The 72,089-nt window shown below is 44.4% G+C and overlaps 1 protein-coding gene across 2 annotated transcripts; it reads left to right on the plus strand.

The window, feature by feature from the left end:
* Nucleotides 1–2,356: 2,356 nt before the first annotated feature.
* On the plus strand, nucleotides 2,357–48,558 carry KMT5B (lysine methyltransferase 5B). 2 transcript variants are annotated; one of them, XM_056527501.1, is made up of 10 exons: nucleotides 2,357–2,511; nucleotides 18,875–19,108; nucleotides 34,985–35,132; nucleotides 37,105–37,270; nucleotides 37,476–37,585; nucleotides 37,760–37,926; nucleotides 39,051–39,070; nucleotides 39,177–39,313; nucleotides 44,757–44,947; nucleotides 45,822–48,558. In XM_056527501.1, the coding sequence occupies exons 2-10, from the start codon at nucleotides 18,949–18,951 to the stop codon at nucleotides 47,273–47,275; spliced, it is 2,553 nt and encodes an 850-aa protein (XP_056383476.1). In that variant the 5' UTR covers nucleotides 2,357–2,511; nucleotides 18,875–18,948; the 3' UTR covers nucleotides 47,276–48,558. The 2 variants fall into 2 exon arrangements, with proteins under 2 accessions (XP_056383476.1, XP_056383477.1); XM_056527502.1 differs by lacking the exon at nucleotides 2,357–2,511 and adding an exon at nucleotides 2,770–3,013.
* Nucleotides 48,559–72,089: the final 23,531 nt, after the last annotated feature.

Consider the following 72,089-nt stretch of genomic DNA (forward strand, 5'->3'; position numbering starts at 1 on the left):
CAGTGTATGGCAGTATTATATTTAGTGGGTACAGTGTATAGCAGTATTATATTCAGGGTACAGTGTGGGGCAGTATTTTATTTAGGGTACAGTGTGGGGCAGTATTATATTCAGGGTACAGTGTGGGGCAGTATTATATTAAGTGGGTACAGTGTATGGCAGTATTATATTCAGGGTACCGTGTGGGGCAGTATTTTATTTAGGGTACACTATCTGGCAAGGTTATAATGATTACTGTCTTCATGCAGAGGATGAGGATCTGCTGACAGTGAGGAGCCGTGGGGCAGGATTAAATTTAGTGGGTACAGTGTGGGGCAGTATTATATTCAGGGTACAGTGTGGGGCAGGATTATATTTAGTGGGTACAGTGTGTAGCAGTATTATATTCAGGGTACAGTGTATAGCAGTATTATATTCAGGGTACAGTGTGTAGCAGGATTATATTTAGTGGGTACAGTGTATAGCAGTATTATATTCAGGGTACAGTGTGGGGTAGTATTTTATTTAGGGTACAGTGTATAGCAGTATTATATTCAGGGTACAGTGTGTGGCAGTATTATATTCAGGGTACAGTGTGGGGCAGTATTATATTAAGTGGGTACAGTGTATAGCAGTATTATATTCAGGGTACAGTGTGGGGCAGTATTTTATTTAGGGTACAGTGTGGGGCAGTATTATATTCAGGGTACAGTGTGGGCAGTATTATATTAAGTGGGTACAGTGTATGGCAGTATTATATTCAGGGTACAGTGTGGGGCAGTATTTTATTTAGGGTACACTATCTGGCAAGGTTATAATGATTACTGTCTTCATGCAGAGGATGAGGATCTGCTGACAGTGAGGAGCCAGTGATGTCTGGATGTCAGACTCTGCAGAGAAGATGGAACTGGAGGAAGACGTGGTCTCTGGACCCGATGAAGAAGAAAAGATAACAGAGAAGACATCACTCAGGTCAGAAGACGTCACTCAGGTCACTGATATCATTGTGTATTCTCCTGACTGACCCATCAGAGCTGTAGTCACTTGTAAGTTCTGCAGTGATGATGGGTAAAACTGTGTCCAATCTGTGTCTCTCCAGCTGTTACAAAACTACAACTCCCATAATGCCTGAGGCTCTCCAGACATGATGGGAGTTTAAGCTATCCAACAGCTGGAGAACCACTTCAACCGAGGTGATCGGTGGGGGTCTCAGCAGTCAGACCCCCACCAAAAAAATGGCCCTGGGGTCTGGACAGGGGGTATGGGTAGGGAACACTGCCTGCCTAATGTGGGGAACACTGCCAACCTAATGTGGGGAGAATTATGCTGCACCTAATGTGGGGGGAACTCTGCTGCACCTAATGTGCGTCGTATCGACGTTCGCTCACGTTGCGCTCCCAGAATTCAAGCGTGACCTGCGTGAACATAAAGGGGGGGGGCCCTCCATGTCCATTTTGCTTGGGGCCCCCAAATTCCTTCAAACGGCCCTGAATATAGGGTCAGGTCATTGGCCGATCCTTTATGTGTAACCTTACCCTTAAGCTGTTCCCAACAGTTTTTTTTTTTTTGGCCTGTGTTCGTTTTTATCATTTAAAGTCATGTGATTCTTCCATCAAGGATTTCTATAAGAAATAGGGGGAAGGGTCACAGGTCACCGCTGTGGCAGGGCAGCCCTATGTGGGCAGTGAGGTAGGCCGAGCGTGCCAAACTGTCTGTGACACATGTGCCCACCTCCAAGCCGTACTGCGCACACAGGACAAAAGAATATGCAGCGGATTTCCCGCAGCACGAAATAACGCTGCGTATACGCTACGTGTGACCCTAGCCATATGGCTTTTTTTTTTTTTTTTTGCTTCCACAGACTTCTATGGGACAGAAACGCCAACATTTTGTCCCAAAAAAAACCAGTCTCAACATGCTGCAATTTTGAATCCAAAAGCGCAAAAAAAAGCCAAAGGTGTAAAAAAAAAAAAAAAATGCTGGATTGGCATTTCTTACATGACTTCCACCTAACAAATGGCCACAGCAATTTATTTTTTCTCAAAAAAGAAAAAACTGTGTGGCAATGTACCTTTTTTTTTAAATTATTATTATTATTATTTTTTATAGCGTTTTTGCAACATAAAAAATGTTAATAGTGAAAACCCTAGCCTTATATTCACCATTTTTTGAATAAAAAAAAAAAAAAAAAAACTGCACCTTTGGAGGGCACAATGGGGGAAGGGGATTGTGACCGAAAAAACAGTCGTGTAAAAACGAAAGAATAAGTAAATAAAGTAATCTTTTTCATTAAGTAATTCCTAGCGCTCGCTTTCCCCTCAGCCCTTGTATAACGCTCAGTACCGTATCACTGTGGGTGGCGGAGCGTTTCCCTCGATCCCGGCCGGTACTTTATCCCCGTATTCATCCGCGCTCTCCGCCTCAGACACGGCGATCCAGCTGCAGTCCCAGCCAGGCGGAAGTAACCGGGCCCAGGACAACGAGTCAAAAGCGAGGGGGCACTGGCGGGCTTCATCGCTGGGAAAAAACGAGGTAACACCCCGGAGCGGGTTATTTTTTTCTCCTTTTACAACACATACCGGCGTCTAACCCTAAACTTTTTTACCTTCTGTCGTCGTGACCGGGGGGGGAGGGAGGGGGGTTCTTCAACGGCGGAAGGACATTTAAAAAAAAAAAAAAAAAATACGAGGCACTATTTGTTATGGTGCTGCGGCCTCGGCCTCGCCGCCATCTTGAATGTTAATGTTTCCTTACAAAATATATATATATAAATATACCTCCCTTCACTCCCGGGTTCATCACTTGTGACATTAACCCTTTCTGTCGCGTACTATCTCTCTAATATTCTCTCCCCCCACAACCTCTCAAAAACCGCAGCGCCTTCGATCACATTTGCCGTCTTTATTCTCTGATTGCCCCCCCCCTTCTTCCTCCTCATTCTTCTTCGTTCTTTCTGGTAATTTTTGGGCGTTCTGTGGCTGCCAGGACTTGGTGAGATTGCTGGTCGAACAACCTCCACTCCCTTCCCCCACAGGTACTATTTTACCTTTTAACTTTTCTCTATTTTGTTCGCTGGTTTTTGTTTAACTTTGTTTTCAGCCAGGATGGGGTTAAATCGCTGGGTGTGAATACCGGGGCCCTGCGTTTACTGGGGAGCAGGCCTGATTCTCTATGGATCCTGCTAGATCATAGGGTCAGGGCCTGGGATGGGGGATTCTGGGGGTACAGGGGGGTCCCCAATCTATTGTAAACAGGCCATTGTCTGCCAGCCATGGAGTTGGGTCCTGTTCACACTGGATTGTCTGATCCCCCTTAAGTAAGATCAATTTAATGTTACTTTAGTCTTAGTATCAAAATATATATATATATATATATATATATATATATATATATATATATATATATATAGTGCAGATTACTTGTATCCTCCAGATGTTGCAAACACTACAACTCCCAGCATGCTAAAATAGCCAACATCTGGAGGATTCCAGTAATGTGCTAATATAAATAAAATGTGTTTTTATTTTATAGTGCACATCACTTGTAGCCTTCAGATGGTGCCAACACTACAACTCCCAGCATGCCAGGACAGCCGTTGGCTGTCCTGGCATGCTGGGAGTTGTAGTTTTGCAGCAACACTTTGGAGACCACCGCTGTATCCCGTCGTATCACCAGGTCCCATGCCTCCTTTGTGATCCCGGGATACACCATTTCTATTGTCCTTTGTTGTATACATTGGGGCCCCATCCTTCCCGTCTATGGAGGACTCCTGCTGGATATACCAGGAGGGGGGGCTCCATTATTAGCTAATGAGATAGATAGAGAGATTTATATATATATATATATATATATATACACCCCCCCCCCTCTCCAAGGATAATCCATTGACGACTATGACACACAGGATACAGAGATTTTATTGATGTCTCCCTTAGGATAATTAAACAGGTTTAACATGGGGGGGGGGGGGGGGGCTTAAGGAGCGTTTAAAGCATTGAGGAAGGGGTTAATCATAGAGCATAGTATTGTGTTTTTTTTTGTTCTGTTCCCCCCCATATGATTATTTCTAGGCTGTTGCATTCACATTCCACAGAGCGGCGGAGGAGCCCTGGTGGATATATCTGGGCGTGTGACTCTCGAGGACATTTAAATCAACATCGCCTCCCATTGGCTGACGAGTCAGTGAGGTGGATTTTTAATTTTTTTTTTTTCTTCTTTACGTCACTTTCCGGATATGATGTGTGGTGTGGCTTAGCTTAATAAAATCGATGAAGGGAGGGGGGGAGGATTTGTATGTTCACATGCGGCCGATTATGTGCAGGCAAAGTCCTGCAAAGCCTGTTCAGTTGAATGGCAGCATGACAAATCTGTGGTGTGGGAATATATACGCTAGGCTAAACTCACAAAAAAAAAATGTTTTTTTGTATACTTTTATAGGTGTCTTAACCCCTTTCTAACCCACCTCCGAATTTTGAATCATGCCTTACGTTCGCACGTGTCCTATTTTGCTGACAATTTTTTTCTACTTTTTCTATAGTGGGTATAAAAATCGGCAGCAGAAAATCTGTAGAAAAATACTGCACGTGTGAATGGACCCTTAGGCCGGGTTCACACAGCGCAATTTCGGTGCGGAATTACGTTGAAGAATTGAGACAAAAATTTACAGCTTATTAACTTTACAGCTGAAATTTACTATCTATTGACTTTAATTGGATTGCTCTGTCCTATTCAGACAGCAAAAATTTCAGCGGCGACGATTCTGCTGTGAAATTCTTCCGCATTTTGCAACCTTGAAACAGCTGTCTTTTAATTTTGGGCAATCCAAGGGGGGGAGAGAAAAAAAAAATAGATAGATAGATAGATAATATATATATATATCTCTATCTATCTCAAATGGTGAGACCGCACCGGTGACCGACCTCTGTGCTCGTGAATGCCCAGGCTGCCAGCCAGGCATAATAGTCCAGAAATCACCGCACAAGCAGGTCTTGGATCAATAAAAGCTGGTGTTCTTTATTCCCAAAATGAGGTGCAACGTTTTGGCAACAGTAGCCTTTATCAAGCGTGTGTGTGTATGTATATGTGTATATGTATGTATGTATATATATATATATATATATATGTGTTATATAATTTTTTTTTTTCATATTAACCTGCTCCAGAAAGTTTTATAAAGATTTTTAAATTACTTCTATTAAAAAAATCTTAAGTACTGGAAGGATTATTAGCTGCTGTATGCTCCTAATGAAGTTGTGTAGTTATTTTCTGTCTGACCACAGTTCTCTCTGCTGACACCTCTGTCCATGTCAGGAACTGTCCAGAGTAGGAGCAAATCCCCATAGCAAACTTCTCCTGCTCTGGACAGTTCCTGACAGAGTCGGCAGCTGAGAGCACTGTGGTTAGACTGGAAGGATCTACCCAACTTCCTGTGGAGCATACAGCAGCATATAAATACTGGAAGGATTGATTTTTTTTTTTTTTTTTTTTATAGAAGTAATTTACAAATCTGTATAACTTTCTGGCCCCAGTTGATATAAAAAAAAATAGATTATTTACCGGGTAATCTGTTTTTCATTAGCTCATGACAGTACCCCTGGAGAGGACCCCTTGAGTTTTTCACATTTTTTTTTTATTTTTACGCTTAATTAGTCCCCATAGGGGACTATTTATAGCAATCATTCGATTGCTAATACTGTTCAGTGCTATGCGTAGGACATTGCACTGATCAGTGTTATCGGTCATCTTCTGCTCGATTGCAGACCAGAGCAGAAAACCCGTGGAAGGCAGGTGAGGGGACCTCCGTCTGCCGTTCTGGATGATCGGATTGCCGCGGCAGCGCTGCGAGCGATCCGATCATCCATATCAGTGACCGCAATGCTGCAGATGCCGTGATCTGTATTGCTATCGCGGATGTCTGCCATTACTGGCGGTTCCCTGGCTTCCCTGATGGCTGCTGGGACCTGCTGCGCATGACCAGAGCATCGCTCCGATGCTCATGGTTATGTAATGGACATAACTTAGGACATTAAGTACTACTTCACCAGGAAGTACATTTACGTCCTGCGTCGTTAAGTGGTTAAACATCATACATTTTATTTGATTTTTTTTTAAGGGCGGGATAAATGAGGGGTGCTGTCAGGAGCTAATGAAAAAACGATTACCCGGTAAATAATCTATATTTACCTAATCCCTCATGACAGCACCCCTGGAGACTTAGAATAGTAACCAATCAGGGCAGGACTACCGCCTGAAGGACTACGTCCAAAGGAAAGATCAGAAACAGGATTTCATACTGTTTTTTAAAAAAAAGTATGTTTTGAGGACCATGTAGCTGCCCTACAGATTTGGTCCAAAGAGGCTGAAGCCTTCTCGGCCCAGGAAGAAGCCACTGCTCTGGTAGAGTGAGCTGAAAAAAAGGAAGGTGGATCCTAATTCTTTGTAGTGTAGGCTAATGTAATTGAAGCCCTGAGCCTTTGTTAGGGCCAGAAATTGGACTAAAAGATTTTCTGTAGAACGAAAGTCCTTAGTAGAGTCCAGATACTTCAGGAGGCATCTTCTGACATCAAGGTTATGGAACTTGACTTCACCTTCATGTCTCGGCTCATCGCAAATAGAGAGAAGAATAATCTCCTGAGATTTATGAAACTCTGAAACCACTTTCGGCAGAAAAGATGGTAAAGTTCTCATTATTACCCTGTCATCTAATATCTTGGTATAAGGAGGAAAGGCAGAGAGCGCCTGTAATTTTCCTACCCTCCTATGCATTGTTATTGCCAGGTGGAAGCACATCTTGAGGGTGAACAACTTGATGGAGATAGAATCCAGGGGTTCAAATGGTGGTCTTGACATGGCATCTAACTCCAGATTCAGATCCCAAGGAGGAACAGAGGGTCTTGATAGAGGATTTAATCTTGTTGCCACAGAAATAAAAGTTTAACTAAGATATTATCTGCTAACTTGCAGTTAAAAAAAGAACTAAGTGCAGAAATTTGTACTTTAAGGGTACTAGGACTTAGCTTCTTATCCCAGCCTAACTGGAGAAAATGAAGGATTTGAAGGATATTAGGATCTCCCAATGGATCGACTGCCGGTCCCACTACTCTTAAGGTTCTCCATGTTCTTAGGTATATGGCGGATGTTATGTCTTTCCTACTTGCAATTAAGGTGTTTATTACTTGGTCAGATAGGCCTCATGCTTTTAGAATTGAACTCACAGCATCCAGGCTGTTTGATGAAGGTGAGGTGACTGTCCCTGGTACAGTAGATCCTCCCTGTCCGGAAGAACCCATGGCTGTGAGGGCCTTCAAGGCCAGAAGGGCATTATCAATAGTCTAAGGTTCCGTCCTGTCTTATCTTTTTCAAGACCCAAGGAATAAGATGAAGAGGTGGGAAAGCGTACCCTCTTTCTTTTCCCCAATCCTGAGGAAAGGCGTCTACTGCTGTTGGGTAATCCAGTGGGTTGAGAGAATAGAACTTATTCTTCCTGTAGCTTCTGGAAGCAAAGAGATCTATAGAGAATTTTCTAAGCCTTTCCTCTATCATTGCAAATATCTCTTAGACACCTCTTAGACATCTTAGATATCTCTTGTTTAGACACCATTCGGACTGAAGAAGATACTCTGCTCAGGAAGTCTGCCACCTTGTTGTCTTTCTCTATCAGGAGAACCTCAGAGAGAGAAGCCAGCCTGGCTTCTGCTAGGGAAAAAATCTGGAAGGAGAGATTTAACAGGGAGTCTTATCTTGTTCCCCTCTGTTTACGTACGCTAAAGTGGTGGTGTTGTCTGAATATATCGGCACATCCTTCCCATGAATTTGAGGAATAAGCAAAGATGTTGCCTGGAACACTGCATAGAGCTCTTTGTAATTTGATGTAGACTGATGCATCTGAGGAGATCATCTGCCTTGAATGAGATGCTGGCTGCAGGAGGTACCCCAACCCAAGGACTGGCTTCTGTAGTTATACTCGCTACCGATGAGGGAGACGAAGGTACCCCTTGAGATAGGTTGTTGGGGCTCATCCACCATATCAAGGAGACCCTTACTTTTGAGGAAAGATAATTTTTGGTTTAGTGATGAGGGATTGCCATCCCACTTTTGAAGGATATGTCTGCAACATCCTGGATCTGTACGGAGTCCATTTCACTGCTACAATACAAGAAGTCATCAGACCTAGTACTGACATTGCTTCCCTGAAGGTGCATAAGTGAGACCGGAAAAGAAGGATTTGTTTGGCTAGAGCCAGGAGAGAAAGCTGAGACACTGAATCCAGAAGGATGCCCAAGAAAATGCACTGCCTAAAAGGGGTTAAATTTGACTTCTTTAGATTCAGACTCCAACCTAGATCTTTTAGTATGGAGCAAACTGCTTGAATATGAAATGAAGGGTTTCTGAGGAGTCTGATACGATCAGTAAATTGTCCAGATATGGAACCAACAGGATGTTTTGGGTTCTTATGAAAGCTGCCATCACTTTGGGGTCTCTCAAGCCCCAAGGGTATTCAACAAAGGGAAGGGCCTGATACAGTAAATGGACCCATGCTCCTTCCATAAAGACCGCCACTATTAGAAACTTTTGATGAGAGTTGTGGATGGGAATATGATGGTAGGCATCTTCTAAATCTACAGAGGCCATCATGCAATTTGGAAATAGCAAATGAATTGTGGATTTTAAGGACTCCATTCTGAATTTTTTTTTGTATGACAGGAAATTGTTTAATTTTTTACTACTTTTACTGTTACTCTGGGGGACTGGAACTATGACTTTTTTTGAGCAAAAGAGATTTTATTTCTGTTACCCTGGCCTCTTGTTTCAGGAAATCTTTCACTATCCCAGTGGGGAAGAATCTGTTTGGAGGAAAAGACCGGAATTCCAGAAGGAGACCCGATCTAGGAGTGGATAGAACCCTGGGGCTGGAAGGTTGTTTTTTACTACAAAAGGAATCAGAAGCGCCACCCTGAGTGGGAAACCCTTTCTTCCTATCAGAAGCCTTCTCTAGTACTTCGTCTAAGACTGGACCAAAAAGGCGATCTCCAATGCAAGGAATGGAACATAGTTTGCCTTTTGAGCCCACATCACTCTTACACTGTCTAAGCCATGTGGCCCTCCTAGAAGAATTGGATAAAGCGGCTGCTCTGGCACCCAATCTAACAAAATCTATTGGAGTCTGCCAAAAAATCTACCGCCTTGGAAATCTCAGGTAAGGATTCTAAGATCTCTTCTCTAGGGGTCTGGTTAACAAGATGGGTTTGTAATTGTGAAAGCCAGACTCTAAAGGGAGCGAGCAACACATGTAGCAGCTACATTGGTTCTGATAGAAGCTGTGGCCACCTCCCAGGTCTTTTTGTTAAATCACTCTGCTTTTTTTGTCTATTGGATCTGTAAGGGTTCCTAGATCCTCAAATGGCAAGGCGGATTTCTTAGTCATTTTAGCCACCGGACATCAATTAACGGGGCTCTATCCCATGATTTAGAGACTGATTCCTCAAAGGGGTACTTCCTCTTAAGGAGTATAGGAAAAAAAAATTTGTTCTCAGGATTTTCCCATTCCATATCACTTATTTACTTGATACTTTTATGCAAATTAAATGTACAGGATTTCTTGGGACCTAAGCCTTCATTATAGTACTTCCTCGGCCGTGACTGTCTCTCTGCTTTCCTCAAGATTAGCCGTTAGGCGGATTGCTTTGAGGAGCTGATCAGTATCATCTGGAGAAAAGAGCTATTTGGACTTAAACTCTTCTTGCTCTTCTTCATTAGAGGAGGAATATAGAGTAAGATTTTCCTCTTGTACACTGGAAATAGCAGGTGTGACCACAGAGGAAGCAGAAGCACCCATATTCCTGACAACTCCTAGTCCTTTAAGGGATGAATCTATCTCCTCCCGGATCATTACTCTTAGGTTGCTAGAAATTGCAGAGGACTCCTGGGCCATGATAACTTCAATACAGGCTACACATATGGACTTTTTATAGGCAGGATTTAACGGCTTCCTATATTCTGCGCATTTTTTAGTACAGGATTTAGAAGAAGACTTCTTGCTACCCTACAAAACAAAAACCTGTCTTTTTGGAGTGTCCACCTCCCTCTGTTGAATGCTCTGACATGCTGGAGGAAATTTTTCAGCAAAAAGCACTGCAGGGCAACCAGGAATGGTCTGCTCAGCTGCTGTGGGCTGGTGCTGCTGCAGGCTGTTGTTACTGCTGTGGGCTGCTGGATCGTTCAGCACTGCTGAATATTGCTGTGGGCTGGCTGCCTGCTGTCCACAGGGTTCCGGATGCTGGAAAAACGGCAACAGGGGATCCAAAATGGAGAAATCCCGCGCCCATTTGAATGGAACCGGAAGTAACCCTATGCTGCCGGGCTGACGTCACATCCGCCGGCGTTACTGTGCAATTGATGTGCCGGGTCCAGAGACGGGAAGCCACGCTACTCCACAGCCGCCACCTCCTTAGGCTGGGTTCACACCACGTTTTCTTAAATACGGTTCCCGTGTACGGTTTGGAGGAGGGGGGCGGGGCTTAATCACGGCGCCCGCACTCAGCCGTATTCGGGAACCGTATTTAATGCAAGTCTATGAGCCGACCGGAGTGAACCGCACCCTCCGGTCGGCTTCGTTTTCGGCCGTATGCGGTTTCCCGACCGCAGGCAAAAAAACGTGGTCGACCACGTTTTTGCCTGTGGTCGGGAAACCGCATACGGCCGAAAACGAAGCCGACCAGAGGCTGCGGTTCACTCCGGTCGGCTCATAGACTTGCATTAAATACGGTTCCCGAATACGGCTGAGTGCGGGCGCCGCGATTAAGCCCCTCCTCCAAACCGTATACAGGAACCGTATTTAAGAAAACGTGGAGTGAACCCAGCCTTAATGCCGCTGACCCGGGGAAAGGACAGAGATGCAGGGCTATTGGGACACCGCAGAACCTACGTGCAGGCTTGCGGCTGCTCCACAGAGGAGACTTCTGCCGGACAGGGACCCCCACTACCAGAGGACCTGCAGCCCCTTGGAGAGGTATGGAGACAGCTCCCCAGGCCTCCTACCGGAGGACAGGAAACCTGAACTGAGGTGTGTCCCTTTTTTATGTTTCCAGGTTTCCTGTCCTGCGGTCGGAGGTCCTCACCAGGGGTGCTGTCATGAGCGATTAGGTAAAAGTTGTTTTCTACCGCAGTAACCCTTTTAAAGTCAATGGGGCTTTAAATTTCAGTAGAATTCAGTGTTTTGAGAATTGTGGATATTTCGCCTTGTGAACAAAGGCGGATTTTATTGTGAGTTAGCAGCGTGTTTCCCGCTGCGAGTTTGAATGGTGGCTAGCTTGCCGCTGCAGATTTTCCTTTTGGATAGGAGATAAAACTTCTATGGCTGGAGTACCCCTTTATGGGCGTGTTCACACATTGTAAATTTTTTAATCATATTTCACGCACAGATTTTTAGACACAATCATCGAAAAAAGGCCACAAAATAATTAGGCTGGGTTCACACTAATGAATTCCCAGCTGGGATTCAGATTGCGGACCATACGTACATAACCATCCCTCCTATATGGCAATGTATTTCGGGTGGATTCTACCATAAGAACAAACAAGATCATTCTTTCAGCGGAGGAAATTCAGCCACGGAAAGTCCGCCACTAAAATTCTGTAGTGTGCACTGTTCATGGGAATCCCATTGCCAGCAATTCAATTCTACTGCACCAGAATTTCCAAAGCGAAATTACACTCGGAAATTCCATAGTGTGAACCCAGTCTTAGTGTCAGTTTTTCCAATGATTTCAGACAGAAGTCTGTGTATAATATATATATATATATATATTATATATATTTGACTATTTTTTTCTTTTCTTTGATGTGTGAACTTGACCTAAAGGTTTTTGTTTTTTTTCTCCATCTAATTAAGTTATCCCCTTACCACAAGATAGGGGATAATAAGCCGATCAGTGGGGGGCCGACTGCCAGAACCCCTGATGATACCAAAAGCATAACTGTCCCCGAAACACATGGTGTGGACTAGTGATGAGCGGCATTGCCCATATTCGAATTTCACGTATTCGTTATATTCGCATATGCGAATATTCACATATTCGAGGAAGGGAACAGTGAGGGGGTGGACAACTTTACTATTGGTTGCTAGGGATGTTATGTTGAATTTGCATCATTTTAGTTGGCCCACAAGTGAAAAGAAGGAATATGCGAATATTCACATATGCAGGAAAAAAGTGAATATTTATTAATTTTGTGTGTGTGTGTGTATATGTATATATATATATATATATATATATATATATATATATATATATATATATCTATTATATTTGCAGCTTTTGCGATATTCACGATAAAAATTCGAAATGCGAATGTTCGCACCCAACACTAGTGTGGACAACGCCTGTATGACCCAGGCCCCATTCTTTGTATGTGAGGCAGCAGAATATTTGCGAGCGTTGAACTCAGATGTTTAGTGTAGAGAATGAGTTGTGGCCACGCAGGCATAGTCAGCACCATGGGTTCTGAGGACAATTCTGTTCTTAGGATCTGAAAAGGTCCCAACTATTGGACCCCTATCAATTTGTATTCCAATTTCAGAAAATTGTATTTGAATACTGTCCTCCCCAAGATATATAACTAGGTGATATAGTGTTATCACTAATTGTACTGACGTCATTGTGCTAGTGCTGAGCAGTATGACCAAAAATGCATATCACGGTATTTTTGTAAGTTATGACGGTTCCACAGTATTTAACCCCTTAAGGACCAGGCCATTTTACACCTTAGGACCAGAGCGTTTTTTGCACATCTGACCACTGTCACTTTAAACATTAATAACTCTGGAATGCTTTTAGTTATCAATCTGATTCCGAGATTGTTTTTTCGTGACATATTCTACTTTAACATAGTGGTAAAATTTTGTGGTAACTTGCATCCTTTCTTGGTGAAAAATCCCAAAATTTGATGAAAAATTTGAAAATTTTGCATTTTTCTAACTTTGAAGCTCTCTGCTTGTAAGGAAAATGGATATTCAAAATAAAAAAAATTTTTATTCACATATACAATATGTCTACTTTATGTTTGCATCATGAAATTGACGTGTTTTTACTTTTGGAAGACACCAGAGGGCTTCAAAGTTCAGCAGCAATTTTCCAATTTTTCACAAAATTTTGAACCTCGCTTTTTTTCAGAGACCAGTTCAGGTTTGAAGTGGATTTGAAGGGTCTTCCCATTAGAAATACCCCACAAATGACCCCATTATAAAAACTACACCCCCCAAAGTATTCAAAATGACAATCAGTAAGTGTTTTAACCCTTTAGGTGTTTCACAGGAATAGCAGAAAAGTGAAGGAGAAAATTCACAATCTTTATTTTTTACACTCGCATGTTCTTGTAAACCCAATTTTTGAATTTTTACAAGGGGTAAAAGGAGAAAATGTATACTTATATTTGTAGCCCAATTTCTCTCGAGTAAGCACATACCTCATATGTCTATGTAAAGTGTTCGGCGGGCGCAGTAGAGGGCTCAGAAGGGAAGGAGCGACAAGGGGATTTTGGAGAGTACGTTTTTCAGAAATGGTTTTTGGGGGGCATGTTGCATTTAGGAAGCCCCTATGGTGCCAGAACAGCAGAAATAACCCACATGGCATACCATTTTGGAAACTAGACCCCTTGGGGAACGTAACAAGGAATAAAGTGAGCCTTAATACCCCACAGATGTTTCACGACTTTTGCATATGTAAAAAAAATATTTTTTTTTCCCACTAAAATGTGTGTTTCCCCCCAAATTTCACATTTTTGCAAGGGTTAATAGCAGAAAATACCCCCCAAAATTTGTAACTCCATCTCTTCTGAGTATGGAGGTACCCCATAAGTTGGCATGAAGTGCATTACGGGCGAACTACAATGCTCCGAAGAGAAGGAGTGATATTTGACTTTTTGAGAGCAAATTTTGCTCGGGGGGCATGTTGCATTTAGGAAGCCCCTATGGTGCCAGAACAGCAAAAAAAAAACACATGGCATACCATTTTGGAAACTAGACCCCTTGAGGAACGTAACAAGGAATAAAGTGAGCCTTAATACCCCACGCGGGTTTCACGACTTTTGCATATGTAAAAAAATATATATATTTTTTTTCACTAAAATGTGTGTTTCCCCCCAAATTTCACATTTTTGCAAGGGTTAATAGCAGAAAATACCCCCCAAAATTTGTAACTCCATCTCTTCTGAGTATGGAGGTACCCCATAAGTGGACCTGAAGTGCACTACGTGCGAACTACAATGCTCAGAAGAGGAGGAGCACCATTGAGCTTTTGGAAAGAGAATTCGTTTGGAATGGTAGTCAGGGGCCATGTGCATTTACAAAGCCCCCCGTGGTGCCAGAACAGTGGACCCCCCCACATGTGACCCCATTTTGGAAACTACACCCCTCACAGAATTTAATAAGTGGTGCAGTGAGCATTTACACCCCACTGGCGTTTGACAAATCTTTGGGACAGTGGGCTGTGCAAATGGAAAATTACATTATTCATTTTCACGGATCACTGTTCCAAAAATCTGTCAGACACCTGTGGGGCGTAAATGCTCACTGTACCCCTTATTACATTACATGAGGGGTGTAGTTTCCAAAATGGGGTCACATATGGGGGGGGTCCATTGTTCTGGTACCATGGGGTCTTTGTAAACACAAGTGGCCTTCAATTCCGGAAAAATTTTCTCTTCAAAATCCCAATGGCGCTCCTCCTCTTCTGAGCATTATAGTGCACCCATAGAGCACTTTACATCCACATATGGGGTATGCTCTTACTCATAAGAAATTGGGTTACAAATTTTGGGGGGCTTTTTTTTATTTTCCCTTGTGAAAATGAAAAATTTAGGGTGACACCAGCATTTTAGTGAAAAAAATATTTTTTTTTCACTTTCCCATCCAACTTTAATGAAAATTTGTCAAACACCTGTGGGGTGTTCAGGCTCACTATACCCCTTGTTACGTTCCGTGAGGGGTGTCGTTTCCAAAATGGGGTCACATGTCTGTATTTATTGTTTTGTGTTTATGTCAGAACCACTGTAAAATCAGCCACCCCTGTGCAAATCACCAATTTAGGCCTCAAATGTACATGGTGCGCTCTCACTCCTGAGCCTTGTTGTGCGCCCGCAGAGCATTTTACGCCCACATATGGGGTATCTCCGTACTCAGGAGAAATTGCGTTACAAATTTTGGGGGTCTTTTTTTCCTTTTACCTCCCGTGAAAATAAAAAGTAAAGGACAACACCAGCATGTTAGTGTAAAAAAAATTTTTTTTTTACACTAACAGGCTGGTGTAGACCCCAACTTTTCTTTTTCATAAGGGGTAAAAGGAAAAAAAGCCCCCAAAATTAGTAACGCAATTTCTCCCGAGTACGGAGATACCACATATGTGGCACTAAACTGTTTCCTTGAAATACGACAGGGCTCCAAAGTGAGAGAGCGCCATGCGCATTTGAGGACTAAATTAGGGATTGCACAGGGGTGGACATAGGGGTATTCTACGCCAGTGATTCCCAAACAGGGTGCCTCCAGCTGTTGCTAAACTCCCAGCATGCCTGGACAGTCAGTGGCTGTCCGGAAATGCTGGGAGTAGTTGTTTTGCAACAGCTGGAGGCTCTGTTTTGGAAACACTGCCGTACAATACGTTTTTTATTTTTTATTAGGGGGACAGTGTAAGGGGGTGTATATGTAGTGTTTTACCCTTTATTATGTGTAAGTGTAGTGTAGTGTTTTTAGGGTACATTCACACTGGCGGGTTTACAGGGAATTTACCGCTAGGAGTTTGCGCTGCGGTGAAAAATTTGCCACAGCCCAAACTTGAAGCAGAAAACTTACTGTAAACCCGCCAGTGTGAATGTACCCTGTACGTTCACATGGGGGGGCAAACCTCCAGCTGTTTCAAAACTACAACTCGTAGCATGTACTGACAGACCGTGCATGCTGGGAGTTGTACTTTTGCAACAGCTGGAGGCACACTGGTTGGAAAACCTTCAGTTAGGTTCTGTTACCTAACTCAGTATTTTCCAACCAGTGTGCCTCCAGCTGTTGCAAAACTTCAACTCCCAGCATGTACTGATCGCCGAAAGGCATGCTGGGAGATGTAGTTATGCAACAGCTGGAGGGATCGCAACTACAACTCCCAGCATGCAGAGACAGCTGTTTGCTGTTCAGGCTTGCTGGGAGTTGCAGTTTTGCAACATCTGTAGAGCTATAGTTTAGAGACCACTGCATAGTGGTCTCCAAACTGTGGACCTCCAGATGTTGCAAAACTACAACTCCCAGCATGCCCAGACAGCAAACTGCTGTCTGGGCATGCTGGGAGTTGTAGTTTTGCAAGATCTGGAGGTGCACAGTATAGAGATCACTTTGCAGTGGTCTCAAACTGTAGACCTCCAGCTGTTGCAAAACTGCAACTCCCAGCAAGCCTAAACAGCTCTCTGGGCATGCTGGGAGTTGTAGTTTTGCAACATCTGGAGGGTTACAGTTTAGAGACCACTATAGTGGTCTCAGACTGTAGCCCTCCAGATGTTGCTAAGTAACTTACCGGCTTCCGTTGGATCCAGGGAGCTGCGTCGCGGTCCTCTTCTTCCGCCGATCGTCGCCCGCTGCCGCCGCTGATCGTCGCCGCTGCCGTCGCCGATGGGTAAGTGGATCTTCGGCGCCGGTCCCTGTCGGTTTCCCCGTTCTGCCCCGCCTATTGTGGGAGGGCAGGACGGGGAAACCGAAAGTAAACCCCTCCGCCCCTGATCTGCTATTGGTGGTCGCGTCTAGACCACCAATAGCAGAGATAGGAGGGGTGGCAACTCTGCCACCTCACTCCTATCGCTACAGGGGGATCGTGGGTGTCTAGGACACCCGCGATCCCCCTTCTATTCCGGGTTACCGGGTCACCATAGACCCGTATGACCCGGAATCGGCGCAAATCGCAAGTGTGAATTCACTTGCGATTTGCGCCGATCGCCGACATGGGGGGGTCTAATGACCCCCCTGGGCATTTGCGCGGGGTGCCTGCTGATAGATATCAGCAGTCACCCCGGCGCGATCCCCGCCCGGCGCGCGGCGGGGACCGAAATTCCCACGGGCGTACAGGTACGCCCTTGGTCCTTAAGTACCAGGGAGCAAAGGCGTACCTGTACGCCCTTGGTCCTTAAGGGGTTAACGGTATTCCTCCTCCCTGGGGAATTTATCACGTGTGACTCTGGCGCTGCTCTGAGATGCCGGCCGCATGCGCTATAAATGGTTAAGATGTGGCCGTGACGCTGGAAACGATTAAAGGAAAACTGTCATATTTTCAGTAGTGTGGATAGTGCGGGAGACTCATTAAAACGAGCCCTACCTTGCCCGGCCATTCGCCCAAAATTGTAGTTTTATTCTATGTGTATATCTTGTTGTAACTGGCACGGGCGGAGCTTCTGCAGGTTAACTGGCACTAACGTCAGTGCCGCTTATGAATATTCATCCCCCCCCACCCTCCCTGCAGCTCTCCCTCTCTTCGCCTCTCCTAACTGGAGGGAGGGGGGATGAATGTTCATAAGAGACGCTGACGTCAGTGCCAGTTAACCTGCCGAAGTCCCGCCTGTACCAGTTACAGCAAGATATACACATAGAATAAAACTACAATTGCGGGCGACCGGCCGGGCGGGTACGGTAGGGCTCGTTTTAATCAGTGTCTCACAGTTTTCCTTTAAGGCTTTTAGCGCTTGCAGGGGGAGGTGACAGCTTGCCGTGGTCGCATCTTATTCATTTATAGCTCCGCGGCTGGCATCTTAACCATTTATAGCGCATGCGGCCGGCATCTTAACCATTTATAGCACCACGGCCTGCATCTCATTAATTTAAAGCGCTGGTGGCTCACAGGTTTATGATGATGATTATTTCCCTGATGTGGGGACAGCCACTGCGGCTGATTCATTAATTTGAGGGGGAGGGGCCCGACCAATATTGCAGTATGGGAAAAATTAATATCGTGCAGGGAAAACATTTCGGTATTCGGTATGAAGCGGTATACCGCCCAGCCCTACATTGTGCTTTTGCATGACTCACCTCAGACAGGAAGGACAGGTCCTGGCATGCTGGGAGTTGTAGTTTTTAAGCATATGGAGGGCCACAGTTTTGAGACAACTCACCAAAGGCATCATTCAGAAGTCCCTTCTTACTGTGGGTGTAATGACATGATGTAAAAGCATGTGGTAGTTGTCCAGGCAGAGCATAGCTGTTTTCTTCCAAAAACAATGACACACCTTTTCTCAGGTTGTGTGTGGTATTACAACTCAGCTCCATTCACTTCAGTGGAACTGAGCTGCAATACCACTCAAAAACGATGAGTGGCACTGTTTCTGGAAGGAAGCAGCTATGCTTTTTCTAATCCTAGATAACTCCTTTTGAAGTGAATGTATCACCTTTAAATGATGATAATAATAAAATATAATTTTTATTTTTTGCTTATTAGAGATGACTACTGAGACGTGTATTTTTTATTTTATTTTTTTACTCAAAAGTTAGGTCAGGGGAAGGGGGAATGTCCCTCCTTGTAGTGATGGGAGGTGACTGGTTTGTCTGATCATGCAGCCTTGTCTATGACTTATGGACAGCCTGATGCTGCTGCAGGATTGGTTAGTGTCCCAGTAGGTATGGGGAACCCTAGAGGTGGGATTTTCAGGAGCCATTTTCTTAAATATTCAAAACTATTTAAACAACTATATTACATAAGGTCTTATAATTGTCATCCGTAACAACATACAAAAAGTTTTTCAGATCTCACAAAAAATGAGAAATAAAAGTTACAGGGGTCAGAAAAGGGCTATTTTAAACAAATTTTTTTTACAAATATAATTTTTCTAAAGTAGCATGTTGTTTTACTACTAACTGTGTATTATGTTTTACTTTCAGGCGTCCATATTTGACACGTTTCTGGGCTCGATAAGAGAAGGACTAAATGCAACTAGGCCAGGTCCAATGTTGGCATGAAGTGGTTGGGAGAATCCAAAAACATGGTAGTGAATGGCAGGAGGCATGGCAGCAGATTGTCCAGTGAACGCCATCGGAGTCGGAGCAAGCCAAGAAATTCGGGGAGAGAAAATTTGAGAGCCAGCAAAAATGTTTGTGATCGCAGATCTAGCAGACGTAGGTATTCATGTCTGTATATCTTCAACATTCTCAAATTTACTGCCATTGCACACGAAAAAAATATAGGAGATTTATCAAAACCTGTTCATAGGAAAAGTTGCTGAGTTGCCCATAGCAACCAATCTGATAGCTTCTTTCATTTTTCAGAGGCCTTTTCAAAAGTGACAGAAGTGATCTGATTTATTGCTATGGGCAACTCAGCAACTTTTACTCTGGACAGGTTTTGTAAATCTCCCCCATAATGCATAAGAATCAGTTCACACCAATAAATAAAAACCCATTCTTAGATCGGTTACGTGATTCGTTAAAGCACCAACTGATGTAACTATGGAGCTATAATCGGGCCTGTCAGATTTCATTTTGTGGCGTTTTTGGGATTTGATGGGGGAAAAATGACGCTGCATTCAGTGCTGTTTTTCCTGACCTTAATGGTGGAAGTTGCGACAAGGGCTCCTGATGGGTTTTCTAACACATTTATAAAGGAAACCGAACATATGATTTGGCTCAAACTATCCTAAATGTAGTTGAGAGGATCCCTTCCCATTTGACTAAAAATGCATGACTGCCACACGCTGTTCTTACACACTGTGAAAATATCTTTAGGCTATGTTGACTTACAATGTCCGTGCGGAAAATCTCTATGCGGACATTGCCCCTGAATGTGTAGTGCCGGCGTGACATGCCGGTGCTAGGACTGCTTGGGAATGCGTTGCCTCATAGACGGCAATGCATTGTGTGCATTGTCCGCAGAAGGAATAGTCATGTCTATTTCTCTAGTTTTCTCCACGACCGCACCCTGAGATTGCCTATGCCTGATTGGACAGGGAAAAACACTGAGAGGTTAAGACCCTCCCCTTCCTCTCCCCTCCAGTGTTTTTCCCTGTCCCGATCCAGGCAGGTAACCTGAGAGGGGCTGGAGACGCATCCCGCTTTACAGTTTATTTTATCTTTTTGTTACCTACTTCTGCCGCTTCCAGGTCGGGCTTATGCAGAGTAGGAGCGATAGGGAGCGGATCAGGGTGTCGGCTTCTCTTCCGCTCCCGTGTGGCCTTTTTTCCAGCGTCTCACGGGGCCTTCATTTTGGTCCCGTGGAAGCGATCCCAGTGCCAGCTGGCATCTGACCTCACTTCCGGTATCGTGGGGTCTGTTTCGGCCGCATCACCAGTCCTATCTATGCGTGGTGTCTTATGTCACTTCTGGCGGGGGCAGAGTCACATAACCGGCCTGCCCGATAGGATTTGGAGGCGGGAAAATTCAAACGGGATCACTTCCGGAGCGCAGACACGGTCCTCTATTAAAGGAGCCTTAGTCTAGCGTCTCCTGCTTCATTCAGGCTGCTGCATGGCTACTCCAGCGAATGTCCCTGAGGGTGAAATGCTGCAGAATCCCTGCAGTACTGAGGGCTATGTGGTTTTTCCCAGAGCCTGTCTACAGTTGTTCTTTTCTGATCCTTTCCTCCCTTATTTTTATTTCAGGGAGAAAAGCATATTACTGTCCCTAAACATACTAAAAGGAAATTTTCATTATGTAATAATTAACATTTATAATAATAATAATGTTTATTTCTTCAAAGAAGCCAGTTTGTTAGAGATGCTTGGCTAATTTAGTTAGGGAGGAAACCCCTGACCTTATGATAGAAATCAAGCATCTTATCCACACAGAGATTCAGGCATTTAAATCATCTCAGCCTGTCGCTTCTACCTCAGCTGTGGTTAAGGTGCCTAAAAAGCCTAAGATAATTACCTTTTCTGATTCAGAGGAAAGTACCGCTACTCAGGACATTGAAGAAGAAGTGGTTGAATGTCATGAGGTAGAGGAGGACCTTGGTTTCGGAAAATTCCTTTTTAGCCCAGAGGACACAGAGGAATTAATCAGAGCCATAAGGTCCACCTTTGATATAGAAGAAGTTCAGGAACCTAGAACAACTCAAGACGAACTTTTTGGAGGGCTAGGAGATAAAAGAATGCTTTCTTTCCCAGTCCACAGCAACATTCACAAAATTATTAAGGATGAATGGTCCAAACCTGAAAAAGGTTCCTTTATTCCAAAAGGGATTAAAAGACGCTATCCCTTTGATGAGAAGGATTCTGAAGATTGGGACACTATCCCTAAAGTAGACATCCCTATAGCGAAGGTAGCAAACTTTTTATCGGATGCTTCTGCCGAGTCTGTCAGATTATCTGCACGTGCAGCGGTATTATCCAACGCCTCAAGACGTGTATTATGGTTAAAATTCTGGTCTGGGGATCTAGCATCAAAATCCAAGTTATGCTCTCTTCCCTTTCACGGTCAGTTTGTGTTTGGTCCTGAGTTAGACTCCGTCTTAGTTAAAGCTGTTGATAATAAAAAAGGGTTTCCTCTGAAGAAGGCAGAACCAAAAAAGAAGACTCCTTTTCGTCTCCTATGCCAACCAGGTCAGGCTTATAGAGGAGGAAAAGGAAAGACAGGGTGCTGGTCTTATAGCAAGGGTGGCACTGGTAGATGATTCATTCTTAATCCCACCCAGACTGAATCCGATACGGAGAAACAATGACACCATCCCTGTGGGGGCTCGGTTAACCTCTTTTGCCCCCCCCCCCCCCCCCCCCCCCCACTGGAAAGCCTTAATCCCCAATCCCTGGAATGTGAAAATCATACAGGAAGGCTACATAGTGGAATTTACCTCCCCTCCTCAAAATTTATTGACTCTTAACCTCAAATTATTCCTCGCAGATTCTTCAGGGTCCAGGATTTATTAAAATTGGCGCGATTATCAAAGTTCCCTCTCACCAACTCAAACGGGGATATTACTCCCACCGTTGTTGTAAAAAAACGAGTGGGAAGTTCAGAATCATAATAAATTTGAAACCCCTGAACAAACTTTTAAAGTACATAAAATTCAAAATGGAAATGGTAAAATCAGCAGTAGCTCTAATAAAGGAAAATTCAGTAATGGCAACTATAGATTTGAAGGATGCCTATTACAGTCGTCCAATCCACAAAGAATCTCAGCAATTTCTGAGGTTTGCCGTTTCCATGGAGGGCAGAATCCGTCACTACCAGTTTGTCTGCCTGCCCTTCGGGCTCTCTTCTGCCCCCGTTTATTTACAAAACTCATGTCGGAGGTGGTGTCCCTTCTGAGGAAGGAGTCGATTATTATTATTCTCTATCTGGACGACATTCTGGTGGTGGCGGATTCTGTTCCTCGATTACAGGTCCACATTCAGATTCTTCAGGACCTAGGCTGGATTCTCAACTTAGAGAAGTCTGATCTTTCTCCCAGTCCAGTAAAACAATTCTTAGGAGTCCTCCTAAATTCGAATCTTAGACAATCTTTCCTTCCTCCAGCAAAGAGGTTGAAGATTCAGCAGCTAATACGGAATTTTGTGCAAAAAGCTCAATCCGTTATGCAATGTCTGTATTGGTTCAGCTAACGTCATGCATCCTGTCAGTGAGGTGGGCCCAATTTCACTCGAGACCACTACAAAGATGGCTCCTAGCAGTGTGAGACAAAGAATGTTGGAGAATGTACTGATTCCTGTAAAAATAAAAAATCTGTTTTTCTTGGGAGCGCCACCAAACTAAGTCAGGGGGTTTATTGGTTTCAGGAAGATCTCCTAGTCATTACCACAGATGCTAGCACGTGGGGTTGGGGGGCACACACAGAGGATCAAACAGTCCAGGGCAGATGGGGACGTGTTCTAGCTCAAAAATCATCAAACTTAAGGGAGCTTCTAGCCATATGGATGTCCCTCCAACACCTAGAAACCTCTTGCAGAGGCAGACACATTATTCTTCACTCGGAAAATACCACGGCAGTATCCTTTTATCTGTCAAGGGGATCCCAGACACGGCCATCTCCATTCAATAGCAGACAACATTTTTTCTTGGGCAGGAGAGACCATCTTATCTGTAACAGCTGTACATCTGAGGAGTCTTGGACCTACAGGTGGATTTCCTCAGCAGACAGACCCTAGATCTGGGGGAATGGTGTCTTGCGGACTGGGCTTTCAGCTTGATAACAGGGAGATGGGGTATCCCCCCCCCCCCCAAATCGACTTGTTCTCCAACAGGAAAACAGAAACATTCTTTTCCCTCAATCCAAGGGACCATCCAGCAGCGACAGATGCCTTCGCTGAGCCATGGGACTTCAGTCTGGCATATGCCTTCCCTCCTATTCTGGTAATTCCCAGGGTCCTTCAGAAGCTAAGTCGGGAGAAGTGATCTTAGTTGCTCCATTCTGGCCCAAGAGGGGATGGTTTGCTCTACTACAGTCCATGAGCCTACACAAGCCAATAATGCTCTCTCAGGGAACAGTCCTACACAGACAGGTTCAGAACCTCAGTCTATCAGCATGGGTTCTTATAAGTTCCTGCTAGAGAAGAAGGGATTCTCAGATAGTGATCAATACCCTCTTGGCAAGTCGTACGCTTTCCACTTATAAAATGTACACTAAGGTGTGGAAGAAATATGCCTCTTGGTGTGGGTCATCTTTTTCTTTTGATTGTCCTAATATCCCTAAAATTCTTGACTTTCTCCAAGATGGGTTTGATCTGGGTCTCCTAACACTCTGAGTACAGGTCTCAGCCCTAGGTGTCCTCTGCCAGACCAAACTGGGAGAGAATATCTATATTTCCCAAGTCGTCTCCATGACAGCACCCGGAGATTGCACCTGCCTAATTGGGACAGGAAAAACACAGAGTTTAAAACCCCACCCCTTCCTCTCCATTCCCAGTGTTTTTCCTGTCCCGAGTAGGGAAGGAATCTCTGAGAGTGCAGGAGAACACTTTCAGGGGAAGTACCTCTATACGCCGGCGGTTCCCGTCCGGAACAAAGTTAATTCTTCTATTTGTTCTTGTCTCCCCTTGCGGCACCCAGGCAAGCTTATGCAGGGGAGACGTGACAGGGACCGGATCGCGGTCCTCAGGTCCTGCCTTCTGGTCCCACGCCGACCGGTGAGCGGCGGCATCGCAAAACCGGAGGGCTCTATGGTAAGCGTCACTTCCGGTGACTGAGGAGTCCTCCGGAGTGCGGTTCCGGCCTCGTGTTTAGGCGTTTGACGTCACACCTGGCCAGGAAAGAGGTGGGGATTTCAAAATCCCCACGAATATAGGACGCAGGAAATAACAGAAGGACGCTTGCTCCAGAGGAGAAAATGTTTTGCCAATTTAGTCTCGGAGGAAACTCCTGATATTATGAAAGATATTAGATCTATGATTCAGTCTGAGATCCAGGCTTCTAAATCATCTTCAAGTCAGGCGGTCCTGTCTGGATCTCAAAGGATCCAATTAAAAACTAAAATTTGGTTCTCCGACTTTGATGATAATACGTCTCATCAGGATATAGAGAAGGGTGAATGTGTAGACAGCCCACAAGAAGAAGAGGATACGGGTTTAAAAATTTTTTTGTTTAATCCGGAGGACATTGAGGAACTTATTAAAGCGGTTAGAGCCACCCTTAACCTTGAGGAGGTACAAGAGGTTAAAATCATTCAGGATGAGTTATTCGGAGGCCTAGGCGACCATAAATCTCCATCCTTCCCTGTTCATCCAAACATTCATAAGATCATTAATAATGAATGGGTTAGACCAGATAAGGGGTATACCTAAGGGCATAAAAAGACGCTATCCATTTGCTGAGACTGACTCAACTAACTGGGACACTATTCCAAAAGTCGATGCTCCCATAGCCAAGGTGGCCAAAAATACCTCCTTACCATTTGAAGACTCCTCTCAGGTAAAGGATCCAATGGACCGAAAGAGCGTCTCTTAAAGAAGTCTTGGGAGGCAGCAGCTACGTTGCTAAGACCTAATATAGCTGCTACTTGTGTAGCTAGAACCTTGGGTGTGTGGATTGACCATCTTCAGCTACACTTACAGGGCGATACCCCTAGAGAGGATATAATTGCAAGTCTCCCTACTAAGATGGCTACCAATTTTCTTGCAGATGCATCTGCAGAATCGGTCAGATTATCTGCCCGCACTGCCGTACTGTCCAATATTGCAAGAAGGGTCCTCTGGTTAAAATGCTGGACAGGAGATGTTACCTCCAAAAAACAAATTGGCCGCCCTTCCATTTCATGGGCAATTTGTTTTTGGAGCTGACTTAGACAATAACCTGGCTAAAGCCTCGGACAATAAAAAAGGTTTTCCCAAAGAGAAAACTCAACCAAGTAAGACCCCCCCCCCCCCCCTTTCTCCTCTTTTCTCAAACTAATCAGCCCTATAGAGGTAAGGGCAAAACAGGCCGTTGGTCCTATGGAAAAGGAGGTAGAGGGAGAGGCTGCTTTTTTAACCCCAACAAGTCTAGCGCTGGTGGAGGTAAGCAATGACGCCATTCCGGTAGGGGCAAGATTGTCTTCCTTCGCCCACATTTGGGAATCAATGATTCCCAACCCTTGGATAGTCAACATAATCCAAGAGGGTTACAGGGTAGAGTTTTTCTCTCCCCCCTCCCCCAAGGTTTGTGGTAACCAAATCCCCAGGTTCCCTAGCCCTAATCATTCAGGGGGTCCAGAATCTATTGAGGTTAGGGGTGGTCATAGAGGTCCAGAGAAACAAGAGAGGTTCAGGTCATTATTCCCATCTGTTTCTAATCAAGAAGCCAAATGGGAAATTCAGGACTATCATCAATCTGAAACCCTTAAACAAATTAGTTACATACAGGAAATTCAGGATGGAGACCGTGAGGTCAGCCATTCATCTCATAAAAGACAGTGCAGTCATGGCCACAATAGATCTCAGGGACGCGTATTACCACCTCCCTATCCACACAGACTCACAACCCTTTCTAAGATTCGCCGTCCAGTGGGACGGAAGAATCTGCTATTTTCAATTTGTTTGTCGGCCCTTCGGGCTCTCCTTGGCCCCCTGCATTTTCACAAAAGTGATAGCGGAGGTGGTGGCAGTTCTTAGAAAGGTGAAAATTCTGGTAATATCTTATTTGGACGACATATTGATTGTGGCGGACTCTGTTCTTTACCTAAAAGAACATATAAAAAGAACATCTCGGATCCTCCAAGATCTCGGGTGGATCTTGAAAATCCGACTTGCTACCAAGTTGCAGGAAGGTCTTTTTAGGAATCCTCTTGGATTCAATAGCCCAGCAGTCCTTTCTTCCCAGAGAAAAGATCCAAAAGATACAGGATCAGATGCATCTACTTCTCACTCTAAAAAGTTGTACCCTAAGATTTGCCATGTCGGTCCTAGGATTGTTAACCTCTTCAATCCCGGCGGTGGCTTGGGCTCAGTACCACTCCAGACCTCTCCAGAAATGGATTCTAGGGGTATGGGACAAAAAGCAAACCTCCTTAGACAAAAAGTTTCCTCTTCCATCAGAGTTAAAGACCCAGCTAAGATGGTGGCTTTCCCTCCAGAATCTGGTAAGGGGTGTACACTGGCATCAAACAGACCCCAGGATCATTACCACGGATGCCAGCGCTCAAGGTTGGGGAGTCCACTCAGAAAAGCTTTCAATACAGGGGAAATGGAGTCCCGCTCTAGCGAACAAGTCAGAAAATCTGAAAGAGTTGTTAGCCGTCTGGATGGCTCTACAGGACTTGGAACTTTATTGCAAAAACAAACACGTCCTCATTTACTCAGACAATACAATCGCAGTGGCGTTCATTCGTCATCAGGGGGGCCTCGCCACTCAGCCCTACAATCAATTTCAGGTCAAATATTCTGTTGGGCAGAACAGAATGTACTTTCCATCTCAGCAGTCAATCACAGGGGGATATGGAACATCAGAGCAGACTTTCTAAGTCGACACTTTATAGATCCAGGGAATGGACGCTAGCAGACTGGGCGTTTTCATCAATAGTCAACGCCTGGGGTCTACCCCAGATAGACCTGTTTGCCTCCAGGAAAAATCGCAAAGTGAGCAAATTCTTCTCTCTGAATCCCAGAGACTCTCCAGTGGCAGTGGATGCTCTAGTTCAGGAATGGTCTTTCAGCCTGGGATATGCCTTCCCTCCAGTAGTCCTAATCCTTAGAGTACTACACAAGCTGATGATCCACTCTTGCACGTTAATCCTCATCACCCCCTTTTGGCCCAAAAGAAGTTGGTTTCCTCTTCTAAAATCCATGAGTGTGGAAAATCCAATACGGTTTCCTCCTCGTCCAGATCTACTAACCCAGGGTTCAATCCAGCACAGTCAGATTCATACCCTCAGCTTAGCGGCCTGGAAACTGAAAAGCTCCTACTAGAAAGAAAAGGTTTCTCTGAAAGGGTAATTAACACCCTGCTAGCCAGTCGCAAGTCTTCCACCTGTAAGAGCTATCCTAAGGTTTGGAAAAAATACATTTCCTGGTGTGGGTTTTTTTTTTTTTTTTTTTTCACTTGAATCCCCTAACATTCCTCAGATTTTCCTCAATTTTCTGCAAGATCGTTTTGACCTGGGTCTTTCCCCAAACACTTTAAAAGTGCAAATGAAATTGGGAGATGATTGTTGGGTGTCTAGGTTTATTAAAGCATCTGAGAAACTTAGGCCCAGGATTACAAACCTCTACCCTTCGTGGAACCTTAACGTAGTTCTTGAGGCCTTTACTGAAGCTCCCTTTGAGCCAATAGAGTCCATCTCTATCAAATTACTTACCTTTAAAAACCTGTATTTTTGGTAGCAATAACATCTGCACGTAGAGTCAGTGAGATTCAGGCTCTCTCTACAGCCTTTTTTTATAGTCAGAGATGATAGAATCCTTCTCAAATTAGACCCTAACTTTGTACCAAAAGTATCTTCATCTTTTCATAGATCCCAGGATATTGTTATTCCTTCCTTCTGCTCAGCCCTTAAGAATGATAAAGAAAGATCATTCAGCTGTTCAGATGTAAGGAGAGCAGTATTACAATATGTTGAGTCTTCACGTCCCTGGAGGAAAGACAAAAACCTTTTTCTCCAGTTTGCAGGTCCTAACAGGCTTCAACGAGTTCTATTGCGAGATGGATCTGTATGGCCATCTCAGACACCTATTCGGCAAAGGGAAAAAATCCCCCTCTTGAATTAAAGGCTCATTCTACCTGTGCAGTCTCTTCTTCATGGGCAGAGAGAGCATCTGCTTCTGTGGAGCAGATTTGTCGTGCAGCCACTTGGAAAAATGTACATACGTTTTCCAGACATTATAGATTAGATGTTCTTTCTAATCAGGACATGGCGTTCGGACACAAGGTCTTGAGTGCTGTGGTCCCACCCTAAATACTATTCTTTGGTATTATCTCCGGGTGCTGTCATGGAGACGACTTGGGAAATGGTGAATTATACTCACCGTTAATTGTATTTCCTGGAAGTCTCCATGACAGCACCCATAATACCCACCCTTTGGTTTTCTTTCTGTTTGGTCATTTGGTGATCACTTTTCCTTTCTACTCGGTGTTCTTTATAATACACTGGGAATGAAGAGGAAGGGGTGGGGTTTTAAACTCTGTGGGGGAGATTTATCAAAACCTGTGCAAAGAAAAGTTGCCCATAGCAACCAATCAGCTTCCTCCTTTCATTTTACAAGAGGCCACTGAAAAATGAAAGAAGTGATCTGATTGGTTGCTATGGGTAACTAGGTAATTTTTCCTCTGCACAGGTTTTGATAAATCTCCCCCTGTGTTTTCCTGTCCCGATTAGGCAGGTGCAATCTCCAGGTCCTGTCATGGAGACTTCCAGGAAATACAATTATCGGTGAGTTTAATTCACCATATCTAGGTTCATTAAGGCTATAGATCGACCCAGAATAAAATAAAAAAAACTCTTCCTCCTTGGAATCTACATACGGTCCTCTTGGCTCTAACTAAAGCTCCTTTTGAACCTTTGAAACTCCCTTTCCTTAAAATTTCTTACCATCAAAACAGTATTCCTTGTAGCCATCACTTCACCCTGAAGTGTTAGTGAAATTCAGGCTCTTTCCATTCAACAACCTTATTTCAGAGTATTAGAGGATAATATTATTTGCAGGTCCTAATAGAGGCAAGAAAGCCTCTAAAAGCTCCATCTCTAGGTGGATTCGTTTAGACATCTCAGAATCCTACACAGGTAGCTGGAAGGATCCACCCTCAGAGATTAGGGCTCATTCAACTTGTGCAGTATCCTCCTTGGGCAGAAAATGCTTCAGCCTCAGTGGAACAGATCTTCAAAGCTGCTACCTGGAAAAGATGACATACCTTTTCCAAACACTATAGACTTGACGTAGTGTCAGGTCAAGACATGGCATTTGGACGTAAGGTCCTAGGTGCTGTGGTCCCTCCCTAATAATTCTTTGGTATTTCTCAGGGTGCTGTCGCGGTGACGACTAGAGAAAGGGTGAATTATACTCACCGATAATTTGTTTTTTGGAAAGTCTCCGCGACAGCATCCATACATCCCACCCTCGGTGATAGTTTAGGTGCTGTTTTTTAGTTATCACTTTTTTTTACCATACTGGAGGGGAGAGGAAGGGGAGGGTCTTTTAACCTCTCAGTGTTTTTCCCTGTCCAATCAGGCGGAGGCAATCTCAGGGTGCTGTCGTGGAGACTTCCCAGAAAACGAATGATCGATGAGTATAATTCACCCTTTCTCGGTTGCTCTTCATTGGGGGACACCTATACTGATGGGGTATATGCTCTTGCCTCTAGGAGGCGCTGACACTAGGGAAAAAAAAGTCGGCTCCTCCCTGGTGGAATATACCCGCCCACTGCAAGTGAGGTAATCAGTTTTAGCTAGTGTCAGTAGGAGGCAAGATTTAAAAAAATTTGCCCCGCTATCTTAGCCTGGTATGATGCAGTGCGGCCATAACCTGGTTGAAGACGCCGGGGTAAGTATAAGAAGACGGCATCCGTAGATGAGTATGTAACCCCCCCCCCTTTAAAAAGGGACTCTGTCCTTTATTGGGAGCTTTATGTGTGGGGGCCTGCTCATGTTCCCGGGGGGGGCCGTGTTACTGTGTACTAGGACAGCCGCCGGCCGTTTGCAGCGGCTCCCTCCGCAGTGTGTTCTTCCGTGCTCACCTCTGCACAGCTTTCTGTTATGTGTGGGGTTCTTCCATTCGGCCAACTATATGCTTTACTATATGGGGGTTGGCAGCTCGCTGAGTGAGGAGGTTATGGTGGCACATGGCTCCGCCCTTCTTCTCCCCCGTGCCAGTGCGCAATCTGGGTTTATGGTGGCAAAGAGGCCAGGCAGCGCCTCCAGGTTCCCACGCGCCACGGCCTTTCCTTGCGACCGGCGGGTGCTACCCGCAGCCGCAACGCTGTGCTCCTCCAGCTGAGTTTAGCTCCGCCCCTCCACCATTCGAGGGTCGGCGGCGCTCTGTAGCAGAGCGGCTCCGTTGGCCTCCCTAAGCTGCGGCCCAGGGGGAGCTCTTCCTATCCGGCCCGTTGGGTTACCTAGCCTCGAAGCTGTGCGGTGGCTTAGCAGACTTAGCTTCTAAGTGCGAAGACTTGACCCAGCGTGTCCTACGGACCATATACAAGATGACAGGGATGCAATCCACGGCTCCTCAGCCTCCCCCGATCTCCCCGGTGATCGCTTATCTGTCTCCTTTTCACCAGCACCTAGAGGTGTATTTGTTCAGCCAGACTGTTGTCTGCACGGGTTCCGCCAGGTTTCCTGTTCCTCACTGCTGGGGTGAGGGATCTGGAGGGGGGTCCCTGTGGGTACACAGGACTGCTGCCAGTTAGCCAGTCCTTAGTCTGCTGGGTCTCCTACACAACCAGTTCACCCATTTAGATGGGATGCTCTCCAGTGCCCCACTTTCTATGGGAGGCTTCGAAGGAGTGACCCTGTGCGTTCAGGAATCCTATACCAGTCGGCCAGACTGTTGTCCGCATGGCTTACTACTACGTCGGGTCAATTACCATACATTTTCCACACCGTGGATGGTAGTTCAGGTAACCCACTGCCAAGGTGTAGTACAGAGTGAGTTGCTTCATGGGCCCTACACAATGCACCACATACATACTGGCTCGCAGTGTTCCCTACTTTACCAGGTCCCTCTCTGCTTCTCTCTGACAGCTGGTATCTCACTTCAATGTGTGGTTCTGTATGGCTTGGCCTTGGTCCCTATGCCAGATAGCCCGACCAGGTCAGGGATTTTTCTACCCCCACCAGGTCACCTCCCCCATTCCTGCTGCTACCTGCCGCGGCTGCAGTCTGGTTTCTCACTTTCCATGTGAAAGTCCACAAAGTGTGTCTCTATGGGCTCATGGTGCTCAACCACCACAGACCTGTGGAACAAAAATCACAGGAAGTCAGACTGTCTGCATGTGTCCTACTCCACATACGTCCTTCATCCCTTGCGTCTGTGTCTGCAGTCCTGGTGTGTGGCACCATTAGGAGATGGAGTGTGGGATTTTTCCTGCAGGTTCCAGGGACTTTCACCGCAACAATAGCAGCACTCTGTTCCCCTTTCTAAGATTGCAACGTTGGAGTATTAGGGGCATACCTTCCATCCTGCCGGTCCTTTTGGATGTCTGCGGTTTCTTTAGTGTCTGCATATGCTAAGGCCACTCTGCATGTGTAGAGCCCACCTTTCCTTCTGTTTGGTGGGGTGTGCCTCGGGCCTTCCTGTGATTTTTGTTCCACAGGTCTGTGGTGGTTGAGCACCTCTGTTCTGGCATGGGGCCTGATGGGGCGACAGTCAATTCGCCCCCCCCCCCCCTCCCTCCTATGTTTCCAGGGACCTTTCCTGGGTTCCTGCTCAGGGTGGCCCAGGCACCTGCTCTATTGCCTTAGTCATTGCCTGGAATTGCTCTTGACGCAGGTGGTTGTGTATGTGTGCTTCTTACTTGCATTCGTAGTCATGTCTTATGTTTTTGCCCAGCTCCAGTGTGCAGAATTCCGATCCCTCTGGGGACACAAGTTGGCCCTCCATACCTCCATGGGTTGTCCCTGGGGGCTACGTCCACCCAGTACTTTACCGTGGATTTGGGGCGGCATTTCTCTGCTCCTACAGGCCTGACACACTTTGACAATCCCCCTTCCACAGGGGTACGGGGATCAGGGAGTTTGGCATGGTCAGTAGGGATCGACCGATTATCGGTTTGGCCGATATCAGCCGATTATTCCCGATTTTGGACGTTATTGGTCAATCAGTTTCTTCTTTACCACCCCTTGTTTTCCCCTCCACTAGGGGGATTATTTGGCTGAGCTCTTTCTGCTGCCAAGATGGAGCCATCTCTCTTTTGCCACTATATAGGTGGGATACCCGTCTGGGCCCTTGTTTTTTTTTGCTGAGAGCAATCAACAGCCTTTTGCTGTCTAGGCTTGTGTGCTTACTGCCGACTATTGCAGCCTGGCTCGCTTTTCTGTCTCTTGGTTATATACTGCTGCTCACGCAGCCTTGGCACTCTCCTCTGTTTGAGGAGTTTATGTATTCATGTATGGCTCTGCGACAGCCGGTCTAGCCACCATCTGTTGTTTGGGTCCTAGCATTGCTCTCCTCCTCCTTCGGCGCACTCTCACTTTAAAGGTTGTGTTCTTTCTTGCCTTTTGCCAGTGTCAGTTGCGTTGCACTGACACCACAGTCTTCTGGCGTATTCTTCCTTTGCCCAGAACCTGAAAGTCCCAGCTGGGTACCCCTATGTTTCCCCCTCCATTCTCATTCTGACGGGATGTTTCTTCGGGGTGCTCTGGTCCGCTCGTACCGCTGGCATTCATGATCAGTTATCCTCCTTGTCTTGGACACTGTTCTGGGATGCTGTGGCGTGCCTTCTTTCTAGGCAGCTCTCCCGGTTCTTTGGGCCTTGGTGATGGTTGAGGTCTCGAGCGTGTGTAGTGATCAGGCCCGGACTTCTCTGCGATCCCATTTTGTGGGGCGGTCTTTCTGTACTGCACTACTTCATGTCTCTTCCTGGAAGTTTGTTGCCTGGAGCGTTTAGCGGATGCTGGTTTTCCTTACTCTTCAGGTGTAAGTCTTCCTGGGGACTTGGGAATCTCCACTTCTCAGGTCGGCCGCTCCGGTGTTCCGGGATGCTCATTTTCGAGTATTCCACTCCTTTCTTGGCCGTTTATTTTCCGTGTTCGTCTTTCATGTGACTCGGGCTCCTCCAGTTGCCATGTAGCACTCTCCGGTTTTCGGATGCCCCTTTTTAGGGCATTTCGATCCTTCCTTCTTTTTGGGTCCATGTCCTCCCGAGTTGGAGGACTTCCGGACTAGTGGCAAGAGCATATACCCATACACTCTTTTTTTTCTGCAGACGCCAGAATGTGAATTTCCGTGACCGATGTATCTGCAACAGAAATTTGGCTATGTGAACAGCGCAACAGAATCCCATTGAATTCAGCAGGTCTCTGCTCGTGGGGAATCCTGCATGGAAATTCTGCCGTGTGAACATAGCCTTAGGACTCCATTGACCCTAGGTTTGCCAAAAGGAACTAAGGGACCTATACGTCAGCCGCTTGGTATATGTTTTCTAATGTATAGGGTCACCTCAATTGCTTTACTATGTCATCTGTCAACCTAATTAAAGGTTGGTCCGGTTCAGTTATGTGAAATTATTTCCTTACCCCAGAGATGGATCATATTTAACTTGTCAAGATGTGCAGGAGTCATTAGAGAGAGAGATATCTATGTATGATTTCGTTTTTTGCCCCAAAAAATTTAAGCAGACTCCTTTTTATTGAGTGATCTCAGTTGTCATCACAGATGAGCGAGCTTACAGTACGAATTGTTAAAGGGGTACTCCGGTGGAAAACTTTATTTTATTTTTTTAGGTCTTTATAAGTCAACTGGTGCCAGAAAGTTAAACAGATTTGTAAATTACTTTATATTAAAAAAAATCTTTACCCTTCCTGTACTTTTTAGCAGCTGTATGCTACAGAGGAAATTCTGTTCTTTTCTAATTTCTTTTTTGTCTTGTCCACAGTGCTCTCTGCTGGCACCTCTGTCCATGTTAGGAACTGTCCAGAGCAGCATATGTTTGCTTTGGGGATTTTCTCCTGCTCTGGACAGTTCCTGATACGGGAATCAGGTGTCAGGAGAGAGCACTGTGGACAAGACAAAAAAGAAATTAGAAAAGAACAGAATTTCCTCTGTAGGATACAGCTGCTAAAAAGTACAGGAAGGGTAAAGATTTTTTTAATAGAAATAATTTACAAATCTGTTTAACTTTCTGGCACCAGTTCATTAAAAAAAAAAAAAAGTTTTCCACCGGAGTGGATTAGTGGTAAATTTAGTTTTGACACAGTGCTTTGATTCCCCCTGGAACAGTCATACGGCACTGTACCAGAGAATTGGAAACCTTGGATTACAGAACAACATTTTGGACAAAAAACTAATCTATTACTGCTGTTACTGCTATTACTACGGTTTGGATTTCGAGATTCTTACTGTAGTTTTCTTATCTCTACCCCTTGCTACTTTTAGGGTCTATGCATGAATAAATGGGTATCCATGTTTATTATAATTATATTGTAAAAGGCCACCTAACTTTTAAAGCAACACACTGATACCTTTATGTCTCTGGTGAAAGGGCCAGGTTTTGCATTAGAAGGGGAGGTCACATGAACACAGCGACCAGTCAGCGGCTTCTCAGATCATGCTCCGTACTCCTGGCGCAATGGCTCCCATCACTGAGTAGTGATGCCAGTAGTTCAGAGCATGACCTCTGTGGCCGCTGATTGGTTGCTGTGTTTATGTGACCTTTTCTTCTAAAGAATGACTGGATTGCCTACCAGAGTGTGAATGGGAGATCATCGTGGGATCACAGAGGTAAATAGGAGTTTGGTATTATAGGGTTTATTCGCAAGTACAGCATTCTGCACATATTTGATGTGCAAGATTTGAAGCATTTCAGGTGACCATAGCAGCCAATCACTTGCTGCAGCAGTGACTTGTCATCACTGCCAAAGTATACGTTCTCAGTGTTATAGCGCAAAAAAATAAAAATAAACTTGAAGTAATTGTCCATTTTTATTTATTTCAATAATTGTAGGTAGCAGTGGAACTACGTTTGAAACTCAGAGTCGCTATGTACCTTCATCAGGAATGTCTGCAAAAGAGCTATGTGAAAATGATGATCTTGCAACCAGCCTGGTGTTGGACCCCTATTTGGGGTTTCAGACACATAAAATGAATACCAGGTAAGAAACTGCAAGCAATTGTAAGATGTCACAGTGTAGATCACTGTTGTTTACACTAAAATGATACACTTCTGACATAACTTATGTGTTGTAGTAGGAGACTAAAGACTTATGGAAACCTTTTGGTGGCATTTTTTTATGTTTTTATATAACCATTTAGCCTAATATTTAGCATATGCAGAAACCTGTTCACTATACAATATGCCAGAAACTATCCAATCTGACAGCTGGATTGCTAGCCACTGCTGTTATCTACTGAGCAGTCCTCTATGCTTACCTACAGTAAAAAAAATGTTGCTAGTAAATAGACAACCCATTTTTTTGAGCAATTTGCCACAAGATTGTTTAAAAGATTACAGAGTTCACAAAACTTTAAGGGACATTTCAAAAGTTTGGATTGTTTGGGATCTGGGTGTTCAGAACCCTTATGACCGCTAGAGCAAGTTGGGTGGAGACACAGCTAAGTTTGTTCTCTCCCATCTCTGGGCCATGTGATGCCATGGGGGTGTCCTCAGGGAGTGGGCAGAGAGTGGGGAGAAGCAGCACTCAGCCACATCCTTCTCTCTGTTAGATTTAGCAATTGGTCAGGATGTGAAATTCTGTTTACCAAGCTTTTGTATTCTACGGTTTTATAGGCTTTCTACTGGACAGCATAATGGGAAAGATCTGTCCTTTTTGTAGTGCATCCATTGGACTAAACCAGTAACCTACAGCATGTTTACTTATCACTTGTCTTCAGGACACTATCCAGGCATATAGGACTTTAAAGGCTATGTTCACACACCAGAATTTCTGCATGGAATTCCACATAAAAATTGTGCATGAATTTATAGCCAATACACTTCAATCGGATTCCACTGTCCCGTTCACGCAGCAGAATTTCCACTTCAGGAATTCCATTGGAGTGAATGGATAATAAATTTCTGCAGAATTTAGTGCAGAATTCAGTGCAGAAATTCTGCCATGTGAACATAACCTTACAGTTGTTTAGTTAGGAGTAAACCTTTTTATAAAGGTTCTCTGCTAGTCTCCACTCCTTCCAGGTTGTTTGCTGTCCCCACAGGACCTACCTCTTCAGCCAATCTCTAATGGCCGCTGATTGCCTGATCAGTAAGGTCATTTGGGGTCATGATGGCACACAACCGAAAAGAATCAGTGAGTCGGAAATATCAGCTGTAAATGCATGCACACCGAGAGTGAGATCACTACCACCAGAATTTCAACCCTTATTCTGATTCCATGAATGTGCCCCATGCATTAACCAAGCAGATCTGTGTTAGAACTGTGTCTGAGGAAAGGTTGTCACATGACTAGCTGTATTCAGTTGTATTTAAGTTCATGAATTCTTTACATAGGACCATTTTTCAGAATAAAATTAGAAAATCTTAAGTTACCTGATAAGAAATGCTATATGCAGACACCTATGTTAAAGGAGTACACCGGGATGTAGAAATTGCATCTCAGACTGCCGGCAGTAAAAAAAAATAAAGGGATACATACCTGCCACCACTCCACCGGTGCCTCTGGTAACCCGTTTCGGCCTCTGCTGCGATCCTCCTTCCTGGTTGCTGGTGGTCGGTGAGTCATACTGCAGCGAAGCCCACCTCAGTCAGCAATCGGTTGAGAGGCAGTGTGAGGTTTTCGGCCCTGTTTTTTTTTCCTGGTGTCGGGAACGAAAACTTCGCACTGCCGCTCAGCCTATCGCCGGCCAAGGCAGGACTTCGTTGCGGCCGGTGATTGGCTCAGTGTGACTCACCGACCACTGGTAACCAGGAAGAGGATCGCGGCGGAGGCCGAAACGGGTTACCGGGGGAGCAGCGGCAGGTATGTATTCTTTATTTTTTGTTTTACTGCCAACAGTCTGAAACACAATTTTTACATCCCGGAGTACTCCTTTAATACATTTAAAAAAATAAAATAAAATAGTTTGGCCAGCTCTAAATGACAAAAAAAAATACCCTTCTTCTTTCAGATTTCGCCCCATTAAAGGGAGACAGGAGGAGCTGAAGGAAGTAATCGAGCACTTCAAGAAAACTGAACACTTGGATAAAACCTTCAAAAACCTAGTGTCTGGAGACTGGGCGCGACATTATTTTCTTAACAAGAATAAAATGCAAGAGAAGCACTTCAAGGAACATGTAGGTTCTCTTCACATAATGTTATTTCATACTTTCTTTAGTTTACATTGTGCATGTTATCTCCATTGATATTTTCCGGCAAACCAAGTAAAGTACAAAGAAAACTCTGATGTGTTATTGTGTTAGCATTGTTCAGTCGTGCAACATATTGTAATGCTGTGATGTATTATCAAGCTGTTTTTGTTTTTATGTCCTAATGTCACAGGTGTTCATCTACTTGAGAATGTTTGCAACTAGTAGCGGGTTTGAAATTTTGCCTTGCAACAGATATTCTTCTGAGCAAAATGGAGCCAAGATCGTTGCAACTAAAGAATGGTATGATTTTTCATATTCGTCATCTTAGATGCATAGTTATTGTACCCTTAACGTATGTAAAATATTTTGATGGTCTATTTGTAATATAAATAATATATCTAATAGAATATACATAATATTATGTGAATGTATCCTTTAGATATTTGTAATTTTTTTTTTTTTTGTTTACAACAGGAAACGTAATGACAAAATAGAACTTCTTGTGGGCTGTATAGCTGAGCTGTCGGAAGCTGAGGAGAATATGCTATTGCGTCATGGGGAGAATGATTTTAGTGTCATGTATTCCACCAGGAAAAACTGTGCTCAGTTGTGGCTTGGTCCAGCTGCCTTCATAAACCATGGTATGCACAGGCATTCTGTTCAAATTGTGCCCAATCTTACATCGAGTTTGCAAAAATGTATGTAGCTCAATTGGCAGTCCAGTTGCTGAAGCAACTGTGTCTGAAGATGGATTACCTTGAATTAATAGAAGTCATTCTATTTACATAGCTTACGTTGGGTGTAAAGATATGTAAATAGACGCTTAACATATAACTATCATTACAACAAAATACTGACATGTCAGAAGTTTGTATCAGTGGGGGTCTAGGTGCTGAGAACGCTACTGCTTACTGACATGAAGGAGCAGAAGCATGCGGCTGCATGCCCTGTGCCCATTCATCTCTGCTCAGCTAAAGTCAGCAGCATAGTCTACAATAAAAATCCTGACTTCCATTGTAAATCTGTGTGTTTGTTTACACGGCAGATTTTTTGGGGAATATTCCGCACGGCCATTCCTATTGAGTCCTATTGATTTCAAAGGGATCCTGCTGCACTGTTCACACTGCAGAATTTCCCCTTCAGGAAGGAGATATATCAAAATATGTCCAGAGGAAAAGTTGCTGAGTTGCCCATAGCAACCAGTCAGATTGCATCTTTCATTTTTGAAAAGGCCTGTGAAAAATGAAAGAAACAATCTGGTTGCTCTGGACAAGTTTTGATAAATCTCCCACCAGATGTTTCTTATTCTAATGTTCGCAGAAAGAATGGACATGTCTTTTCTTTCTGTGGAGGAAACATGGAAATGCATTGCAATCCATAAAACTACACATTTCCGAGCTGTCCAGATCAGGCAAATGTGTGGAATGGCCGCACATTTTTCTGTGCAGACATTTATAATGTTTTTCTAATGTATGAACGCGGCCTAACACTCATTGTACCTGTGCAGAGCGGAGATGAAAAGAAACAGCACATGCGGTCGCGTTCTTCTGCCCCTTTATTCTAGTGATCAGTGGGGGTCTTCACACTGGTACAAAGTTATGACATGTCAGAAGTTTATTATAATGATAGTAACACTTCAATGATTACTTAACAACTATGGTAACAGATTTATTAAGACCAGTTGGTCCTACTGTATGTTGTATACAAAGTAAAAAATTTCAGCTCTTAAAAATATTTTTCTTTTCTTTTTCCTAACACATTCAAGATTGCAGACCTAACTGTAAGGTAAGTACTATGCATTTACATAAGAACAGTGAAAAATATTTATTTATTTTTCTTCTACTAATACTTGGGTATTAAATTATAAGAATTGTCTGCTTTAATCTTGCAGTTTGTATCAACTGGCCGTGACACTGCGTGTGTGAAAGCACTGCGAGATATTGAGCCTGGAGAAGAGATCTCGTGCTATTACGGGGATGGCTTTTTTGGTGAAAACAATGAGTTCTGTGAATGCTACACATGTGAAAGGTTAATATTACAGCTATATTACATTTTCAGTCCTTGTGGAAAATATGTGTTTAACAAAAGCAGGAGATTATAATCTAAATGATACTAATAAGGTATTGTTATTATATGTTACCTAGGATACCATTGTGGATATGGTGTCATATAACAGAAATTAAACTTAGAGGTTATCCTGCACGTGTCCAAAAAAATTCCAGTAATGCTCTGCATCCCTGAAATAGGATAATTTTTTTCTACTCACCGTAAAATCTCTCGTAGCCTTCATTGTGGAACACAGAGACCATGGTGTATTATGCTGCCGCCACTAGGAGGCTGACACTAGGCAATAAAAAGTCTGCTTCTCCCAGCAGGATGTACCTGCCCACAGGCGCAGAGCTATTCAATTGTGTTACAAAGCAGTAGGAGAAGCCAAACAACAAAGTGGATGCGTCCAAAAGACACCAGACGGTAACAACGGGCCACAAACAACCTGACCAGGAACCATAAATGGGTGGGTGCTATGTTCCCCAATAAAGGCTACGAGAAAGATTTTACGGTGAGTACAAAAAAAATCTCCTTTTCTCGTTTGCCTCATTGGGGAACACCGAGACCATGGGAAGTACCAAACAGTCCCTGGGGTGGGAAAAACAACCGCCAGTGACAGGAAATCAGTCCAGAGACTGAATACATTAATCTGCAGAGGAATGTGGATGAGGCAAAGAGGAACTGGAATGCAGAAACCAACCACCTGGAAGCCCCCAGAAAACTTGAGGGGAGCTAGAACCAGAACGAGGAAACCTTGCAGAGACTTGGATCCGACAGCTCAAGTGCGAGAAGAATGGTCGCCTAGGAGGTCCACTTAGCCAAACAATTTCCTGGCCGGAGAACAGAATTGACTTCCGTCGAAAAGACGCAGGACCACCAAAGCCTGACCAAGGCGCAGAAGAAAGTGACAAGAGAACCCCTTGCAGACATACATCCAAGCCAAGCGAACAAGGTGAGAAAACGCCAACAGCCATAAGATAAACGAGCTGGAGAGGCTCGAAAGGAAAACCCTGCGAGGAGGCCAGCCTCAACAGAAGGAGCATGCTCAGCAAGAAGGCAGAAAACAAAAGCCGCTGGAGTAGCTGAAGAGAAATACAACACAAAACCCATATCCAGACTTGGGCGCAATGACGAACTGGCCAGGAAGAAGGCTAGGGCATGGATCACATTGCCTACCACCCGACCAAGAGGCCCAAGTATCGAAGCCACAGTCCCGAAACCACACCATGTGAAATCGGGCAGAAAAAAAAGAGTACGCCGGAAGGTGGGGAAAAGTGCACAACAGGAAGGACTATGCCTGTCTAGGTAGCGTATATTGATCAGACAGTGGTAACCTGGATGACCTAAATGCCCCAGGCCACAAGAGAGGCGAGTGGATGCAAACCGGACGGCGAGAAGGCATGATCTGTTCAGCAACACCAGAGCAGCCACCATCAGCACCAGAGTTTCCCAGATCCGGAAATAAGCTGAGGGATCTTGGAGTCCCACACCAGCTGATATCGAGCAAACCCAAGTGGGAGCAAAACACCTCAGGCGACATGTGCCCAGGCAGATGACTGGAGTCGGAGAGGTGGAGAGAGACTCCCCCTGCAGGACTAGCAGAGAAAACAGGACAGGAAGCCCGCCAAGACCAGAGACAAAAATCCCCCACCAAGGTTGAAGTATCAGGGAAACCATCCCGGAGGACGAGACCAGGAACAGTCACCTGGAAGGCAGGTCAAAGCAAGAAGGTCCTGAAAAGGTAGAATCACGAGGGAGAGGGTCCCGAATGAGTCTAGAACCACAAAGGGAAGGAGTCCTATACCCTAGAAGAGAAAAGCGGGCAGAAGAACAGGTCCCCCGCCACCACAGGAATCACTGTACCACCCAGCACTCGGACACAAAAGGCAAGAGGACAGACAAGTCCGTGCTGGATCCCAACGGACCGGAGACTCTGAGGAAACATCCCAGAAAGCCCAAGTGACAAAGAGGGAGACAAAGGGGACCCAGCTGAGGTGCCAGTCCAGCCAAAGTTAGAATGCAACGGAACAGAAGGCACAGTCTGGATGCAGGAGGTCTCCCACCAAGACAGTCATCCAAGCCTAGAGTAACCGACAGTCAACAAGCAGGAGGAGAGACAAGCTGCAACCTGAACTGTTGCGGAACATTGAGGAGCCACAGGCAGGTGAAACAGAAGAGCCACAGGAGGAAGGACCTGAGACACCCCAAGCAGAGACAGCTGGAGAGAAAAATGGAGGTCAAACCAAGAGCACCTTCACTGCAAATGGAAAGGAAGACATGAGCGATCCAGACAGAACTGCACCAGGACTGCCATGATTGGGGGTCACGAGACAGGAACTGCCCTAGCAGCGCCAAGAGCCCCTAAGGAAATGCAACTAGAAGGCCAGAAGGTCTTTAGCCAGCTTATGGCCACACTGCATCATGCCAAGCTGCCATAGCGAGGCGGGCAGAGGCAAGTGGGGGACCCGGACCCAGGGTACTACCGCCAGGCACTGGCCGTTGGCAGTAAGGGGTTAACAGAACATACTCTATGCCCCTTAACTGCATATGGGGGAAACAGGTGGCACCATGCTCCTGAACCCCCATCTGAAAAAGATATAAAAGAAAAAGGAGAGAAAAACCTAATACAGGTCCTAACTAGAAAACTATAAAAGACCAGGTCTAGAGAACTCCAGACTTGTCGGTCTCCTACTGACATTTAAGTTAAACTGATTAGCTCTGTGCCTGTGGGCGGGTATATCCTGCTGGGAGGAGCTGACTTTTTTTTTTTTTTTTTGCCTAGTGTCCGCCTTCTAGTGGCAGCAGCATAATACCCATGGTCTCTGTGTTCTCCAATGAGGCGACTGAGAAATCCACTGCTGCAGAAACTATGTGGACACTCTGTCATGCCATTCAAATACTCTGCTCAAAAAAATAAAGGGAACACTAAAATAACACATCCTAGATTTGAATGAGTGACCTAATCGTATGAAATACTTTTGTCTTCACATAGTTGAATGTGCTGACAACAAAATCACACAAAAATTATCAATGGAAATCAAATTTATCAACCCATGGAGGTCTGGATATGGAGTCACACTCAAAATCAAAATGGAAAACCACACTACAGGCGTATCCAAGTTTGATGTAATGTCCTTAAATCAAGTCAAAATGAGGCTCAGTAGTGGGTGTGGCCTCCACGTGCCTGTATGACCTCCCTACAACGCCTGGGCATGCTCCTGATTGAGGTGGCGAATGGTCTCCTGAGGGATGTCCTCACAAACCTGAACTAAAGCATCTGCCAACTCCTGGACAGTCTGGTGCAACGCGGCGTTGGTGGATGGAGCGAGACATGATGCCCCAGATGTGTTCAATCGGATTCAGGTCTGGGGAACGGGCAGGCCAATCCATAGCATCAATGCCTTCCTCTTGCAGGAACTGCTGACACCCTCCAGCTACATGAGGTCTAGCATTGTCTTTCATTAGGAGGAACCAAGGGCCAACCGCACTAGCATATGGTCTCACTAGGGGTCTGAGGATCTCATCTCGGTACCTAATGGCAGTCAGGCTACTTCTGGCAAGCACATGGAGGGCTGTGCGGGCCCCCAAAGAAATGCCACCGACCCAATTACTGTCCCACCACTAAACTGGTCATGCTGAAGGATGTTGCAGGCAGCAGAACGTTCTCCACTTTGTCTCCACACTCTGTCACATGCTCAGTGTGAATCTGCTTTCATCTGTGAAGAGCACAGGGTGCCAGTGGCGAATTTGCCAATCTTGGTGTTCTCTGGCAAATGCCAAACATCCTGCATGGTGTTGGGCTGTAATCACTACCCGGACGTTGGGCCCTCACACCTTCATGGAGTCTGTTTCTGACCGTTTGAGTGGACACGTGCACATTTGTGGCCTGCTGGAGGTCATTTTGCAGGGTTATGGCAGTGCTCCTCCTGCTTCTCCTTCCACAAAGGCGGATTTAGTGGTCCTGCTGCTGTGTTGTTGCCCTCCTACGGCCTCCTCAACATCTCCTGATGTTCTGGCCTGTCTCCTGGTAGTGCCTCCATGCTCTGGACACTACGCTGACAGACACAGCAATTTTTCTTGCCACAGCTCGCATTGATGTGCCATCCTGGATGAGCTGCACTACCTGAGCTACTTGTGTGAGTTGTAGACTCCGTCTACCACTAGAGTGAAAGCACCGCCAGCATTACAAAGTGACCAAAACATCAGCCAGGAAGCATATGAACTGAGAAGTGGTCTGTGGTCACCAGCTGCAGAACCACTCTTGCTTGTCTTGCTAATTGCCTATAATTTCCACCTGTTGTTGTCTGTTCCATTTGTACAACAGCATGTGAAATTGATTGTCAGTGTTGCTTCTTGAGTGGACAGTGTGATTTCGCAGAAGTGTCATTGACTTGGAGTTACATTGTGGTGTTTAAGTGTTCCCTTTTATTTTTTTGAGCAGTGTATAACCTATTTCTCGTATTGAGCAAGATATGGCATGCCACTGGAGATTACTTTTCCCCCACACTCCTCACACATCATAATGGCAAACTGTACACCTCCTACCCTCCGTAATCTACTCCCCTATTGCCCTCCCATGTTTCCTCCCACAGCAGCGTGAACACGTTTGTGCTAGAAAACTCCAGGAGGAGGTGGACGATTTCTATTTCAGACGCCAACCAGGGGGCCGGCTCACACAATACCAACCACTTTCAGCCATGATAGAAGTAAATCAAAATGTCTCAAAGACCCTGATGCACATTTGGCTAGTAACTAACATTACACTTACTAGAGGATTCTTGTAGATTTATGAAAGAAAATACCTACATTGAAGAACATGTGTCATCCATCATGTTTAAAGGGTATTCCTGTCAGGACATTTAAGGCATGTCTACATCGAGACCTGCATCTCCATTTTCTGAGGTGGGACTCCTTCCTTAGGTAATATGTAAACTCCATACCAGGTACAAAGCTGCAATTCCTGGCAGATAGGTGCTAGAAGGGTAAAATCAACCATAGCTTTGATGATCGCTGTTTGTAATGCAAAGTTATAACATTGCCTTTTTTTGTTAACAGCTAAAGAGTAAAACTGGTAGTGCTGAGCTGCAGCAGCCCCTCCTCCCTTCCCCAATCTTCTACAGGGCAGGGTGGGGGAGGGAGGAAGAGCTGCTGTAGGTCAGATAATATTCTTTATTATATTGTAAATCTAGGAATGGTATAACACGTTTACATTGTGTGTGGCATAAATTTATATATACAAATGCATTTTTGAGGCTTCTGTACCACATTATCTGAAAAAAATGCAAATTATTTTTGTGGCCTTTGTTTTTTATTAGCCTCCCTTACATTTGCCCAGTATTAATACATCTCTCCATTATTAGCTGCAATCTTTGAAGATAATGGAGAAATTCTGAAGCTTCACCTCTGTCATTTATTTTACTAGGAGAGCAACAGGTGCTTTTAAATCCCGAGTTGGACTGAACGAGCCGGCTCCTCTAATTAACAGCAAGTATGGACTACGGGAAACGGACAAACGTTTGAACAGGCTCAAAAAGCTCGGTGACGGTGGCAAAAACTCAGACAGCCAGTCCGTAAGCTCCAACACAGACGCAGACACATCTCAGGAAAAATCATGTAAGATTTTTTAGCTTTTAATCCAGTATTGTCAGTAAATTTCTTAATTTTCCATACCAAAGTTCATCTGTGGTTTTAGTGCATATGTAGGTACCGAGAGAACCTAAGGGGACCAGAATACCATTACCAAGCTAAAGACCTGTACTTAGCTAGTCCTTCTCTTCTGAGAATGGGATACGATTGCATCCAGTCAAGTATAATTTCTCATTAAACAAATTATTAAAGGGTCATTGTTGTTCGAAACATGTTGTCCAGACATGTTAAAAGTTTAGATCACAGAGGGTCTCAGTCCAGAGTTACAGCTAAAAGATGTGCACAGCAACATGTCTCATCTCCTGGCTGTCAGTCAAACCTGACTCCTTAGCCATAGACTCTAATGCAGTAAATGAGTCGGATGGAGTGGCCAGCAGTAGGAGGGGGCTTAAAGCGCACTGCTATGCATGTCACAGTCTTATAACTCAAAATCGCAGGGAACGCAACATGTCACAAGTTTTTCTAAATGAAAGTGACATTTGAAAGAATCACTGTAATTTCTGGCATGTTATAGTAACTTGTCATTTTTGTTGCTGGGGTCCTGGTGCTGAGCACCCCCACGATCACTAAAATGGGCAGAAATGCTCAGCTGAGCGTTGTGTCCATTTAGGCTGTGGATGGCTCTGCTTGGGTGCCATGGCCCCTCTGAACTGCCTGTTAGAAGTGCCTTGTTGACTTGTCAGTGTGGGTGCTCCTGCCAAAATGTATTTATATATTTTATTTATCTTTTGGCCCTTGCATGTCTCGGGTAATTTCCTTACTAAAAGCAGCATGTTTACCTGTTTGTTCCTGTGGAGTCATTTGATTTTATTCTCACATTTCTTTGTTTTTACTTTTTTAGCAAGAAATAGAAAAAGTTCAGTTGTTGTGAAGAAGAATGGGAAAAGTCGAACATTGACAAGACAGTCCATGTCACGAATTCCAGTTTCATCCTCTTCTACCTCATCCAAACTTGCTCACATAAATAATTCCAGGGTACCAAAGAGACTGAGAAAGCCTGTAAAGCCTTTTCATTCTAAAATAAAGATGAGAAATCACTGCAGACGACCAGAGCTAAGAAATGCTTCAAGAAAGCTTGAAGTAACTAACCTTGTTCTTAAAGAACCTAAAGTAGTGCTGTATAAGAATGAGACTATTAAAAGGGATAAGCAAAGCGAAGGTCCAGCAAGGTTTAGAGAAACTACTGGTTGTTTAACTAGGCATGCGGCTAGGGAATATAAACTGAATTCAACGAAAGGTGCTCATGGTGAAACATCATGTACTTATATAACACGAAGTTCTATTAAAACAAGAAACTCTGCGGAAACTGATGCTAAGCTTCCACCAAATACTTTGGATGGCTATAGAAGTAGCAGCAGTGGGAGCTTAACACAGACTCACAGACCTGATACTAGAGGTCAGTCAAATCACAAGAATGAACTTGATCAAGAAACTGTAAAAAGACGGGATAATAGGCATCAAAGAAATGGTTTCTGTAAGTCTAGAAGAAGCAGGCACTTGAAACGTGTTATGAACACGGAAATATCAAATTCTGACTTTGAATCCTCTAAAAATGATAGTTTGTGTGACTTGGTAAGCTCACATTGTGACTCAGGTGTAGGCAGTGTTGTCACTGACACTTCACTTCATTATAAGGACACGAGAAGCTCCTCGGATGATTGCCCGGTCGTCACTTCAGAGATAAGGAAAAGAGAAAACATAAGAACGGTCAAAAGTAAAAAAAGCAGAAGAATTACAAGATACGACGCACAACTCATTCTCGAAAACAGCACTGGAATTCCAAAGCTAACTCTCCGCAGACGTCACGACAGTAACAGCAGCAAAACAGAGATGGAGAACGACAACATGAGCTCCTCAAAAATCAGCATTAAATTAAGCAAAGATCATGAAAAGGACAATAATAATTTGTATGTAGCGAAATTAAACAATGGCTTTAACTCAGGATCGGGGAGCAGTTCTACGAAACTAAAGATCCAGTTAAAGCGGGAAGAAGAAGCTAGGATGTCTTTTCCAGAGGAAATCCACGAAAACGGAGTCTACTGTAACGACACATTATCTCTGGTGGAAACAAGAATGGAGGTCGACAATTATGATCATTACGAGGAAGAGAGCTTGGTGGAGTCCTCCTCCGAGGAAGGCGAAGAAGATGACGACGATTACGATGACGAATTTGAGGACGATTTTATCCCTCTGCCACCAGCAAAGCGTTTGAGGCTTATTGTGGGAAAGGACTCAATAGACATAGATATATCTTCTAGACGGAGAGAAGATCAATCTTTGAGGCTAAATGCGTGAACCATATATATGTATATATAAATATATTCTTTTTTTTTTTTTTTTTTTTTTGACCAGAAAATAATTTGTACTCATTTACTTATTGAAAAGATTCCATTGAATTATTCCTGACTGAAACTGTAAATTTTAGAGACTGCACTTCTGTATTGTTAGTCCACTCGAAATTGTAGAAAGTGTACAGCATATTGACTTTTTTTTTTTTTTTTTTTTTACAGTGCTTTTTAACAGTCTTCTTACGTGCAATTTTGAGTTTAAAAGAAAATTAGGGGGAAAAAAGTGGGTACTGTTGTATATTGTGGGAAGAATATGTATATTAGTAATACACTTTCCACACATGACTATAAAGTCTAATGTGGCTACCCAATCATAATTCTTTCAGCTCACAGAACCTCGACTGTATCATAACAAATCACAGCACATTAACTATTTCTTGTATGTTTTTATCACCAGCAATGTATTTCCAAAGCTTACAGATTGATTTGCTCAGTGTCCTCCATAGTTTTTTGTCCAGAAGTCTATTTTATACCGTATTACTATCCTTTTAAAGTACTGTCTGTGGCCTTTTTGTTAGTAGCAAAATGAGTCAAAATGAATTTCTCAGAAATGGAGAATAATGAAAAAATTTTTTTTTTCAGAATGATGTTTGCTTATCCTTTTGGCACATTTGATGTACAGGGGTTAGCCGTATGCAGAATATGTTTGGATATGGTGTATTTATTGCTTGTTGTATAAATAAAAACACAACACTTGTATTTAACACTTTTCAACAATTTTTAGATAAAATTGTTCTTTGCAAGAATAATTGGTGCTTATTTTTTCATGGATACAATGCTGTGAAATAAAAAAAAAATGTGATAAGGAAGACTTGTACCAGTAAAAATATAATGTAATTGTCATTTTATTCTATAGATATTTTGTTATATATTATTAGTTTTTTTTTTTTTTTTTTGCACTTTTGAGCAGCTCCAACGGATATAACATTTAAAAATGTCATCTGGCAGTTAAAGAACTAAAGGTATGTTTTATTCATACTTGTATAAAGTGTACATACTACTGTAAATATGTGTGGTATTAGGATTTACATTCTGCCATAAAGTTGATTTACTAAAACAAATAAGTTTCTAAGTTAAGTACTCATGCCAATAAAATAGGAAGTTTTAAAAACAAAAATCCTATTAATGATTTGTTGTTTTTAATGAATGACTTTTTATGGTTTCTCGTTCCCATTATTATGCTAATATGACCACACAACTATCACTTTTATCATTTATACTTCAGTCCATTAGGAAATTTTGTATCTCCATGATGAATCCTACTCGCTTGCATTTACACCTATCATTCCTCTTTACTCTTTTTGCCATTAGTACACACCTGGGGGCACTCACTTCCTTTTAGGGTAAGTTCTCATGCAGCAGATATTACAGACATTTTTATCCCATGTATCTGCATGGTGTTTGTAAATCTCCTTTCATACCCTAATTCAGATTTAGGGGATTTTTTTTTTTTCTCTCCAGTTGCAGAAAACCTGACAGGTCAACATGCTTTCCAAATAGCAGAGCTGAGGCTATTGTGTGTAATCACCCTGTTCACAGGATCAGGGCTGAGGCCATGTTCACATGCTGGAATTTCTATGCCGAAGCCGGCACAGAGATTCTGCTGCAGCATAGTCCCGTTTTAATTCAATGGGATTCTGCTGCACTGTGCACACAGCGGAGTTTCCGTGCCAGATGTTTCTGGAATGGAAATTCAGATTTCTGTGTCTACAGAAAGAATGAACACGTTCATTCTTTCTGCGGACTCTGTACGGAATGCATTGCCGTCTATGAATGCACATTCTTGTGCAGGTTGTTTGTGGTATTGCAACTTGGCTTTAGTCACTTTAATGGAACTGAGCTGCTGTACCGCACACAACCTGAGTGGTGCTGTTTTTCTAATCCTAGATAACCCCTTTAATTAATGGCCACTAAATCACTGGTTGCGTAAATCAAAAACTAATGAATAATTCTGATAACTCTGAAAAGTATTAGTTTACAGCTATCCACACAAGTCTAAGGAGAGAGACAGACAGCACGATTCCAGGAGCCTATAGTGTATAATATCTCTCATCACCCCAAGGCTGCGTTCATAGGTTAGACTGTCTAGTACTCTCTATTTAAAGGGTACCTCTCATCAAATAAACTTTTGATATATTTTAGATTAATGAATGTTGAATAACTTTCCAATAGCATGTTAATGAAAATATGCTTCTTTCTATTGTATTTTTCCCGATCAGTCCTGTCGGCAAGCATTTCTGACTCATGCTGGAGTCCTAAACACTCAGAGCTGCCAGCCTGCTTTGTTCACAGCCAAACAGGCTGTGAACAAAGCAGGCTGGCAGCTCTGAGTGTTCTCCTTTTTGAACAAAGCAGACTGGCAGCTCGTAGTGTTTAGGACTCCAGCATGAGTCTGAAATGCTTGCTGCCAGGACTGGTAGGGAGACCCCTAGTGGTCATTTCTTCAAAGTGGAAAATGAAATAGAAAAGAAGCATATTTTTTAATAACATGCAATTGTAAAGTTATTCTGCATACGTTAATCTATAATATATCAAAATTTTTTTGATGTGGTACCCTTTAATAGAATATTATAGAGTCATGGGAGAGCTGGAAAGCCTTTTCTGTGTGTTTTTAGTGTATAGGAGTCATCATAGAATCTATAGTTAATGAAAAATTTATCTGAAATGACATGTATGCTTTAAACCGCCAGGATTTAACCTATTATCTTAGTGGTTACAGCTGCGTTTCCTATAAAGCAGACTTGCCAAAGGTGTTCGCTCAACTACTAAGCCTAAATTGTAGAAACAGCAGTGTCTCTGGGCTCACCGGCAGAAATTACTGGTCCACCGGCAGAAATTACTGGTCCACCGGCAGCAAGCATCGTTCATTCATGCAATAAGCTTACCATGGCTTATTTCGGGCTGCCTCCTTCCTTCTGCAGTCTCATTTAAATGCTGGTCTTTGTTTTATATCCGTCTGCTGAAGCTCTCAATGTATCGGTCTGCATCTCTATCTAGAGTTATTAGTTATTAAGGGTGGCGCTTTACCATCTGAACACTCTACATTTATTTACAGGGGCTTTTTGTCCTATTGGTCTCCATAGAGAGGGACACCGCACTCTTATGCTTTGTGCAGTCAGGAACATTCCCCAGGAGGCGGATTTTAAATATACGCAAAATTTATTGATAGGCAATAGTTCCTTTCTTTTTTTATTCTATTGTTCTATGCTGTATATTATTGCTATCATTAACTTCTTTTCTTATGTTAGTCAGTACACTGATATCACATTGATAGTGACTTGCATTCTTTCTGACCAGCTGAGACACTTACTTACCCATTGACGTTACACCATCTACTTATCCTTGTATCATTCAAGTTGGTCTGTTATCTTTTATACTAACATCTGCTCTTTATGTATATATGTGGTATCCTCTCACTCCCCAATGAGCCCTGATACCCCAAAGGGCAAAATGCCATGGCAAGAGAGGTTTACTGAACTATATTTGTATAATTGTATACCTGTCCCTTGTTCCCATCCACACTTATAGGAGAGTTCCACCTAGATGGGTAGGGTCACCAGTGTAGGCACTCACCTGTATCCTCAGCCCCTTCCCTTGAGTCAACACTTTTGTACAATTTTTGTATCCAAGTAAAAAATTATATTTCTATTATTTAAGCCTAATTGCTGATTTTCTCCTTTACATTATATTGTATATTTTTCACCAAGGGACCTATATACCAATCTGGCAATAGGGTACAAGTTATCACTTACCCGTCTGTTGAAATTTGTCTCTTTATATAAGAATTACTTATAAAAATATTAATCCTTCCATTACTTATCAGCTGCTGTATGATCCACAGGAAGTTCTTTTCTTTTTTAATTTCCTTTTTTGTCTGACCGCAGTGCTCTCTGCTGACACCTCTGTACATTTTAGGAACTGTCCAGAGTAGGAGCAAATCCTCATAGAAAACCTATCCTCCTCTTAAACCGGAAGGATTAAGATTTTTTTTAATAGAAGTAATTTACAAATCTGTTTAACGTTCTGGCACCAGTTGATAAAAAAAAAAAAAACTTTTTAGTGGAGTACCCCTTAAAAAAAACATGACTAGGATAATCCAGTATCAATGATGTAAGAATAGGTATAGGTGGTCTTGCGTAGGCCACCAGATTCAATGCCAAAATCATCCAGCAATATTGATGAAAAAAATAGAAGAATTCTTGGGATGTGCACATAAAACGTAACTTTTACTATTGTATATATATTAAAAGGTATATTTTTCTTAGTGTAGGTTAATGATATTTGCACGGTGGCAAAGCAAAAATAAGAGTATACGCTGACTCGGTGTGGCTGGGCCCAGCCACACACGGTACTGCAAATGACTGTTAAAAGAAAACCGTATCAAAGCTCATAGAATTATACCACCAACGCGTTTCTACCACCAGTCTCGGTAGTGTCTTCAGGGAGGTAAATATAATGTAAACCGTCGTAACTCATCAAGTAGCCCAAATGTCATACAATGGAACCACAAGATATGCAAATAAGCAACTGCACTACAAACATATTATTTAACAATGTAGGGAAGCCTGATTAATATCACTTCCACTAGTTGCTTTATAAATCATTGCCCAAAGACTTAAAAAAACAGAAACATGTATCATGTCAATCATAAGGCTAGGTCTGCACTGTAGCGGTCCTGTAGAGAAATAAAAAGAAGCACATGGGCATTTTCTCCCTGGGCTGATTTATTCAGATTCCACTGGTATAGGTCACCTAAAAAAGGAAATAAAGTCCACTCACAATTTTTCCTGTGGAAAGAAGACATCTATAGGTCTGTACAGCGACAGTCCTTGTACTCACGGTTCCTGTGGTAATACAGCAGAACGACATGAGACACCTGCAGGAAGCCTGGGATTACCAGCTCTTTCGCGGGTTCCAGCGAGCGTGTGGTGTCTGACGTCACATCGGCTCCTAGTCGCGACTAAATATGCGCTTGGCCCCGCCCCCCGCTCGACGCAAACACAGAGGGCGTGTGTAGTTTTGCACGTCAGAGCCCGCGCTGGTTAGAATCGCAGTCCGGAGCGCTAATGTGACAAGAATATGAGTAATAGACAGGTAGGTCTAAAGCCAAAGCACAACAACAACACAAGCCATGGTGTGACGTGCATCGGGTTCGATTCCCTCTCATTCCCAAATATAAACTCTTAATTATTTGATAGAGTAATAGAATTAAATAAGGCATACAGGCATTTCAACAACACGGGATATCCAATGACACTGAAGCATATGTGACATTTACAAAAATAAGATAATTATCTGTATTAATTTGGATTTTTTGGGGATTTTAGATATTCATCAAAGGCAGGGATGACAAATATATAAATTTTGGAAGTATAGAAAGAATAAATTGGGGAATGTAGGTATGGTTATATGGTGGATTATAAAAAATTTTGAATTTTATAATGAGTTTATAGGGTGAACGGGGTTCCATGTGGCCTCCGCCTGTGGGAGGGATGTTCACTATTTAAAGTGGGGGAGGGATATAGAGATGGCTCTAAGGGATACTAAACTAGCCCTATAAGTCCCTATAGAGGGCTCTGAAGCCTAGGCGGGGTGGCCGCCCGAAAAATGACCTGAATGGTCATTATAAGGCGAGACCACACGGAAACCCTATTTTACAGAAAGCACTCAAATTGTATGTGCTCATTTAGGCCCCTAGGGGCTACTGTGTTTAGTCTGTGTAACCACCGACATTCCTTCTGTAATAGAATGCGGTCCACGTTTCCCCTTCTTTCTGAAGTAGTAACTCTCTCGATACCTATAAAGAATAACTGTCCTATATCTCCTCTGTTCATGTTTGTTGATATGATTTGTGACAGAGGTATCACAGTGATTTCTAATATCCCCAACATATTCTAGGACCCTTTTTCTTGAATTCTCTGCTTGTTTTCCCTACATATGAAAGAGGGCAAGAGCAGACAGCAAGATAAATAACCGCCCTGGTTGAACAGTTAATAAAATGTTGCATTACTATGGATTCAGTTTGATGGGGTAAGATGTTTGTTTTAGTAACATGTTGACAGTCCAAGCAGTGTCCACATTTATAGCACCCTTTGGTGGGTGCTAAGTGACCCAGCCAGTTCTGTGTACTACAGCCGGTTTGTTGAAGATGACTGTGAACAAGCAAGTCGCCAAGACTACGGCCTCGTCTATATGTAATCTGCGGAGTATTGCCAATGATTTATTGTAGATCGGGGTCTATTTTTAGAATGTCCCAGTGTTTCATAATTATGTTACGTATGGGGTTCGCTAATTTGTCATACGTGCCTATGATTCTAGCTACTGGTTGAGCTCTGGAAGTGTCAATGCTTCGTTTTGGAGTCAAAAGTTCTCATAGGTGTCATAGAGGCTTCTCTGATGGCTTTATTCAAGATATACTGCGGATATCCCCTGTCTTGGAAACGCGGATATCCCCTGTCTTGTTCTGTGCTTCTTTCTGATAGTCCTCGGGGCGTGAACAGTTCCTCCTGAGGCGTAAAAACTCCCTTGGGGATACCCCTTTTAAGGGGTCCCGGGTGACAGCTTTCCCACCTCAGGAGACTGTTAATAGAGGTAGTTTTGCGATAGATAGTACTCTGGAGTGTGTCGTCACGATCCCTCATGATACTTAAATCCAAAAAATTAAGGGTTTGTTGCTGTGTTTCAAATGTAAATAAAAGACCTATATTGTTTTTGTTAATACAAACGATATAGGAGCTAGTGGTTATTACCTTTTATCCAGGTATTAGTGTAGGAGGTTACAGGAGGTTCCCGTGCGGGACCGCCCTTTTTAGGGCGGCCACCCCGCCTAGGCTTCAGGGCCCTCTATAGGGACTTATAGGGCTAGTTTAGTATCCCTTAGAGCCATATCTATATCCCTCCCCCACTTTAAATAGTGAACATCCCTCCCACAGGCCACATGGAACCCAGTTCACCCTATACACTCATTATAAAATTCTAAATTTATTATAATCCACCGTATAACCATACCTCCCTTCCCCAATTTATTCTTTCTATACTCCCAAAATGTATATATTTGTCGTCCCTGCCTTTGATGAATATCTAAAATCCCCAAAAAATCGAATACAGATAATTATATTATTTTTGTAAATGTCACATATGCTTCAGTGTCATTGGATATCCCCTGTGTTGTTGAAATGCCTGTATGCCTTATTTAAACTTATTTAATTCTATTACTCTATCAAATAATTAAGAGTTTATATTTGGGAATGAGAGGGAATCGAACCCGGTGCATGTTGCACCATGGCTTGTGTTGATGTTGTGCCTTGGCTTTAGACCTACCTGTCTATTACTCATATTCTTGTCACATTAGCGCTCCGGACTGCGATTCTAACCAGCGCGGGCTCTGACGTGCAAAACTACACACGTCCTCTGTGTTTGCGTCGACCAGGGGCGGGGTCAAGTGCATGTTTAGTCGAGACTAGGAGCGGATGTGAGGTCAGACGCCACACGCTCGCTGGAACCCGCGAAAGCTGGTAATCCTCGGCTCCCTGCTGGATGCAGGTGTCTCATGTCGTTCTGCTGTATTACCACAGTAACCGTGAGTACAAGGACTGTCGCTGTACAGACCTATAGATGTCTTCTTTCCACAGGAAAAATTGTGAGTGGACTTTCTTCATTTCCTTTTTTAAGTGACCTATACCAGTGGCATCTGAATAAATCAGCCCGGGGAGAAAATGCCCATGTGCTTCTTTTTATTTCTCTACAGGACCGCTACAGTGCACACCTAGCCTTATTATTGGCATGATACATGTTTCTGTTTTTTTAGGTCTTTGGGCAATGATTTATAAAGCAACTAATGGAAATGATATTAATCAGGCTTCCCTACATTGTTAAATAATATGTTTGCAGTGCAGTTGCTTATTTGCATAGCTTGTGGCTCCATTGTATGACATTTGGGCTACTTGGTGAGTTACGACGGTTTACATTATATTTACCTCCCTGAAGACACTACCGAGACTGGTGGTAGAAATGCGTTGGTGGTATAATTCTATGAGCTTTGATACTGTTTTCTTTTAACAGTCATTTGCGGTACCGTGCGTGGCTGGGCCCAGCCACACCGAGTCAGCGTATACTCTATTATTTTTGCTTTGCCACCGTGCAAATATCATTAACCTACACTAAGAAAAATATACCTTTTAATATATATACAATAGTAAAAGTTACGTTTTATGTGCACATCCCGAGAATTCTTCTATTTTTTTTCATTTAGGATAATCCAGCCGAAGATACTGCCCACTGAAGTGCTGTATTCTGTGACAGCTACATATGTGTTCTTGTCATTTCCTAACTTGCTTCTAGGGACTGTATCTCAGGCTAGGTTGCAACTAGACATGTGATCTTGGTCTTGTTTGAAAGCCCAAGATCATATCTCTAGCTGTTATACAGCCCGAAATATGACTACTAGTAGCCAAAATTTATAAGATACAGTCATGGCCCTAAATGTTGGCACCCCTGAAATTTTTCAAGAAAATGAAGTATTTCTCACAGAAAAGGATTGCAGTAACACATGTTTTGCTATACAGATGTTTATTCCTTTTTTGTGTATTGGAACTATGCAACTAAATCAAAAAAGGGAGGGAAAAAAAAGCAAATTGGACATAATGTCACACCAAACTCCAAAAATGGGCTGGACAAAATTATTGGCACCCTTAACTTAATATTTGGTTGCACACCCTTTGGAAAAAGTAACTGAAATCGGTCGCTTCCTATAAACATCAATTACACCTCTCAGCCGGAATGTTGGACCACTCTTCCTTTGCAAACTGCTCCAGGTCTCTCTTATTGGAAGGGTGCCTTTTCCCAACAGCAATTTTAAGATCTCTTCACAGGTGTTCAATGCTGCCCACTTCAGAACTCTCCAGCACTTTACCATAAATTTTTGAGTACTTTTTGACATATGTTGGGGGTCATTGTCCTGCTAGAAGACCCAAGATCTCAGAGGTAAACCCAGCTTTCTGACACTGGGCTGTACGGTGCGACCCAAAATCTGTTTGTAATCCTCAGATTTCATAATGCCTTGTACACATTCAAGGCACCCAGTGCCAGAGGCAGAAAAACATTTAAAAACAGTATGAAATGCATATTACAGGCATCACTTTTAGAATCCCTGCCGCAGAGCGTCTGGATGTGGCAGATTTTTAATTTATTTTAATTTTTTGATTACCCATTCTGGTAAGCATCGAGATGGCGGTCCTCCGCCAGGCGAGATACCACCTGTTACAGCCCCTGCCACTCAGCGCCCCCCTGACTGTGAACGTGCAAATGTTTCATTGTTTCATTTAATCAGTTAAGGTTAATTGTTATCGCTCCAAACTGTTTAATTGGATTCTTATGATAATTCCACAGGTAATATGATGTCAAAGACCATAGGGCCTCAGTCTTGAAAAGATGACATAGATTTTTATAAATTTAAATTTAAGATTTATACTAGATTCCAAGTTCAATGTCCCGGCGTTTACTTTTAACAAATACTGTATGACCACAAAACCCAATCTAACAAGGAGTCACAATGCGGCACAATGACAGAGCCTAGAGGTGGCAGCAGCATGAGGAGACCATAATCTGGCAGAATGACTCAGCCTGGAATTGGCGGCAGCAAGAATAGACCATTTAGTGGCGGAATGAAAAAGCCTGGAGTTGGCGGCAGCATAAGGAAGACCATAGGGCCTCACAATCCCCAAGATTAAAAGATGAATTTTCAAATTTACATTTAAATCTTATGGTAGCTAGTGCTACCATAAAATTTTTTAGGTAATCTCCAAGGCCCAGAAGCATGAGTAAACCATATAGTGGCTGAATGACACAGCCTGGAGGTGGCGGAAGCATGAGGAGACCATATAGTGGCTGAATGACACAGCCTGGAGTTGGCAGCAGCATGAGTAGAACATATAGTGGCTGAATGACACAGCGTGGAGGTGGCGGCACAGGAGGAGACCATATCGTGGCTTAATGACACAGCCTGGAGGAGACAGAAGCATGAGAAGAACGTATAGTGGCTGAATGACACAGCCTGGAGGTGGCAGAAGCATGTGGAGACTAGATAGTGGCTGAATGGTGCAGCCTGGAGTTGGCGGCAGCATGAGCAGAGCATATAGTGGCTGCAGAGCACAGCCTGGAGTTGGCGGCAGCATGAGTAGAACATATAGTGGCTGAATGACACAGCCTTGAGGTGGCAGCAGCAGCATCAGGAGTCCTGAAAGTGACTCAGTGTGGTGGGTGGCAATACCAGTACCTGGTGACGAAGGTGGGTGAAAAAAGGTCTGATGTGGAGGAATGTTTGTAACTGGGGAGCAGTGCCTTAAATATGTTTGGCACTATCCATATTTGTAAAGTGTTGGTGTGGCACCATGGTCAATCTACTCTGATGCATCAGCCATTGGTGGGTTGAAATCCTGGCTGATCCATGCCTGATTCATCTTCACAAAGGTCAGTCTCTCCACATTTTTTCGTGGACACACGAGTTCTCCTTCGGGTTACTATGGCCTCCGACGCACTAAACACCTGCTCTGATGGCACACTACTGGCCGGGCAGGACAGCTTTTCCAGAGCAAACTCTGCTAGATGAGGCCACAAATCAAGTATGGCTGCCCAGAAGTCCAGTGGCTCTTCAAGGTGTGTTGGCATTGGCATGTCAAGATATGCCACCACCTGCTGGTTCAGTTCCTGCTCCAGGTCTACCTTCTGCTGATGAGTTGCTTCACTATGCGGGTGAAGAAAGGTACTCATCAGCGACTGTAGACTCGGGCTGCTGCTGATGGAGCTGGTACTGCTCCTGTCACCCCACCCCTCCCCAGCAGCCATGGCAGTGGAAGGTGAGCGCAGAGGGCCGCCTGCGAGAGGAGGGATGATGGCGCCGATAGGCATCAGCCAACTGACTACGTAGGATATCTCTGTAGTAGGTCAGTTTGTCCTCCCTCTCAGTGGGTGTAAAAAAAAAAGCCCCCATTTTGTGCCGGAAGCGAGAGTCCAATAAGGTGGAGAGCCAGAAGTCATCCTGCTGCCAATAGGTGACAATTCGGCGGTCACTATGCAAGCAAGTTAGCATGCATCGTGCTATTTGTGCAAGTGACTCAGAGGGACTCGCTGCCTCCATCTCCACTGCATACTGTCACGGTGTGTCTGGGTCCTCTGTCTTGCCTTCCTCATAACCCTCTAGCTCCTCTGGCTGCTCCTGCTCCTCCTCTCCTATCAGATGACTAGAAAAACAGCCAATTTCCCAAAACCTAAACTGTGCTCCACTGTGCCCCTCCCCCAGTTCAGCCCCCACAGGGCTCATGTGACCGTGAGATGTAGTCACCACACATCTCCAGTGCCCTGACCAGCCATCATTTCCAACACGTGTTGTAGGAAATGAATCAGTGGAATGACTTTGTTCATCCTGAAATCCTGGCGACTGACTAATAATGTGGCTTCCTCAAAAGGCTGAGCAAACGGCAGCTGTCATGTATGACACAGGGGAATCAAGAAATCAGTGATGGCTTTTCTCTGTTCCTATAGTCTGTCCAACATATGGAGGGTGGAATTCAAACATGTGGAAACGTCGCAAATCAGACTATGTTGGCGGATACCGTTCTGACGCTGCAGCTCAAGGAGGGTGTGCTTTGCGGTGTCTGAGTGGCTGAAGTGCATGCAAAGTTTCCTTCTCATTTTTAGGATGTCTTGCAAATTGGGGGAACACTCCAGGAAATGCTTGAAAACCAGACTGAGCACGTGTGCCATACAGGGCACACGGCTCAGCCTTCCTTGTCGCAGCGCAGACAAGATGTTCTTCCCGATGTCAGTCACCATGGTTACAATTTCCAGTTTTTGTGGAGTAAGCCATGCTCCGATTTCTTTATGAATGACTGTGAAGAACAACGTGACAACACCGTGCCCTGCACACATGGTATGCTGAAGGGGCACTGAGACTTGTCTGTGCAGTGGAGGCTGAGGACACGGTGGAGGATGAGGAGGCTGAGTCGCACACTGTCACAGGACCAATGGCCTGAGAGCGTGGAGGAGGAAACGGAGTGACCTGTCCAAGTTGGTGTTGTGGCTGTGCAGGAACCACATTTACCCAGTGGGCCTTAAAGGACATGCATTGTCCCTGACCATAGTTACAGCTCCACACGTCGGCGCTGCTGTGCTCTTTGGTACACTCCCACAGGCTCAAGGACTGGCCCACCTTCTCTTCCACAAAATTGTGCAGGGCTGGTACTGCCTTCTTTGCAAATAACTGACGGCTTGGGACTCTCCACTTCAGCTTGGCACAAACCATCAGTTCTCTGAAAAGGGAGGGACTGCAGCACCAGCAATTTGGACAGGAGTACATTCAGCTTCTGCGCCGATGGAAGAGTGGGCGCATACTGTTGTGTCTTTGACATGGCTTCGCTGATGGATTGCTGGTGGAATGACTGACTCAAAGTAGGAGGAGCAGGAGCATCTGGAGCGACAGAAGGAGGGTAAGACACACGGCTCCCTTCGGCTGAGGTGGTGAAGCCTTGGCTGGCTGACAGAGGGAGCAGCGTGTCACTGAGTGATGCAGCAGGCTAGACCACCACATCAGAGCCACGGTTCTCCCAGGCTGTTTTATGGTGGCACAGCATATGTTTACGCAGGGCCATGGTGCCAACATTGGGACCCTGGCCACGCTTCACCTTCTGCCAACACATCTTGCATGTGGCTTTGTTAACCTCCTCCAAATGCTTGATGACAAACTGCCACACCGCCGAGTAGCTGATTTTCCGCACTAATTGACTGCTAGTGCCACTGTCTCCAGGAACCCATGTTCCGCTACCTCCCAGGAAGGTAGGCTGCCATGATGCAGGTGGTCTCCCCTGGCACGTTTGGCTTCAGAATCTCCACTTCTGCCACCATGCTGACTGCCAACCATGCTACCACCTTGCTGGCTCAGCTGCTGCCTCACAAGCAACCTGCAACTCTCTTCGCCTGATGATGATGAAGCCTCTTCGGCACCCGGCTCCCAATTGGGATGGGCTTCATTATCATCGACAAGTGTCTGCATGTCACTGATGTCCTTCTCAGGTGTCTGCTTCAGGAGCCTGAACACTGACAACACCATGTCCCACGTTACTCTCCTCATCACTACTTCACTACAGTAACTAGGCCCTTGAGAGTTTCACGGGTACAAAATAGTACACCACTTAGATGTAGGTATGTGGTATGCACTTATGAGGGCAGAAAAATGCCCTACAGTATGCTTAAAGTATTTGTGTACAACACCAGAAATACACAACAGTGCTGCAGCACACAGTCGCTGTGTACTAAACCTAAAATTGCACTTTCTCTCTCAAAGACAATTGGGAAGGGACTGCTGTGTATGTATTATACAGTCTACAGACTAGTATAACAAGCAGACCATTTGTTGTGGGACAAAGACACAGACTTGCCCTCAAAACATATTCCTCCCTCCTCTGCTAACGTTTCTCCAGCTGAGCCAACACACAGCTCTCTTCCCCTCTCTGTAATACAATGCTGTAGACAGTGACTGGGAGGTTAATCGCTGCAGTAAAAATTATTTTCTGTGAAAAACGCACTGCTCTCTTTCCAACAGAACGCTGACGTGACTAGGAGGTGAAACGCTGCTGGAAAAAGCTTTTCTGTGTAACACACAGCGCTGTCTGTCCTATCTCTCTGCAGTGAAAGGATGAAGTGACTGGCCAGAATATGGCTGCCGATTATATAGTGCTGTGACATCACAGGGGTGACTGGCTGCTGATAAGCTGCATGTGATTCAGGGTCATCCCGCCTACCCTTGCACCTGCCTTTCCAGAATACCTTGCCCCATGTCCTGACATGTGGATCCACCATTTTAGATACCCTGGAGCCTGGACCACACTAAATGGAGTTTAATGAAGCGAATCGCTGCGATATTCACATTCACATTTTTCCTGAGATTCTGAACGAATTTGGATTCATCATATTTGATTTGTTCATCTCTCGTCATGGCTGTCTGGAAACAGGAAAATGCTTAATTTAAAACAAAATGAAAAAGTTTTGTTTTGTAGGTGTTACCCACCCAAGGCAACAGCACACAGGGAAATAAACACGTCACCAATGAGAATGTAATAAAAGGCAAAACTGATGAGCAGAAACACTATGAAAATAGTAAATACTGATATGGAACAATAATTTAACAGCATAAATTACATTTAATAATATAACAGGAATTCACTACAAAAATTGAGACCTGCAGGAAAACGGGCATTAAAGGAGTACTCCGGGATGAGAAAATTGCCCATCTTACTGCCGGCAGTAAAAAAATAAAAAGGTACATACCTTCCGTCACTCCCCCGGTGCCTCTGGTAACCCGCTCTGGCCTCCACCACGATCCTCTTCCTGGTAGCCGGGGGTCAGCGTGTCATACTGCACTCAGCCAATCACACTACATATACACACGTACACTGCCCCCCCTACCACCCCCCTTCCCCAATAAAAATTAAAAACATATTGTACGGCAGTGTTTCTAAGATGGAGCCTCCCAGCAATTCTGGACAGCAATTGACTGTCCAAGCATGCTGGGAGTTTTACAACAGCTGGAGGCACCCTGTTTGGGAATCACTGGCATAGAATATCCCTATGTCCACCCCATGAAAGTCCCTAATTCAGGCCCAAATGCACATGGCGCTCTCACTTTGGAGCCCTGTTGTATTTCAAGGCAACAGTATAGGGTCACATATGTGGTATCGCCATACTCTGGAGAAATTACCTAACAAATTTTGGGGGGCTTTTTATCCTTTTACCCCTTATGAAAAGGAACAGTTGGGGTCTACACCAGCATGTTAGTGTAAAAAAATAAACTTTTTTACACTAACATGCTGGTGTTGCCCTATACTTTTCATTTTCACAAGAGGTAAAAGGGAAAAATGCCCCCCAAAACTTGTAACGCAATTTCTCCCGAGTACGGAGATACCCCATATGTGGGCACAAAGTGCTCTGGGGGCACACAACAAGGCCTAGAAGGGAGAGTGCGCCATGTACATTTGAGGTGATTTGCACAGGGGTGGCTGATTGTTACAGCGGTTCTGACAAACGCAAAAAAAAAAACACACCCACATGTGACCCCATTTTGGAATGTAATAAGGGGTGCAGTGAGAATTTACACCCCACAGGTGTCTGACGGATCTTTGGAACAGTGGTCCGTGAAAATGAAAAATTTTGCACAGCCCACTGTTCTAAAGATCTGTCAGACACCAGTGGGGGGGGGGGGGTAAATACTCACTGTACCCCTCATTACATTCTATGAGGGGTCTAGTTTCCAAAATGGTATGCCATGTGTTGTTGTTTTTTTTTTTTGCTGTCCTGGCACCATAGGGGCTTCCTAAATGCAACTTGCCCCCTGAGCAAAATTTTCTCTCAAAAAGCCAAATATGACTCCTTCTCTTCTGAGCATTGTAGTTCGTCCGCAGTGCACTTCAGGTCCACTTATGGGGTACTTCCATACTCAGAAGAGATGGGGTTACTAATTTTGGGGGGTCTTTTCTGCTATTAACCCTTTAAAAATGCCATGTGTTTTTATTTTTTATTTTTTTTGCTGCTCTGGCACCATAGGGACTTCCTAAATGCGACATGCCCCCCAAAAACCATTTCAGAAAAACGTACTCTCCAAAATCCCCTTGTCGCTCCTTCGCTTCTGAGCCCTCTACTGCGCCCGCCGAACACTTTACATAGACATATGGGATATGTCCTTACTCGAGAGAAATTGGGTTACACATACAAGTATACATTTTTACCCCTTGTAAAAATTCAAAAATTGGGTCTACAAGAACATGTGACTGTAAAAAAATTAAGATTTTGAATTTTCTCCTTCACTTTGCTGCTTTTCCTGTGAAACACCTAAAGGGTTAAAACACTTACTGAATGTCATTTTGAATACTTTGGGGGTGCAGTTTTTATAATGGGTTCATTTGTGGGGTATTTCTAATATGAAGACCCTTCAAATCCACTTCAAACCTGAACTGGTCCCTGAAAAATAGTGAGTTTGAAAATGTTGTGAAATATTGGAAAATTGCTGCTGAACTTTGAAGCCCTCTGGTGTCTTCCAAAAGTAAAAACTCGTCAATTTTATGATGCAATCATAAAGTAGACATATTGTATATGTGAATCCCAAAAAAAAAAATATTTGGAATATCCATTTTCCTTACAAGCAGAGAGCTTCAAAGTTAGAAAAATGCAAAATTTTAAATTTTTTTCATCAAATTTGGGGATTTTTCAGCAAGAAAGGATGCAAGTTACCACAAAAATTTACCACTATGTTAAAGTAGAATATGTCTCGAAAAAACATTCTCAGAATCAGAATAAGTAAAAGCATCCCAGCGTTATTAATGTTTAAAGTGACAGTGGTCAGATTTGCAAAAAAGGGCTTCGTCCTAGAGGTAAAAATGGGCTGCGTCCTTAAGTGGACTGACAGTATGACATGAAGAAATAATATTGCTTATAGTAGGTGCTGGGTGTGAGACAATTCTGCCACCCTCATTGAGAATGGAATTTTAGTTGGAATGCATATATGGTAAGGGCAGATATTTTTTTGTACAATATTATGTATAGCAGACAAGTGAGGACATGTGGGAATCTTTTTTTTTTTTTTTTTTTTTTTTTTTTTCCAATAAAGTGATATTTTAGAATTATCTACGTTGGATCATCTCGTTGTTTTTTCCGTACTTACCTTTACTCCCTGTTTCATTTTTTTAATATGAAACTTGTTAAAAAATATAAATATATATAAAAAAAGGCAAGGAGGAAAAAAAAATGGTCTTTAAGGCCAAAAAAAAGGGTCAGAACCCCCACAAGTGACCCCACTTTGGAAACTACACCCCCTAAAGTATTCACCTAGACCAAAAGTGAGTACTTTGAGTCCTTTTTGTATGGCTGGAATGGTTACAGGCTGCTTCATTTTTTTTTTTATTTATTTTTTTTTTTTTATTATGTTAATTTTATTTAAAAAAGAAACACAGTTTTACAGTTATACAATCAACATTACACATATAAGTAATATATAAACTATACCAGCATTAGTTTTCCACATTTGTACATCAATAAAACCAATAACCATTATACAAAGTTTATTTCTAACAAAACCCCTCTCCCCCTAACCCCCAGCAACACGAGAAAAAAAAAAAAGAATATTTTTTTGAGCCAGTGATTTAGCCGATTTAGCATAAAATTTTTCCATATTTTTTACTTTTTCTACTTCCACCTCCCACATTTTTAACCCCTTAAGGACCAGTACAAGTAAACCTGTACGCCCCTGAAAGACCAGGCCTGTTTTTTCAAATCGGTGATGTCTGACTTTATTAGAGAATAACTCTGGTAAAGTTTTGCCAATCACAATAATTCTGACAATGTTTTTTTGTCACAAGTTGTCCTTCATGTACATAGTAAAAGTAAGCCGACATCATTTGTTTTTTTTGTTTTTTTACAATGCAAACAATCATGAATTTTCTTTTTAAAATAACGATTTTTTGCTATTTCAACACTAATCGGTTGCATATTTTTATACTTTCTGACCAAATAGTTTATGAAACTTATACTTTCAGATGTCTACTTTTATTTTGAAAGCATTTCTTTTGTTTATAATTAACATTTTAAATGAATTAAAAGCCTTTCAATTTAACATGACATTTTGAAAAGTACATCTTTTTTTTATGTGCTATGCAAGGTTTGCAGAAATTTGAAGGTGGTAGAACATAGGAACCCCCCCCTTCCCAAATGACCCCATTTTAAAAACTAGACCCCTCAAGGTATTCACTAGGGGGTACAGTGAGTATTTTAACACTATAGTTAGGAATTATTACAAAGTCAGTGTTGAAAATTTGAAATTAGCTTTTTTTCACAAATGCATCATTTGTGGAACATATTTTTTGTACATCGCTACTGATATTGAAAGAAATGCACCCTATATTTTATTGAGCGGCTCAGCCTGTGTTTGGAAATATCCCTCTTAGGCCATATTTGGTTCCTTGGCCACGTGGTAGGACCCAGAAGGAGAGGAGCGCCATTTGGCTTTCAAGGCATCATTTTAGGCCGAACGGATTATTGGCCGCACTTCATGACTGTAAAGGGTTTTAGCTGCCAGAACCATTCAGAACCCCCACAAGTGACCCCATTTTGGAAACTACACCCCCTAAAGTATTCACCTAGACCAAAAGTGAGTACTTTGAGTCCTTTTTGTATGGCTGGAATGGTTACAAAGTCAGTGGAAAAATTTACATTTTCTTTTTTTCCCCACAAATGCATCATTTGTGGGACATATTTGTTGTACACTGCATCTGAAAAGTAGAAAATGCGCCCCATATTTTATTATGCTGTTTGTCCCGTGTTCGGTAATACCACCGATTAGGCCATATTTGGTTGCATGGCCGCATGAAGGGGCCCAAAATGAGAGGAGCACCATTTAGCTTTCAGGATATCATTATACAAATTATAGGCCGCACTTCATCTTGCAAAGCATTCCAGCTGTCAGAACAATACTGCACCCCCCGATGTGACCCCATTTTCGAAACTACACCCCTAAAGTATTCACCTAGGGCAAAAGTGAGTACGTTGAGCACTTATTGTGTGGCTAGAATTATTTCAAAATCAGTGTAGGACCAAGGAGGAGAGGAAACCCCTTTGGCTTTCAGGGCATCATTATATGAATTATAGACCCCACCCCATGCCTGCAAAAGATCGGGGCTGTCAGAACAATACCGCACCCCTACAAGTGTATTGACTGGACCAGGGACCGCTCTGATCAGTGCTTGGTCGGCTAGAAGTGACACACGACTATCTGTGACAGTTAAAGTACTGATGGATATATCCATATATCTGTCATGTTGTGGGAATAAGCACCCACTCATGGCCAATATATCCATCACTGGGCGTAAAAAAAAAGTTAATTTTGTTGGAATGGGGGGGGTTGGATGATAGTCCCCATTCATACTGCATTTCTGCAGTATAGGTGTCCATCGTCATGTTAGAAAAGTATGCTAATGTATACTCTAGCAGTCTCATTCAGAAATAAATGGAGCTGCTACTGTATACCTCAGCATCACTTTTTTTTTTTGCTGTGATGTTGACGGATACCTCTAACACTGCGGAAACGCAGTATGAACGGGATGCAGTGTAGTGTCACATAGAGCGCATCTACAGCACACTTCACACCACGGATGCCCCTGGCAGTCACAAGGGCGAGATCACTGCTGCGGCTGAATAGCTCAGTGTGTCCGCTCATGACCACCGGTAGGAAATCCGCCCCTATGAGTGGACACTCAAAGCTACCCAGCTGCAGCAGGGAGCTCATTATTGTGACTGCTGGTGGGCATCCACAGCATGTAATGCTGTGGATGTGCGCTGTGTAATCCTACACATTATGCATTTTTATTTGTCATTATATTTATTTCATTAATTAATTTTTATTAATTTGTAAACTTTTTTACATTTTTGTAAAAAATTTTTACACTCTTTTTTACACTTATTGTTTTTACACTTTTTTTTTTTAAGCTTTGGAATACTTAGTATTCTAAAGCATTGCAGTTATATGCTTCCTGCTAGTTTTACACTGGCAGGCAGCATATCAGGACGTGCCTCTGGCAGGGCCGGATCATCACTGGTGCTCCTGGAGCGCCTGCTTCGGGCACCGTGCACCGAGTAGATAGAAGGAGGCCCCGACCCGCTGCTGCCCACCCTGGACATGTCGCTGGTCCTGCCGCTTAATTGATTTGCTGGTGCGCAGCCCACAACAAGTCCCGGGTGTATGCTCCAGCAGGGGGCGGTGGGGCCTCCATGTTGTAATAATTACTGTCCAGCACAGGCTGCTTGTAAGTCCTCCTAACTTATTCAGAGCAGGGGGAGGGTCACGCACAGGTAGTCAGGCTGGCCGCAGGCACATGATGTCAGATCACATGAACAACATGCTAATGCTGCACCAGCACCACAAGTAAGCTCTGCTAGTCTCCTGTAATTCCCTAGGACCCTTACTCTGCTTCTGTGGCCTGAAATATGGGGAGCACAGAATACCGCACATGGGGATATGTGACCCTCATATCCAATCTGTGCTTTATACCATCATCCCCCCTCCCATGTGCAGTATACAAAACCCCCCATGTGCTGTATACCATCTCATCCTTGTGTGCTGTATACAATAACCCCTCATGTGCTGTATACCGTCTCCCCCCCATGTGTGCTGTATACCGTCTCCCCCCCATGTGTGCTGTATACCATCCCCTCCTAGTGTGCTGTATAACATCCCCTTCCCCGTGTGCTGTATACCATCCCCTCCCCGTGTGCTGTATACCATCCCCTCCCCGTGTGCTGTATACCATCTCTTCCCCCGTGTGCTGTATTTCATCCCCTCCCTGTGTGCTGTATACCATCCCCCCCATGTGTGCTGTATACCATCTCCCCCATGTGTGCTGTATACCATCTCCCCCATGTGTGCTGTATACAATAACCCCTCATGTGCTGTATACAATAACCCCTCATGTGCTGTATACCATCCCCTCCGTGTGTGCTATATACCATCCCTTCCCTGTGTGCTGTATACATCCCCTCCCATGTGCTGTATACCATCTCTTCCCCGTGTGCTGTATACCGTCTCCCCTTCCATGTGTGCTGTATACCATCCCCTCCCAATGTTCTGTATACCATCCCCTCCCCGTGTGCTGTATACCATCCCTTCCCCGTGTGCTGTATACCATCTCTTTCCCGTGTGCTGTATACCATCTCTTTCCCGTGTGCTGTATACCATCTCTTTCCCGTGTGCTGTATACCATCTCCTCCCCGTGTGCTGTATACCATCTCCTCCCCGTGTGCTGTATACCATCTCCTCTCCGTGTGCTGTATACCATCTCCTCCCCGTGTGCTGTATACCATCTCCTCCCCGTGTGCTGTATACCATCCCCTCCCCGTGTGCTGTATACCATCCCCTCCCCGTGTGCTGTATACCATTCCCTCCCCGTGTGCTGTATACCATCCCCTCCCCGTGTGCTGTATACCATCCCCTCCCCGTGTGCTGTATACCATCTCTTCCCCCGTGTGCTGTATACCATCTCTTCCCCCGTGTGCTGTATTTCATCCCCTCCCTGTGTGCTGTATACCATCCCCCCCATGTGTGCTGTATACCATCTCCCCCATGTGTGCTGTATACCATCTCCCCCATGTGTGCTGTATACAATAACCCCTCATGTGCTGTATACAATAACCCCTCATGTGCTGTATACCATCCCCTCCGTGTGTGCTATATACCATCCCTTCCCTGTGTGCTGTATACATCCCCTCCCATGTGCTGTATACCATCTCTTCCCCGTGTGCTGTATACCGTCTCCCCTTCCATGTGTGCTGTATACCATCCCCTCCCAATGTTCTGTATACCATCCCCTCCCCGTGTGCTGTATACCATCCCTTCCCCGTGTGCTGTATACCATCTCTTTCCCGTGTGCTGTATACCATCTCTTTCCCGTGTGCTGTATACCATCTCTTTCCCGTGTGCTGTATACCATCTCCTCCCCGTGTGCTGTATACCATCTCCTCCCCGTGTGCTGTATACCATCTCCTCTCCGTGTGCTGTATACCATCTCCTCCCCGTGTGCTGTATACCATCTCCTCCCCGTGTGCTGTATACCATCCCCTCCCCGTGTGCTGTATACCATCCCCTCCCCGTGTGCTGTATACCATTCCCTCCCCGTGTGCTGTATACCATCCCCTCCCCGTGTGCTGTATACCATCCCCTCCCCGTGTGCTGTATACCATCCCCTCCCCGTGTGCTGTATACCATCCCCTCCCCGTGTGCTGTATACCATCCCCTCCCCGTGTGCTGTAAACCATCCCCTCCCCGTGTGCTGTAAACCATCCCCTCCCCGTGTGCTGTAAACCATCCCTTCCCCGTGTGCTGTAAACCATCCCCTCCCCGTGTGCTGTAAACCATCCCCTCCCCGTGTGCTGTATACCATCCCCTCCCCGTGTGCTGTATACCATCCCCTCCCCGTGTGCTGTATACCATCCCCTCCGTGTGCTGTATACCATCCCCTCCCCGTGTGCTGTATACCATCCCCTCCCCGTGTGCTGTAAACCATCCCCTCCCCGTGTGCTGTAAACCATCCCCTCCCCGTGTGCTGTAAACCATCCCTTCCCCGTGTGCTGTAAACCATCCCTTCCCCGTGTGCTGTAAACCATCCCTTCCCCGTGTGCTGTAAACCATCCCTTCCCCGTGTGCTGTAAACCATCCCTTCCCCGTGTGCTGTAAACCATCCCTTCCCCGTGTGCTGTAAACCATCCCTTCCCCGTGTGCTGTATACCATCCCTTCCCCGTGTCCTGTATACCATCTCCTCCCCGTGTCCTGTATACCATCTCCTCCCCGTGTCCTGTATACCATCCCTTCCCCGTGTGCTGTATACCATCCCCTCCCCATGTGCTGTAAACCATCCCTTCCCCGTGTGCTGTATACCATCTCCTCCCCGTGTGCTGTATACCATCTCCTCCCCGTGTGGTGTATGCCATCCCCTCCCCGTGTGGTGTATGCCATCCCCACTGTGTGCTGTATACCATTCCCTCCCCTTGTGCTGTATACCTTCCCCTCCCCGTGTGCTGTATACCATCCCCTCCCCGTGTGCTGTATACCATCCCCTCCCCGTGTGCTGTATACCATCCCCTCCCCGTGTGCTGTATACCATCCCCTCCCCGTGTGCTGTATACCATCCCCTCCCCGTGTGCTGTATACCATCCCCTCCCCGTGTGCTGTAAACCATCCCCTCCCCGTGTGCTGTAAACCATCCCCTCCCCGTGTGCTGTAAACCATCCCCTCCCCGTGTGCTGTAAACCATCCCTTCCCCGTGTGCTGCATACCATCCCTTCCCCGTGTGCTGTATGCCATCCCTTCCCCGTGTGCTGTATGCCATCCCTTCCCGTGTGCTGTATGCCATCCCTTCCCCGTGTGCTGTATACCATCCCTTCCCCGTGTGCTGTATACCATCCCTTTCCTGTGTGCTGTATACCATCTCCTCCCCGTGTGCTATATACCATCCCCTCCCCGTGTGCTGTATACCATCCCCTCTCCGTGTGCTGTATACCATCCCCTCCCCGTGTGCTGTATACCATCTCTTCCCCGTGTGCTGTATACAATAACCCCTCATGCAGTGGCGTACCAAGGGGGGGGGGCAGCCCGCCCCGGGTGCCACTCTCAAGGGGGGTGCCAGGGGCAGACGAACCCGCCGCCGTCGCTGCTGAGGTCCGGGACACTCGTCCCAGATCCCCAGCAGACAGCGGTGCCTTCTCCTGTATGCGCGATACACGCACATACAGGAGAAGGCGTCCTCTCTGTGTGAGCGGCATCTGCAGCTACACAGAGGAGACGTGACCTCCGCCCCCAAGCAGCACGCAGTACAGGCGCCGGTGACGTCACTCATCCGGCGCCGGTACTGTGGAGGGGAGAAGACACGGGCCCTGCAGCTGAGGAGATCGCTGCGTGGGATATCAGGTGAGCATCCTTTTTTTACTTATTTATTTTTAACCCTGCCTTTACCTATAGGGGAAGGGGGTGCTCTGCATATACTTATAGGGAAGGGGGGAGGCTCTGCATATACTGTACCTATAGGGAAGGGGGGAGAGGGGGGTGCTCTGCATATTCTGTACCTATAGGAGAGGGGGGGTGCTCTGCATATACTGTACCTATAGGGAAGGGGGGAGAGGGGGGGTGCTCTGCATATACTGTACCTATAGGGAAGGGGGGAGAGGGGGGGTGCTCTGCATATACTGTACCTATAGGGAAGGGGGGAGAGGGGGGGTGCTCTGCATATACTGTACCTATAGGGAAGGGGGGAGAGGGGGGCTCTGCATATACTGTACCTATAGGGGAGAGGGCGGGTGCTCTGCATATACTGTACCTATGGGGAAGGGGGGAGAGGGGGGTGCTCTGCATATACCTATAAGGAAGGGAGGGAGGGGGGGTGCCCTGCATATACCTATAGGGAAGGGAGAGGGGGGGTGCTCTGCATATACCTATGGGAAAGGGAGGGAGAGGGGGGTGTAGCTCTGCATATACCTATGGGGAAGGGGGAGTGTAGCTCTGCATATACCTATGGGGAAGAGGGGGGCGGGGTGTAGCTCTGCATATACTTTTGGGGAAGGGGGGTGTAGCTCTGCATATACCTATGGGGAAGAGGGGGGGTGTAGCTCTGCACATACCTATGGGGAAGAGGGGGGGGTGTAGCTCTGCACATACCTATGGGAAAGAGGGGGTTACCTGGCTACCTACCTACCTACCTGCCCTTTTACTGTGCAGGACACCAAAGAGGGAATTATTGCAGTTTGTGGGCCTATAGATGGAAAGATTGTGTAGAGGACGGCACTGAATATATGCCAAGTCTGACATGTTTTTCCTGCAGATATTAAGAGATCCACATGGCGGTCTTATTCGGACAGAGAAGAAAAGGAAAGAGGATGCCGCTGATCAGAAAAAACGTAATTGTGAGTCCCAAAATGTAACTGTAATCACTTATATGGTGTACACATCCTGTGTGCAGCTGATATCTACCGCCATATGGTCCTGTATATAATCACTTATATTGTATACAGATCCTTTATAGTATACTGGTCTGTATATAGTGGTTTTATGCAGTATGGCGGTATTATCCAGTTATTGAGTGGTGGTATATATTTACTCCTTGTATACCAGTATTATTGGTCATGGAAATTTACCTATGTTAAAGTGTTTCTTACATATATAAATTTAAATTTATTGTGTGTG

Source organism: Hyla sarda, chromosome 6 (genome assembly GCF_029499605.1).
Source record: "Hyla sarda isolate aHylSar1 chromosome 6, aHylSar1.hap1, whole genome shotgun sequence".
NCBI lineage: Eukaryota > Metazoa > Chordata > Amphibia > Anura > Hylidae > Hyla > Hyla sarda.

Excerpts from the sequence above, each read along its gene's own strand:
- KMT5B (XM_056527501.1), top strand. The coding sequence starts at position 18,949 with ATGAAGTGGTTGGGAGAATCCAAAAACATGGTAGTGAATGGCAGGAGG. Across the intron at positions 19,109-34,984 it reads TGATCGCAGATCTAGCAGAC|GTAGCAGTGGAACTACGTTT; the intron begins GTAGGTATTCAT and ends CAATAATTGTAG. Across the intron at positions 35,133-37,104 it reads ACACATAAAATGAATACCAG|ATTTCGCCCCATTAAAGGGA; the intron begins GTAAGAAACTGC and ends TTCTTCTTTCAG.